Genomic DNA, 72,089 nt, shown 5'->3' on the forward strand with positions numbered 1-72,089 from the left:
GGTTGATATCAGGTTCTTGGAGCTGCAAATCATTCTTTGAATCTTATGAAAAGCAGCGAAAAGGCCTCTGAAAAGAAGCCAAAGTAAAACCATAGTTATCTCTCGAGACAAACGATGGTTTCTCACGAAAAGCAAAACAAGTGTTGGTCCTATCCTCTCCACACCAGATGCAGTTCTTGTGCAGGCTCGGTTCGTCCAAAGCTTCACTCTTCTTCTGGTGCCGTCAATCGCAGCTTTGATATTGCTGCAGAACAGCTGGGACTTTCTGATGATCCAACAATTCTGATCTTCATGCAGAGCCAAGCTGCTTCTGGACAAAGCATCCTCATTCCTTGCATCGGCTGCTGGGTCTCTCATCGTATCAACACCTGCAAGAACATCCCAACGTTCTCCATGCTGGACTTCTGGAACTGTTTGTTTGGCGGTTAAATTGTGGCCACTGGTTGAGGGAGAGTCATCCTCAGCAGCTGGAACTTTAGTTTGAACTGTAGGTGAAACAGCTCCTCCTTTAGGGGGCTTTGGTGTCTCTGTGTCCTCTGATTCATTACTTTTTTCTTCTTTCTGAACTACAGGTTGAGAATCTCTGACATCTGCAGAACGTCTCAGATTCTCATTATCTAAATTCCACCTGTGCATCACATAAGGATCATCAGGTGTCTCATGAGATAAGCAGTCCAGTCCTCTTGAAATGGCAGATTTCTGATGCAGCTTTCTTAATCCTCTGAAGGCTCCTTCTTTAAAATGTGTTGGAGCTGCAGGCTGGTTCCTGTCTTCTTGATGCTGGACATCTGGAACTTTTTGTTTGGCGGGAGATTTGTGGCCACTGGTTGAGGGAGAGTCATCCTCAACATCCTTAAACAGACCTTCTGTTCCTGTGGAAGAAGCATTGTCCTGATACCGCTTTATGAGTCGTGCAATTTCAGGGTTGAGGATCGGTACGGGTGGATGGGGATTGAAAAGTCCGAGACCTCTTGCAATCCGGTGAGAAGCACAAGCAAACAATCCTAACATGTTTCCAGATTCAGTTAAAGTGATAATAATTATTTTCCTGTTCAGTAGTAAAAGTTTGCAAACTGATCAATACTTCTGTGTTCGGTGGACAGACCAACAGCTGAAATGAGACTATATATCACAGATGTCTTTAGAAAGAAACCTACGTCACAGATGCGTCAGACCCTTTGTTACGTCAGAGCAAGCAGATCTTCAAAGCGCGTGACGTTGCCTAGCAACGGCAAGCATGAAACGCGAACGTGCGGAGCAGGACGCGTGTATCCCTTTTCCAGCCCAGTTTAGACAAAACCACGCCCACTTCTGCAGTACGGAAGCCTAGTTGGGAAGCGAGAGACTGACCCAATAGAAACTAGTACGAGAACGCGCAGCGCAAAGTCTGTACCATCCACCAGCCCTGTAATGTCGTCATTTACCCTGTGTACTAACTTATGTTGCCAGTGGCTTAGGTATTAATGGCTGTGTGCTGAATTATTTTGAGGAGACAGCAAATTTACACTCTTACACTGTTATACAAGCTGCACAGTCACAACTTTACATTGTAGCAAAGTGTAATTTCTTAAGGATTGTCCCATGAAAAGACTGACTCAATTTTGTTAAAAAAATGTCGACGTTGGACTTACTTCTGTGATATACTGTACTTATTGTCTGTTTCTTTTAAATGCTTTAATGCTTACCTTTAATATCTTTTAATTGCCTCCCAAAACGAATTCAAGAAAATAAAAAAATATAATGGGAGATAATCGCGTTTTAGAATATTTAACAGAGTGGCGTAGTACACCAAACTACGCTGTCTGTCATGACAATTTATTAACATTACTAAAATATTTGGGTGTGATAGGAGATAATCGCTAGAATATTTAACAGAAAGTGACCAGTCAAGCATGCGAAACAACACTGTCATGACAATAAATTAACATTACTAAACTAGGGTGACCATATTTTCGTTTGGGAAAACCAGGACAGCTTGGAGCGGACGGGGGGACGACTCTGTTCCCATGCATATGGAGGATGATGCTGCTGCTTTAACAATATTATTATTATATTATATTATATTGCATATTATTATTATAATATTATCATTATTTATGTCTGTGGCATGCGCTCACTTAACATAGGCCTACCCAGTCCTACAATAACAAGATTTACAGTTGGTTTATTAAAAATGCTTTTCAGTAAAAGTTAACAACAAAACTTAACAATAACTCTCAACTCCAAATAACACATGATAGGCCAACTCACTTAGCCTCAGTAATGAACAAAATAATGTCTGTTCTGTAGGCTATTGGAAAAAAAAAATAAATAAATGAGCAAGCACTACTCTCGCTTCGGACAGCTGTTTTGTGCTTCTCGGTGTCCAGGTGGCTTTTCAGATCTCTTGCACCCATATTGGACACCGAGACATATGTGCCTGCTTTGCACACTGTGCACAAGGCTTCCCATTTGTCTCGACCCGGTCTGAAAGCGGGGAAACTCTTTTGTAAATCGTTGGTAAACGTGCATTTGCGCTTCGGCATGATTGTTGCTTGCCTACTGACAGTCACGCTGTCTACATTCTGCCTGCACAGACGCGGGTCAGGGATTACGTCACACGCAGCGCCGTGGGCAGTGCCCTAGTGCCTGTAAATTTAATGGTCCAAAGAAGGTCATTTAAAAACCAGGACATTTCCTCACTTTCTAAAAAAAATCCGGGACGCCCGGGACAGGACGTGAAATACGGACATGTCCCGGGAAATACGGACGTTTGGTCACCCTAACTAAACTGACTGCTTACACACTAAAGATAGGCGATAGCCGATAGCCTAGCACATAGGCGAGCAACGTCTTTTCGCATTTGTGATCAGAATGACAAATGCGCTCATGACAATAAATAAACATTACTAAATGACTGCTTTTACACAGTGAAGTTACGATGGCGGGCGAGCGATGATAGTGTATGGGTGCGTGTATGGGTAGCTGCTGTATGGGTAGCTGCTGCTTCGCGTCGGCATACGCGGCTTCCATTCGCGGCTTCCGTACTGCGGAAGTGGGCGTGGTTTTGTCTAAACTGGGTTGGAAAAGGGATACACGCGAGCAGGACTGCTTCTCCTCCGCGAGCTCGCAGTCCGGCTGCCACCTTATTGTGGTCAGGGGGTTTGCGTGCCTCAGGGACCTATACCAGCAGGAGCTTAGTCTTCAGGTGGGACACCCAAATTGGACAGGGCTGACGGTAGAGGTCTGACAAAGTGCAATCCACTTCTCCGGGTTGGAGTTGGACACAAAGCTAACAACCTAATTCCATGAAGAAAACACTGTTACTATAAGCACGGGGGAAAAAAGTGCTGGAGCCTGATGTTTCCGCATGATGTCTGTGTTGATATTAATGTGTCGTTACCAGTGGTGACCAATAGAGGGGGCTGGTAAATGTGAATGACAGATACACTTCCTGGAGAAGTGATTCAGAACGTGTATGCAGAAATAAATAAACGTTGAAGCGAGTTAACTCAAAGAAAGACAAAAGTGTCATCATTATTAAAAGATGAACAAGACAATGCCCCACATTTCTGCCTGCCCCCTCATATGCCTGCCTAGAACTGTGATTTTACAACTGTCATTTAGACAGTTTTTATGTATATAAAATGTATTTATTTATTTTTTAAATGTAATTTATGACACGTGCATGTGGGAGACAACAACTGCCAGCAAATAATTCCTTGTATGGGTCTAGGCACTTAAATAAAGCTGATTCTGATATATATATTTCAGACTGACATCTGCACATTAATAAATGATGATGTAACATTCGGCATCATCACAACTGACACTTGACCAACTCTGAAAGCCTTTCTACACACTCTTAATTCAAACTAGTTTGGTGTGCTCACGAGTGTCCTCCAAAGGCACTGGCCTCCTAAGGCAGTGATTTTGCGTTTGAGTCCACCCACAGGTGTGCAGCAGAGTGGCGCAGCGGAAGCGTGCTGGGCCCATAACCCAGAGGTCGATGGATCGAAACCATTCTCTGCTATCTGTATGTTTTCAAATCAAACTCAACGTCTCATATTAAAAAAACCTGGAAAAGATAATTCAAACTAGTTTGGTGTGCTCATGAGTGTCCTCCAAAGTCCACTTTTCTGATATAAGAAAAAAAAATTAATCGGTTTAAAGACTGAAATCTTTCACTTTTGTTAAATGGATAAGAGGATCGTTTACCCAACTTCTTTTTGTTGTGTTTGTTATTTTGAATAGTCACGTGGAAAAGGCACTGGCCTCCTAAGCCAGGGATTGTGGCAGGGCATGTTGAAAGGATTGTAGTCGCTGGCTCATCAGATAAGTTGTAAAAAGAATAAAAATGATTTTAAAAAGTCTTGGTTCACTTAAAAGAAAAAGAATAAAATTATATCCAAGACTTGTGGAAAGAAGTAAAATGATTTAAAAGCAAATAAAGCGATAAGCAGCAGGAGGAAGCAGAGACACATCTGCACTCTTCAGAAGCAGGAAGCACAATGTCAAATAGACATTAACTTGGACAGGAGGGTCAGCACCATCATTAATTTCTGTAGGGACACTGTGATTCCAGTGAGGACTGTAAGGCAGGGGTCTTCAACGTTTTTCAGGCCAGGGACCCCCAAACTGATGGAGAGTTGGAGCAGGGACCCCCCTACTATTAATATGGCATACAATTGTGTTTTATATTTAACGGGGCCTAGTGCCGTTTATAAATATAGCTACTCTGTTATTGTACATTCAGTACTAAGCTATTCAAATAATACACAGGTTAATATATTCATGTTTTTATTTTAAACATGTGCAAGGTACAGGGTGGCCGTGCCACTGCCATTTATAAACAAACATCTTGCATACAACACTGAGCTATTCAAATAATCCACAGATTTTAACTTTAAACATGCATGTAGGTGGGACAATGAATCCTCAAACATCTGTGGATGGCACACGTTTGCACACAATTTGTGAGAAAAAAGTGTTTAAAAAAAAAAAAAAATTTTTTTTTTTTAAATGTTAAAAATCGTCTAATCAACCAAAGATTTCGCGACCCCCCTGCAGTACCTCCGCGGACCTCCTGTTGAAGACCTCTGCTGTAAGGTGCTATCCAAATAATAAACCATGGATCACCAGTGACATCAAAGACCTGAACCAGAAAAAGAGGGCGTTCCAGAATGGGGATGGAGAAAGGCGGAGGAGTGTACAAAAGGAGCTTAAAAAGACGTTACGTCGAGCTAAGGTGGAGTACAAGACAAAGGTGGAGAGACAGCTGGAGAACAATAACACCAAGGAGGTGTGGAGGGGCATGAGGACCATCACTGGATACAGACTGAAGAACTCTCAGTCTGTAGAACAGGGGTGGCCAACCCGCGGCTCCTGTGCCGCATGCGGATCTTTGTCTGGTTTCATGCGGCTCTTACATTCATATAAAAAAAAAAAATTTTCCCCGCTTTGTTTGAGTTCAATACGGCAACGGTCTCCAACCTTTTTTGCTCGATGGACCGGTTTAATGTCAGATAATGTTTTCACAGACCGGCCTTTCAGGTGTGGCGGATAAATACTACAAAATAAAATAATACGACCAACACAGACTCTGTGGTATTTAGTAAATATAATAATAAACTTGAATCCACTGTGTACTTGTATGTAACTTTATTAGTAGCGTCCTCCTAACGCTCTCTGGTCGCTTTGGTAACTCTGAAACATGTCTTCAAAATGCAGCTTTCTTTTTCTAGGTGGTCACAGCCTCTTCTTCTGTCTCTTCACTGGGAAGAAGCTTTCCAAACACGCCTGTTTTTGACTCATTTTGCTCGGTTCGTGGATTTAATATCAGCGTTGATGCGTCACGTGACCGAGACGAGAGTTAAGAACAGACGGATGGAACGGAGAGAATTCGGTCATTTTTCAAAAAATGATGTGGCTCTTTGTGGTAACACAGTAAAAAATGTGGCTCTTTGTCTCTGACCGGTTGGCCACCCCTGCTGTAGAAGGTGATGTGGACAGAGCCAATACTTTCAACCATTATTACAACAGGTTTGACAGTGTGGCTTTTCCCTCCTCTGCTGCTGCTCCCTCCACCCCGACCACTACAGCTGCTTCCTCCATACTGCTTCCACTGCCCTGCTGTACTTCCACCTCAATGGCAACCTGCATCGCCAAGCCTCCTCCTCCGCCTGACTGCACCTCTACCTCTGCTGTCACCAACAAGCTTCTTCTGTCCAGCTGTACCTCCACCTCTGCAGCAACTTCCACCGCCTGGTCTCCTAAGCCAAGCTACACCTCCACCTGTGCGGCAGCTTCCACCTCCAGGCATTCTGAGCACAGCTGCATCTCCATCTCTATGATTAATAGCAACATCACTCCTGTCGCCATCCCTCCGCTACAACCTCTGTGTCTAACTATAGAGGAGGTTGGAGCTGAGCTCAGGAGACTTAAGTCAGGGAGGGCTTCAGGCCCAGATGGAGTCTGTCCAGGGCTTCTGAGGGACTGTGCTGGTCAACTAGCAGTCCCTCTTCAGAGGCTCTTCAATATGTGCATTCAGATGGAAAAAGTCCCAGTACTGTGGAAAACTTCTTGTCTCATACCCAAATTAGGGCAACCGGTGGAGCTGAATGACTACAAACCGGTGGCTTTGACATCTCATATCATGAAGACCTTGGAGAGACTCCTTGTTCGTTGCATGAGATTGCAGGTTGCTGAGGCTCTTGACCCCCTCCAGTTTGCCTTCCAGAAACACATAGGAGTGGAAGACGCGATTCTGTACATGTTGCATCGGGCATATGCTTATCTGGATGTGCCTGGTTCATATGTGAGAATCATGTTCTTTGACTTCTCCAGTGCCTTCAACACCATACGGCCTCCCATACTGAAAGACAAGCTGCTCGGTATGGGTGTGGCCCCCTCCCTGACATCATGGATTATAGACTATTTGTCCACAGCCATAAGGCTTTATAACAGTGACTGCTGAGTTCTTCTCAAATTGATTGATTGATTTTTATTTATTTGTTTATTTTGCCATTTAGTCATTTATTATTATTTAGTTGTTAGTAGTTTTATTATTGTTGTTTTATTGTTGTTAATTCAATCATTGTAAATATTTAAAAAAAATGTTGAGCTACTTGACGAATTTGAATTTCCCCCATTGGGGGATAAATAAAGTATTTTTCTATTGTATTCTATCTCAGGGCACTTCAGTAATAAAGTCCAATTCAGGCCAATTGGAGTTCAATTCATTATAATTATAATCCAATTAATCCAATTCATTCATACAGAGCAATTCAAAAACTATTTCCTCGCTAAGGAAACCAACAGATGGCACCGAACTTGCACTATTTCTAATTAGATATAACTTTTTAATAGTTCTAAGATCATATCTTTCTGGCTTTATTTGCATTTTACAAAGAGTCCCGAGTAATTATGAAAGTGGGGTTTTAATTTGAAGAAAAGCCTCAAAATAAAGTGATATTTAGGAGTATGCAGGGATTCATTTCCATCTAATGAACAGGTCAGTTATATTAAACAGTGGGCCGTGTGAGCAGCAATCAGGGGAGTAAGCAGTTCACAGATCATAGACAGAGGCAACCGTCCAACTATTCAAAGCTTTTAAATGAGTAATAAAATCTGACAGGTAACCAGTGAAGGAAGGACAAGAGGCAGGCAGGTGGTCAACCACTTTGTGGCCTGGTGTGGGAATAATCACCTCAGCTGCTGATTTTAGGAGGAGCACGAATAAGCCAAACAGCGTCTCCATCCCAGGAGAAGAGGTGGCTGAGGAACACCTGGGAGTTTACCTGGGCAGCAGACTGTACTGGATATGCAACACTGAAGCTGTCTTAAAAAAGGACAGACCAGACTGTACTTATGAAGGAAACCTAGATCCTTCAGTGTTTGCACCAAGATGCTGCATATCTTTCCTAAGTGTGTGGTGCAGAGTGCATCTTTCTTCAGCACCATCTGCTGTGGCAGCAGCATCAGAGCCAGCGACTCAAAGAAACTCAGCAAACTGCTAAAGAAGGCTGGCTCTGACCTGGGGACTGCTTTGGAGCTGTGTTTGATGTTGCTCCATTCAACATCCACCTGGAAACGCTCGGTAGCCTACCTGTACCTGCCTCAGTCTCCAGCTCCTGTCTCCGTCTGCTTCAAGAGGAATTAACTCTTAAATCTGGCTTTCCTAGTTTACTATGTGGAAAGAAATCAGTTAATCAATCATTTTCAAACTTGTTGGCTTTTGGGCCCTGGAGTCTGGTATCATGACACTAAATTAAACCCACTGTAACATTGAAGCAACTCGTTCATGCTCGAACTATTTTCTTTTAGGTGGCGGAGTAATATCAACGAACATCCAGTCTTCAATAGAACTCAATGTCAAATAAAACACGACAGAAGCAACTTTTCGCAACGAAATTTGATATGGATTACCAGTGCACACCAGTAACCACTCCGGTGAGTTGATGATTTTGAAAACGGACGTTTATTGTGCTTTTACGGACCTTTTTGTACATGCATATGACTTGCCATTCTGAAGCAGGTTGAGATGAATCAAAATTAGGCAAATACCGGAGACAGCAGTAAAATTCAAAAAAGCGGTGAGGGGGGTTCTAAAACATTGCAGACGACTCAGAAAAGAGGCTTAATGTTGAAAATACCACAGTTCCCCTTTAAATATCATCCAGGGGGCCATAGATAATTAATTTGCGGGCCGGATCTGGCCCGCGGGCCTTGACTTTGACATATGTGATATACAACAATAAAGTAACACCATCATTTTACTCAAGCAGCAGGAAGCTGTTGTGTCTGACTTTAATGTTGGAAACAGTTTGATTTTTAGGAAATGGAAACATAAAAGCGGTTTAAATCCACCTAATCGATTGTAAACATCATGTAGACTGACCTTCAAACTCAGGAGTGATCAAAGTTTGTTCTGACATAAGAAGTGAAGATGTTCCCCAAACATTACAGAGCAGAAACAAACAGGAAAGTTACTGAAGGCAAAGCTCAGACTCACAGTTTGTTCAATGAGAGGACTCTCCTCCACAGACTGAGACACAGGTGAGCTGCTGCCTGGAATGAGTCAGAGCTCCACCCCTGATGGGGGCGGGGCAGCGAACAGGTGGGGACTTTCTCACCAACAGCAGGATTCCTTAATACTACTCACAGCAATGGAAATATTTCAACATCGCTTCTAAAACCACTCATGTTAACCACATGTTTTTATCAGTTCCTCCTGAGTATGATCAATAAATTACAAACTTTCACAGGATTCCCATCCAGCCCATAAAGGTTTATCATTAATCTTGTTTTTATTACCTTGTTGTGACACCTTTGATTGGATCTTTGCTATCAGAAACATTTAAAGTGTTTTCCTGCAGTCCAGCAGCTTCTATAAGTCCCAATAACTTCACCTGATTCTCTGACATCAAGTGTTTCCATCTCACCTGTAACTCCTGCACCAGCAGTGACCACTGAGAGAGATGACTTATCACCAGAGATGGCTCAGCTTTGGTCCTGAATGCAGCACACTGAAAGCTTTTTCCTTCACACACAAACTGGAAACAAAAGCACTTTTCAGTTTGCTCTGAAGTCTTCTCTTCACCAGAGTTTTGGTTCCAACTACATGAACTGATTAATCCTTTTCTTCTTTTTAAGTTCAGCTGCTGATCAGTGATTGGACTGAAGGCCTCAGCTCTGTTTACGGTGTGAAGAGTTTCAGAGTGACGGCAGCCTGCAGACACAGAGGACTATATACAGTCAAATGAACCTTCAGTTAGTGCATCATTTAAGTCAAACAGAATAATCTCAGTATAATTATGGGCAATAATGTATATATCTACATCTGATTGCTTCAAAGTAATTAAGTATATTGTAATGACTTGGCGGAGGCTCTGAGACCAGCGGTTGCCGAACTGCTCTTTTATTAAGCTTTACACTTCACAACTTCCAGTACAGTCATTCTGGCCAAGGAACACGGGTGACTCTCAGTACTGCTCTGCAACCGACCGGCAGGAGAGCACCAAACCTGCACACAGACTGGCCCACGCCCACTCTGCTCCACCAACCACCAGCCCACACCTGAGTGGCATGACCTGCGGTCCAGTGACTGACAGGGAGAGGAGGAAACAAGCCAGCTGTGTGCTTTTAACCTTATTCTGGGTCGTTGCAATATAATCCATTAGTCCGAGCAAACTTGATCTGAATAACAACAGTACGTGACTCCTGCGACAGGTCTGCATCATCGTAAATTCTGTTCATACTTGAAAGAAAACTCAAACTACAAAAAAATCGGTGAATGTGTAAAGTTCTCTTAAATAACTCGTACGCACCACTTAACAGCAAATCTGTTCGTACGAGTGGTTCTTGCATGAGGCCCATTGAGATAACCCCTCCACCATGTTAAGGTGGGGATTCTACGAAGGGGGTGTGCTGTTTCATTTAATAATAACAAATATATATTGCAGCAGAAAGAATCAGGAGGAACATGAATATAAAAGGCACCCATGTGTGAACGCTGTCACTTTAACAGATTGATGAAGCTGTTACTGTTGTGTATCTCATGTGAAAACAGCCTCAGAGTTTCTGTGTTGTTGTTGTGTGTGTGTGTGCAGCCTGCCAGGCTGTCTGATCACAGAGGAAGGCTGTGCTTTTCTGGCTGAAGCTGTGACCTCCAACCCCCCCCCCCACCTGAGAGAGCTGGACCTGAGCTCCAACCATCCAGCAGACTCAGGAGAGAAGCTGCTGACGGCTGCTCTGAAGGATCCACACAAACTCAGGTATGGAGAGGCCTGCTGCAGCATATCGTCTTTATATTTTTACACAGAACCAGTCACAAGCCTGGACACGCCTACCCAATCACTGAGATATTTCTAAAGTTTTTATTAGTTGCTGTAAATCAAGAAAAATGTCAAGTCTATCTTGATAATCGCTGGAAACTATTACCTAACTATTGTCTGCCTCTATCAAGAGCAAATATTCAGTAAGTTTAATAATTCCCATGAATTATTAAACTTACTGAATATTTGTTCTTGATAGAGGATAGAGAATGATTAAATTACCCGGCGCTCAGAACTCAAGAAATATAAATATATAATTTTTGATTTGATATAAAAGACAAGAAACGGAGAAACTGCTTAACAAAAACTTAATTTAAATAAAAGGTCCAGATTCCAAACAAAGAGACTTGTTTGTTGTCAGCTTTCCTCAGAGTGGCAGCAGGAAGCTGCTGCAGGTTACTTATTGATGAATTACCGTCATAAAGCTGACCTCTGATCACTTTAAGACTCTTTTACGGTGTGCAGAGTTTCAGAGTAACAGCTGCCTGCAGACACAGAGGACTGATGTCGGAGAAGGAGCAGAGGATTTCCTCTTCTTCTACACAGACCTGGTCCACACAGCAGAGAGCTGCAGAGGGAAGAAGTTCATGGAAGAAGCTGAGTAAGTGACACTTTGATTCATTTAACAAAGTCTCCAAGCAGAGAGAGATTTCCTCTGCTGATGAGATACAAGTCATGTGAGCTGAGAGTAAACAGCAACAATCAGTGTGCTGATGAGGAGCTGCAGCTTGTTAGCAACATGAAATGTTTCCCACTCAGTCTGCTGCTGTTTTCTCCTCCAACAGAGGAACTCTGCCTGGAATGTGCTGTTCACTCACACTCTGTTCATCACTGCTCTCTGAACACACTCACAGTAAAACTCTGTCCTGATATGAGATCCAGATAAATCCTGGACTCTGATCCTGTTGGACTCTGATCCTCAACCTGTTTTATGAAGGATCATAATTCAGGCGTGTCTGGAGCCTCTGGGTGTGACCATGTGGACTCATCAGTGGGTTCATATAATAATATATATAATAAAGTTAACTAATATTTAACAGAGAGCAGTGAGCGCCCCCTGGTGGTTCCTGTCAGTCTGCAGTGATCCTGCAGGATGGATTTCTGGAGTCCTGCTGCTACTTATCTGCAGTGTAGCTCTTCATGTACAGTTCAGTCCTGCATTCAGCCCATCAGAGTGTTTCAGATAGCAGATTTATCATCATGCTGCAGGTTCAGATAATCAGTGTGTGTCAGTGAATGGAAATGTTTCATCATCATCATCATCATCAGGATCATGATGTCTGTGCTGCTCCATACCGCCTTGTAGTGGACTGATGGAAGTACAGCAGCTGATCTTTTTACAGCCCAAATGATGGAGAGGAGGATGTGAGTTGATGTGCAGATGAATGATTTGTGTTTCCTCTGCAGAAGAAGGTGGAAAGTGTGTGTGAGCTGATGTGAGTTCAGCAGCATGGATCAGTGTGAGGACACTAAAACCTCTCTGTGTGGGGAACATGAGAGCCAGAGCAAAGCTCAGAGGTGAGAGGACCATCTCTAACTGTCCATGACTCTTCTCCATGTCAGAGCTCAGCACTCACATCACCAAACCACCTTTATTCACAGGAACCCACCTGAACCAGAACCTGAACCAGAACCTGAACCAGAACCTGAACCTGAACCTGAACCTGAAACAGAACCTGAACCCAGCTGTGTGTCCTTTAAGAGCGCCCGGTCAATGGATCATCCTCTTTTGTTCAAATCAGACCAACATCCATCCTTTAACAGGTGAGCTGAGTGTAAATGTTGTAACAGAGTAAAATGTAGCAGAGTCAGTTGGAACACTTTTTCACACACTTATCAGCATTGATGTGTGTGTCTGTTTGTTTGTGTTGATTTAAATGACACATTTTCAACATTAATAATACAGAAAGCTGTCTCAGTGATGAGTTACTAACTGGTCAGTGAAATGGTTTCAGGAAAGACAAAATTGTTTTCCCTCTTGATGACAGAGTTGCAGGAGAGTTGCTGCCTACTTCCTGTGGTCAGAGATGTAACTGAAGTCTTTTAGAGGATTCTCACCTGGAGACTGATTTGGATCTCTTATCAGGCTGTAAAAGGGTTTACCTCATTGGCTGCTTCTCTTATTAAGAGATGAGTCTCCATGGAAACAACATTGATGAATTTTTACTGGGAGTCTAATATATTGAAAGTATCCTGATGTTTTTCCAGTCATCATGTATTTCTGAGTTTGATGAAAAAGTGAAGGAGACTTTTCTTGAACATGTCTGTTTTAATAAAAGAAGTGTTTTTCTGTCAGAGTCCATCAGAGACTCAGAGCTGATTACAGCTGTGTGTCCTGGAAGAGTCCCTGGTCAAAGGAAGACATTATTGGTGTAAAATTAATTAGTTATAATGGTTCAGATCGTTGATGTTTTAATACTTTATTCATATTTCTTAAAGGGGAACTCCGGTATTTTCAACATTAAGCCTCTTTTCTGAGTCGTCTGCAATGTTTTAGAACCCCCCTCACCGCTTTTTTGATGTTTACTGCTGTCTCCGGTATTTGCCTAATTTTCATTCATCTCAACCTGCTTCAGAATGGCAAGTCATGTGCATGTCTAGAAAGGTCCGTAAAAGCACAATAAACGTCCGTTTAGTGTGGTGTGCACTGGTAATTCATATCAAATTTCGTGGCGAAAAGTTTCTTCTGTCGTGTTTTATTTGGCAGCTCGTTCATGCTCGCACTATTTTCTTAGCGGTGGCGGAGTAATATCAACGAACATCCAGTACAAAATGTCAAATAAAACACGACAGAAGCAACTTTTCGCCATGAAACTTGATATGGATTACCAGTGCACACCAGTAACCACTCCGGTGAGTTGATTATTTTGAAAACGGACGTTTATGGTGCTTTTACGGACCTTTTAAGACATGCATATGACTTGCCATTCTGAAGCAGGTTGAGATGAATCAAAATTAGGCAAATACCGGAGACAGCAGTAAACATCAAAAAAGCGGTGAGGGGGGTTCTAAAACATTGCAGACGACTCAGAAAAGAGGCTTAATGTTGAAAATACCGCAGTTCTCCTTTAACAATTTGGTCCACCAGGTCTGTAATTATATGTTTGGTCTCACAGCCTTTATTAAAACACTGTTTTTATTGTGGTTAAATTTCAGGAAATCTGTGAGTTTTAATAGAACAAATGTTTTTCTCTCAGATCCAAACCTCAACCAGAACCTGAACCTGAACCTGAACCTGAACCTGAACCAGAACCAGAACCTGAACCTGAACCTGAACCTGAACCTGAACCCAGCTGTGTGTCCTTTAGGAGTGACGGGTCAATGGGTTGTCCAATGGAATTCAAATCAGACCAACATCCATCCTTTCAGAGGTGAGCTGAGTGTAAATGTTGTAACAGAGTAAAATGTCGCAGAGTCAGTTTGAACAGTTTTTCCTCCAACATGTGTTTAATGTGAGGTCAGCTCTGCTTCACATCCATTTCTATGTTCATATGTGAAGCGGTGTGTGTTGGATGTTTTCCACAAACACAGCAGTCAGAGAGGAAAGAATGGATGTTGGAGGAGGTGTTTCTGAGTGTCTGTAGGACAGCAGCTGGTCCAGCAGGGGGCGCCTTTGTGCTTTGGCTCTAACACAGTGTAGGCAGGAACTTCCACTCAGGCGGCAGGTGCTGCTGGATGGAGGAGGACAGATAGATTTTGTTCCCAGCCCTCCATCACCTGCTGCCACGGTTAAACTTTGCTCAAAATAAAAATGATACACATTTTTTTCAGTCTCTCATACAAAGATAATTAAAGAAAGGAGTCCATGTTGGGGCCTGCTTGGTGGTGTGGTGGTTAGCACCGTCACCTCACAGTAAGAAGGCTGCTGTCCCGAGCAGAGCCGGGTCCTAACATCCCTCTTCAGCACAACAGAATGGCACAGCGCCCTCATTGCTGCTGACTAAACCCAAAATCTCTCTCCTACTCCAGTTTGTCATCATCACTCATGAACAAGATGATTAAACTCCTCTGTTTGGGGGTGAGACCAGAGAGTCTCTATTATGAGGAGAGGGAAAGCTGGCGGCTTTTTCCGGGTGGTACTGCACTCTAGGGGGCGCCAACGAAGCAGTGCAGAGCAGTCAGAATGAATGTGGTACTATGAGATCCACCTTAGATGCAGCAATTGCTTTGAATAGAATTTTTTATATTTTTTAGATTAGATTTTTTAGACTCACTAGATTTTTTTAAAATACTCATTTATTGTCAGTATTGCCTCACGAGTGATGTCACGCATGTGGCATCACTTTAGGGCATGGTCAGTCCTAGCGCTGAGCTAGCAGAGGGGTGTTGGCTCAAATAGTTACAGATTTCAGCACAGCCCTTTTACATACTCTCTGACTAGCCTCTGGTTTAGCTTTGGTTGTTGTTAGCGGCACCAGGTTAGCACTCTGGCACAGTGGACGAGTGCCGTAAAGCAGCCGGTCGTAATCTGCCGTGCGTTCTTCAGATTCCGTTAGCTAGATGCTAGCGGATACTGACTCGCAAATGCCAGACCTGTAAGAAAACAGAAAGATATAACTCCCAGGTTATTTTACTTTTGATATAAATCCACATCCCTCTGTCAGAAATCACAGTAATATTTTCAGGTTTCAGCCGCTAGCGGGGACATTTTTTGAGTTATTAGCGCCAGCCCTATGGAAAATGGTCATTCTGCACTCGCTCGCCAGCGTCCCCAGACAAAATCAACTGAACTGCAGCCAAATTTTGTATAATGGGGCGAATAGGAAGCGGAACGGCTGTCTGTAAAAGGGCTGTGGTGAGACTCATCCCTGAGCCTGATGGGTAACTGCACTCTTTTTCTGGTTGTGAACCATGAAGCAAAGCTGCTTTACATGTGTTTGTCTGCTCTAACGCGGGATGAGCAGCTCATTAGTTCCAATAGTAACCTGCTGCTATTTCCAACTCCAGGAGGTGTCATATCATCAGCTGATGATGGTTACATGGATACCCAGTGTGAGGGAGTCAGTATTGATGCTGCTACATCATGTTAGCAGCTGTGATCTGTTTGGTTTTGTGGCAGTTTATCTGAGTCATGACTGAGCAACTGATTAGTCGTCCTCATGTAAAGTGAAACTTTTTATCAGTCTGGATGGACTTCTGTTCTGACATTACCAAGTAGAGGATGTAGCGTTCTTGGTCAATTATATATGTATCAAATATAAGGATTTAGCTTAAACCTCGAATTAAGGGCACCACCTACCGTTATCTTAACTTTACGTTACAGTCAGGTAGGAAAACTGTTAAAATCTTACGATCCTGGTATGTTAAATTAATAATCAGTTAATAATCAATTAATAATCAGTCTCATATCTCGCTACTTTCGTGAAGTTCTCGTTTGGTTGGACAGACATTACGTAAAGAAAGCATACGACACAATCTGTGATTATAACATATATAAAGATATATGAACTATTTATTAAAATGATATGACCAAAACATGAACCTTTAAAACAAACAGGAGATGCATTGAATATGGGTGATTATATAAAACACTTAGTGAATATAAAATAAAATATGGGAATGGAGAGTTACTGGATTTATTCAAATAGTTTGGGTTGGCTGACTATTTGACGCTAAATACTGACATTTCGGATTAATGTATCATTCTGTGAAAGCCTCGAGACATCCATCAAACCCACTTTAAGGTGAAAACGGGTCGGTCTTACTGTGCTGAAGTTCTGCTTAGTCAGCTCGGAACACGGCAGCGGCCACGCGGGGTCCGAGGGGATTTCTCTTCCGCTCTCTGGGCCTTCCTGGCTGTGGTGGCTGACTTTAGCGGACTTCTCAGTTGCTTCTTTTCACCGGGAAACGGGAACGATGGTGCCGAGGACTGTGGTTAGATGATCGAATCTTCCGAGTGTCAGTGGGTCCGTTGCTTCTCTGATGAAGTGAACTTAAGTTCACAGAAGATCAATAAAAGGTTGCTTGGAGTTGGCTTTCTGGGTAGGAAAACTTCATTCTGTTCTTATCTTTGTTCGGGTCTTTCTTTCTCGTCTCCGGGGTCTCACTGGGTTCTGGAGGGCTTCCTTCCGGTCGTCCTCTGCATCGCTCATCCTCACGTCCTTCCGCTCTCTCCATGAGATTATGGGAAAACTCCCAAACTCTGGTGAGCTCTTCTCTTCTGCTCAAACCATCTCCAAATCTCTCTGAGCAACTGTTCTCTGCTCAAATCTCCTTCTGAAACTCTGGGTTGGAACTCTTCTGGAACAAAAACTAGAAGCAAGAGGCGAGAGAACGAGAGACGAGAGATGTTTTTCGCGGGCTCCGGGTTTTGATTCTCGGAGGCGGGGCATGACGTAAGCTTACACTACTCTTTCAGCCAATGATATGCTTGAACTGTGTGCATGTCTGCCTGGGTGTCTGTGTAAGGTGATCTGTGCTATATGGGGATTTCTGGATGAGACAAAGAAACTCTTATTTCTCCATTACTCCGTCTCATAGAACATTTGTCTCGGTGATTCTGAAAACACCACATCTTGTTAAGATATGCAGATTAAAGATATAACATAGACTTGCAATATAAAGACATCAAAATAACACACAACGTAATTGATGATTATGACTTTCAAAATTCAGATGAATATCTATGAAATCGTGACATATGAATAGTGAACCACACAATGTTAATTTTCTGTGTTAACAATGGGGACACCAAACAAATACCAAATAGATACCGAAGGGACATCGTTAGAAGTTAATAGTTGCATATATCTTGTCCATTTTACTGAGTCCTCTGGGATTTAAATGTTCAACTAATCAACACTGCAGACCACTAGGGGGCAATGTGGTTCCATCAGGCAGGTTGGGCATTTTCCACCAAGATCAGTTCTTTGTCAATATTTAAGCCAGAATCGTACAAATTGTCTCTATATGCGTCTTGTGATCAAGCTGGAAACCTGAAAGAAATTGTATACGGTTATCAAACACATTTAATATAGTTTTAAGATTCGACTAAAAGTGAGTCTTAGTGAAGTCTTGTGTGTAGCCATCTGGTCGGTTCTCTGGTGGGAGAGGGTGTTAATATGTCAACCGCAATTCATGGTGAAGATAAGATAGTAAGTCTCCAACATTTCCAACAGAAAGGTTCTTTGTTCATTCGAGTTTATCCCAATTTATGGAGAGCGTCTGTTGCGAGTTCGACTCCCCAAAAACTCTCAAAAGGGTAGAAGGTTAACGTAAATTAGGCAGTTTCTGTCTCTTTTTCCTTTGTGGAAAGAAAATGAAGACCTGGTTTATATCCACATACGTAAACATCCCCCACAGGAATGTTGGTTTTGTCAAAGTTTGAAAAACTCTTAATCCACACGGCACTGTGACTGCTACAAGGATAACAGATTTAATCATTAGAGTTTGAACCTTCACACACTTATCAGCATTGATATGTGTGTCTGTTTGTTTGTGTTGATTTAAATGACACATTTTCAACATGTATGATACAGAAAATGATCTTTGGGTTAACTTTGAATGGGTTCCAAACAGTTTGTTCATCAGAAGCGGAGGACAGACAGATTTATTCAGAATTAAAAACCTGAACGTCTGAACCACATGGAGCTGATGGAGGTGTGCTGTGTTCCAGGTTCAGCAGAGGAACAGTCAGCAGGGTGCTGGTTAGCTGCTTCAAGCTTTGAGAAGTTCAAATTAGTGAGCAACAGAACAAAAGTTTGTCCTGAAAGACTGAAATGAAACTTGGTAAACAGACAGGAACTCTGCTTCTTCCACTGAACTAAACACAGCTTTTGGAAGCTACAATGAAAGTTTGTCTCTCTTTGGGAAATAATCATCAGATGATGTTGAACAGTCATCGTCTGAGGCCTTCACACTGGGAGCTGCCCAGTACAACCAGTCCGATCCTAGCACACACTGGCTCTGGCTGCCTTGCTCCAGGGCACTTCAGCAGGGAGGGAAAGCTTTCTGAAGGGGTTGGTGAGAGCTGCTGGGACCCAACCAAAGTGAGCTGAAAGCTCCAAGCAGCTGCAGACTGAGCTGTTGGTTCTCAGTGGGATCAGCAGGACCAGTAAAGCTTTCCCACTACAGGGAGTCCTCTGATCCACTGCTCACATCCACACATCCCTTCATGGAGCTTCACCTTGTGTTTGTCTCTGTGTGGACAGACAGAATGTGAGCTCATTCTTCATGATTCCTCCACAGAGTGGACCAGCAGAGCTCAGAGGGTCCCAGTGGTCCGTCTGCCCAGCAGCATCAAACACAGCTGGACTCCATATTTATGGTCTGTACATGTACAACAACTACTTTTCCATCTGTTCTGTTCACAGCCATCTCCATGCTGCACTTTGTAGACCAGTGGGTTGTCAGTGTGTCCATCTGATGTTTGGCTCCATGGTTTCAGTCTGATTGGCTCATTCATATAGTTTTCTGTTCCAGCTGCTGGAGGACAACATGCTCACTTTTGTGAAGGAGGAGCTGAAGAAGATGCAGAAGGTTCTGAGTCCAGATTACCCAGAATGCTTAGAGAGTCAGAGGGAGGCTGAGGATGAAGAGCAGAGGAGCAGCAGAGAGGCGTTAGTGAAGATCACAGTTCACTTCCTGAGGAGAATGAAGCAGGAGGAGCTGGCTGACCGTCTGCAGAGCAGTAAGAGGATTCCTCTAAAGGTTTAACCTGCTGGATAAAGGACACATTTACTGATGTCTCAGCACACAGAACAGCAGATGTTCAGATACTCATTCTGTACAGGGTTTACATGTTTATTTACTGATGTTATTTCTTGTCTTCATTCAGAACTTTGTGAACGTAAACTTAAATCTGCTCTGAAGAAGAAGTTCCAGCGTGTGTTTGAGGGGATTCCTAAAGCAGGAAAGCCAACCCCTCTGAATCAGATCTACACAGAGCTCTACATCACAGAGGGAGGGACCGGAGAGGTTAATGATGAACACGAGGTCAGACAGATTGAAGCAGCATCCAGGAAAGCAGGCAGAGCAGAAACATCCATCAGACAAGAAGACATCTTTAAAGTCCCACCTGGAAGAGATGAACCAATCAGAACAGTGATGACAAAGGGAGTGGCTGGCATTGGGAAAACAGTCTTAACACAGAAGTTCACTTTGGACTGGGCTGAAGGCAAAGCCAACCAGGACATCCAGTTCATGTTTCCATTCACTTTCAGACAGCTGAATGTGCTGAAAGAGAGAAAGTTCAGCTTGGTGGAACTTGTTCATCACTTCTTTAATGAAGTTAAAAAAGCAGGAATCTGCAGCTTTGAACAGTTCCAGGTTGTGTTCATCTTTGACGGTCTGGATGAGTGTCGACTTCCTCTGGACTTCCACAGCAAGGAGCCCCTGACTGATGCTACAGAGCCCACCTCAGTGGATGTGCTGCTGACAAACCTCATCAGGGGGAAGCTGCTTCCTTCTGCTCGCCTCTGGATAACCACACGACCTGCAGCAGCCAATCAGATCCCTCCTGACTGTGTCGGCATGGTGACAGAGGTCAGGGGGTTCACTGACCCACAGAAGGAGGAGTACTTCAGGAAGAGGTTCAGAGATGAGGAGCAGGCCAGCAGGATCATCTCCCACATCCAGACATCCCGAAGCCTCCACATCATGTGCCACATCCCAGTCTTCTGCTGGATCACTGCTACAGTTCTGGAGGATGTGTTGGAAACCAGAGAGGGAGGAGAGCTGCCCAACACCCTGACTGAGATGTACATCCACTTCCTGGTGGTTCAGGCCAAAGTGAAGAAGGTCAAGTATGAAGGAGGAGCTGAGACAGATCCACACTGGAGTCCAGAGAGCAGGAAGATGATTGAGTCTCTGGGAAAACTGGCTTTTGAGCAGCTGCAGAAAGGAAACCTGGTCTTCTATGAATCAGACCTGACAGAGTGTGGCATCGATATCTCAGCAGCCTCAGTGTACTCAGGAGTGTTCACACAGATCTTCAAAGAGGAGAGAGGGCTGTACCAGGAGAAGGTGTTCTGCTTCATCCATCTGAGTGTTCAGGAGTTTCTGGCTGCTCTTCATGTGCATCTGACCTTCATCAACTCTGGACTCAACCTGATGGAGCAGCAAACAACCCCCTGGTGGCCTAAATGGTTCAATAAACAAGGTCTAAAACATCTCCATCAGAGTGCTGTGAACAAGGCCTTAGAGAGTCCAAATGGACACCTGGACCTGTTCCTCCGCTTCCTCCTGGGTCTTTCACTGCAGACCAATCAGAGTGTCCTACGAGGTCTGCTGACACAGACAGGAAGTAGCTCAGAGACCCATCAGGAAACAGTCGATTACATCAAGAAGAAGATCAGTGAGAATCTGTCTGCAGAGAGAAGCATCAATCTGCTCCACTGTCTGAATGAACTGAATGATCGTTCTCTGGTGGAGGAGATCCAACAGGCCCTGAGTTCAGGAAGTCTCTCCACAGATAATCTGTCTCCTGCTCAGTGGTCAGCTCTGGTCTTCATCTTACTGTCATCAGGAAAAGATCTGGATGTGTTTGACCTGAAGAAATACTCTGCTTCAGAGGAGGCTCTTCTGAGGCTGCTGCCAGTGGTCAAAGCCTCCAACAAAGCTCTGTACGTACAAACATAGATATATTTCTTTTTAAATACATTCTTTACTTATTAACAGAGAAAAAAACTCTATTTAGCTGATTTTATTTTATGTTTTTACTTTATTTCCATAGATATATAAACAGAGGTGGGTAGTAACGAGTTACATTTACTTGAGTAAGTTTTTGAAAAAAATATACTTCTCGGAGTAGTTTTAAATCACTATACTTTTTACTTTTACTTGAGTAGATTTGTGAAGAAGAAATTGTACTCTTACTTTGCTACATTAGGCCACAATGAGCTCGGTACTTTTCTTCTTACCTCTTTGGTATTCTACGCCTCATTATTTTTATCCCCCCGCGTACGCCTCATTTTAATGTTTTATTCTGACAGAGGGAGACTTCCGCCAAAGGCTCTACCACCTGACTGTGTTTCACCAATCAAACGTAGCCGTGCAGTCTCGTCACGTGACCATACTCAATCTCAGCGGCGGGACGGGTTAGCTTTACAGTTTACAGTCGTGGCAAACTAAAAAAGAAATAGATGAAAAATGTCAGAATCAACGGTGGGAAATGAAGACACAGACGAGGCCTCATACTGAAAGCATGTTTACCTTACAAAGAGTGCGAAACAGCAGCTACATTATGTGTCTTCTGTGTCAACCAAAACAAACACACATTTCAGCATTCAGAAACTCAACATCTAACTTGAGGAAACATGTAGCGGTAAGTTTCCTAAACTCGTTTTTTCCTCCATGGATAGGCGAATGTTTGTTTTTTTAGGTTACATATGGGTTACATATGTTTTAAACATTTCCTAAGTCTCTTTTATTTTTTATTGAAGTACTTGAATTTACCTGGATTATTTTAATTTAAGCTTTTTTGTTATTAATTAATTCATTTTAATTTATTTCATCAATTGGATGAACTCTAATTTGCCTAAAGATGATTATTTAGTATTTTTGTCTGTCTGATTGAATGCTTGTGTTAACAAATAAATCAGACGTTACTCAACAGTTACTCAGTACTTGAGTAGTTTTTTCACCAAGCACTTTTTTACTCTTACTCAAGTAATTATTTGGATGAATATTTTTTACTTTTACTTGAGTACAATTTTTGGCTACTCTACCCACCTCTGCATATAAACAGAAACAAACAGGGAAAAATAATTCTTACACATATATAAATGTAGTTTGATTGATTAATGGATCAAGTTATTTCCTTCCATCTCATTCCCTCCTCAGACTGGATGGCTGTAACCTCTCAGATGAAGGATGTGCAGCTCTGTCCTCAGTTCTCAGCTCCCAGTCCTCCAGCCTGACAGAACTGGACCTGAGTAACAACAAAAACCTGCAGGATTCAGGAGTGAAGCAGCTTTCTGCTGGACTGAAGAGTCCAAACTGCAGACTGAAAAAACTCAGGTAAGGATTCATGACCTTTTCAGCTGCGAGCTGATATAATTCTGGCTTAAATGGATTAAAAACAGCTTCCAGGTACCTTGATCAATGAAACAGGTTGACCTGTTCTGCCTTTTGATTATCTGGCTTAAATAACTCTGATAATAAAACATAACACACAGTTTAAAGAAATACCAAAGTGCTCTTTTGCTTGAACTCCTTTCCATTCCTGTAGATTTGTCCTGAAACACAGATCCATCACATACCCAAAGTAAACTACTTTACAGAAATATGAGCTGTTTTTTCCTCACACTGCACTGGAACAGAGTGATGATATCTTTATGGTTATTTGGTTTGAGGTGAACCTGACCCTTTGTGAAGGCGACTGTGAATTAGACAGATGTGCAGCCTCTGGTTTGCTGCCATTTAACGGGCCACAAAGCCACATAATCCTTTAGTGAATCAGAAGCTGAATGTATTTCCCAAACACACAGAATCCTTCTAAGTGTTACTGGAAGTGAATAAGACATGTTTGAACACACTGGGGAAAAAAAATCATGTCCAAGTGATTTTTCTAAACAGATGCCTGTAGATGACTAAAATCAGGATCTGCAAGTCCCAGCTGCTCACCAAGTCTGACTCCTAATATTAAAATGGCACAAAAAAGGATATTTTACAGCTTTTAATCAGACTAAATCTGGAAGCTGTCCAAAAGCAGCTCCACACAGTCCACAGAAATGTTGCTGTTTTTATCAGATATTTTCTCCCCAGACTCCTCAGAGTCATGATGACTGCATGTTTTCAGTATGTCAGCATGAATAAGAATACTCAGGAATCCATCCATCCATCCATAATCTTCCACTTCTCCGGGGGTCGGGTCGCGGGGGCAGCAGCTTGAGCAGAGAAGCCCAGACGTCCCTGTCCCCGGCCACTTCCTCCAGCTCTTCTGGGGGGACCCCGAGGCGTTCCCAGGCCAGCCGAGAAACATAGTCTCTCCAACGTGTCCTGGGTCTCCCCCGGGGCCTCCTCCCAGTGGGACGGGCCCGGAACACCTCACCAGGGAGGCGTCCAGGAGGCATCTAACCAGATGCCCGAGCCTCCTCATCTGACTCCACTCGATGCGGAGGAGCAGCGGTTCTACTCCGAGCCCCTCCCGGATGACTGAGCTTCTCACCCTATCTCTAAGGGAGAGCCCAGACACCCTGCGGAGGAAACTCATTTCGGCCGCTTGTATTGGCGATCTCGTTCTTTCGGTCACTGCCCACAGCTCGTGACCATAGGTGAGGGTAGGAACATAGACTGACCGGTAAATCGAGAGCTTCGCCTTCTGGCTCAGCTCCTTCTTCACCACGACGGGCCGGTGCAGAGCCCGCATCACTGCAGACGCCGCACCGATCCGTCTGTCAATCTCCTGCTCCATTCGTCCCTCACTCCTGAACAAGACCCTGAGATACTTGAACTCCTCCACTTGGGGAAGGATCTCATTCCCGACCCAGAGAGAGCATTCCACCCTACTCAGGAATACTGTCTGAAATTCCAAAGCAGAGGACATTTAATTATCCTGCAGCAAGGGAAGGTTTACATACAGAAGCTGTGATGCAAATGTTCAGAGATGCAGAGTTCTCAGGAAGCTTTTATAGGGCAGAGAAGACGGATGCTTGCGTCTATGCATGAGACATTTCCTTCTGTCCTGCTGGGAGCAGATAGCGGTGTTGATACCGCCCAGGCTGTGGGACACTCAGTTCTTAGAGCGGACAGTGGTGATCTCCCGAGTGCAGCTATTAATCTCATGCATGCGTCAACATAAGCAGTTACACAGAAGTAGAAATGATAATGTGAGCATAAAGGATCAGATTTTTTCTATCGCAGTACGTCCTGAAGTGTAGATTTAGTTTTGCTGTCTGTTTTGAACATGAGAAACTCTAAAAATAAATAAATCAATAACTAAAGTGCAGTTTAAGCTTTTTAAATGTACTTCTCTGTGGAAACTTTTTAAAGTGAGTCAAAGTAAGAGAAAAAAAGTTGTCCTTTCTGTATTCATTTCTTGGAAGAAAGGTCTGTCAGTCCTACAGAAAGCATGGCGGTCTGCAGAGTGACACACAAAGGCTGCAGCTACAGAGCCCCGCTCAGCTAGGGTTAGAGGAGAGGAATATGAAATATTTCCACATGCTAAGTTGGAGTTTAAAGGTTTATTGAGGGAACAAGGGGATCAAAAAGACAAGATAAACCTGAGGAATTCAGGGCAGAAGGGCTAAAAGAGCCAATCCTTGCTGGGTGATGACACACTCGACTTTGCATGAAGGAGGGAGGTTGAGTGACTTCTCCAGAGGCCGAGGGCCTTAAAGGGGAAGTTCGTTTTTTAAACCTGAACTTTATTTCTGGCATAAAATAAGTTCATCTACTCACCGATAACAGTTTGGTGAAAGTCAGCGTCCTTCGGACACTATTTATATCAATCGAGATCCGCGTATATCCCTATAACAGGAGTGAACCGGGCTTAGACAATACAGTGGGATGACATCATCGACGCGTGCCGTGCCACGAGACGTGTGTATAGAAATCCCCCGATAGCCCCAAATAACAACATGGCAGCTCTGAGCTAACAGTGCAATAGTACGCGTTCATTCAGTCATTGGTCTTATAGTATTGGTGAAATAAAGACAGATAATATCTTATTTAGAGGCTGTATTGTCTGCCCTGTTCACTCCGGCAAAACAGCTGACTGTCAGTGTGAGAAGATGCTTTGCTCACATGGTGTTCTTTGCTGAGCTGAGATCATCAGTAACAAAACAGGATGAGCCGATAACAGCAGAAGATACATCTTTTAGTTGCTGCTTTGGTAGCGAGCATCTGTACTGATCTGCTCATTAGTCCAGTGTTTGGATTTCCTGAAGATGAGTCTCTCAGTGGAGCTGCTGCCGGCTGTGTTTCTGTCTGCTTCTAAATCATGTGACTCTGATGGAAGCTGGGATGTTTAAAGACTGAATGGAAACACTGAACTTAACACTCTGACTCCTCCTTGACTTCAGCTTTGTAGCTTCCTGCTGGAGATGGGGGAGGTCTCCCAACCATCAGCCTCAAACTCCACTGATTCTGATAGTTAGTCAAAGCGTCCATCAGCATCCATTAATCAGCCAAACTGATCAATCAGTCCACCTCTGGATGCTTCCAACACTTTTCTAAGGCTCTGTAATGTTTGCACTGACTGAGATATTCAAACACAACAAGTAACAGTAACAAGTTCTGCTGCTGTCGACTCTTTAAAGAAGTTTGATTCCATGATTACATTAAACATCACTGCACCATGATTTTGTGCCTTTAACCTTCAATAAAACAGTGAACCTGATCTCCATTTCTATCAGTTTGTTCCCATTTGCTCCAAAGTTCCTCCTGACATGTTTGTTTTCTTTGAAACTTGAATCATTTGGCTGCACAACATGAGTTTGTATGGATGGAGCCACTGGTGGAGCTGGCAGAGTTTAAGAGCTGAAGTCACTCCGTCTTTATTGAAGCAGCAGCATGTTGTCATTAATATTAATGAGAGCTCTTTTTCACTTGTTCTGTCTGACTGTTTTAACCTGCATCCTGTTGGCTTCAGCTCACATGTTTTATTCTTTATTCAGATTGAGGGGCTGCGGTTTGTCAGAGATCAGCTGTGCTTCTGTGGTCTCTGCTCTGAAGTCCAACCCCTCCCATCTGACAGAACTGGACCTGAGCAGCAACACCATCAGTGACTCTGCAGAGAAGGAGCTGTGCAGCTTTCTGCAGAGTCCTCACTGTGGACTGAAGACTCTGAGGTCAGACACCATGTTTTAGTTGTTTGTTCAGATTAATATGATGTGAAAGTTGTGCTGGTCTTCATGGTAAAGTCTGTTTTCTTCTTCAGTGGTTTAGTTGATGAAATGATGATTCATTAAATAATGAGAAAACACAGTGAATCTGTCAGACAGAAACAAATCTAGAATCACTGGCTGATGCTTCTAGAGCTCCAGAGTTGGTGAATATTTCTGTCTGAAACAATAACAACAGTTTGGAGCAGCAAAACTCCAAAAGCCCGTTAATCAGCTGATACTAACAAACTCCCCTCCAACACTGTTGGAAATGAACAATCTTTGACTTGGTTAGAAAGCAGCTTTCATCACAGCAGCAGTTATCTTCAGTCAGATTCATTCATGATGACAAAATCCAGCCAAAAACCTTCTCCCACTGATAACTGAAAGGAAATCACTTTCAGTTGAGCTTTATTTCATGAATTCTATCAATAATTCCCTGTTACACAATGTCAAGTCCAACTGAAAGTGATGCTGACATTTAGTGACTGTGAGGAAAACACAAAGAAGAGTTTATCAGAAGAAGAATAACATGATTGGACGATGGATGGAAGAAAAGCTGTGAGCTAACTTGTTGCTAGGTAACAGCAGATGGAAGGAGGCTGTGAGTGTGTGTGAGCAGCTTTCCATCAGGTGAGAAATGTGTGAAAACATGCAGCAGTCAGTGTTTGATAGCTGTGCAGCCAAAGAGAAGCTGAACAGGTGAAGTGCTGCGACCCTGTGCAGGTGAGCCCAACACAGACACAAAGGATGATCACTGAGCTGCCATGAAGGAGGGAGGCAGGGACTGCTTCATCACTGCAGATACATGCTGTTCTGTTCCCCTGCTGGCTGTGTGGGAGCTGTTCCCAGCTGTTTTATTCAGTAAGAGCTCAGAGTTGCTGTGAGCAGCATGTGAGTGAATGCAGGCTGAGAAACAGCAGATAAGAAACATGAAGCTTCATCAGTTTCTCTGAGGAACAAAAAACCAGATTCAAAGTGAAAAAAGTGCAGCAGACGTTTATTTCAGTTTGAATGTAAAGTTCATTATTCTTTCATAGTGTTTTATTTGTACTTTAGTCTCATTTCTCCATATTTGAGATGTTTTCTGTTTTCAGATTCCCAAACTTTCTGTCAGATTCTGAACTTTTTTCCACCTTCTGATCCGTTTTTTCACTTTCAAACTGTTGCTGCTGACCTGCTTTGAGAGCCAGGACGTCAGCTGACAGGGGGGTTAAATCCTGACTGCCAGAATACCTGACTGATTCTGATAGTTAGTCAAAGCGTCCATCAGCATCCATTAATCAGCCAAACTGATCAATCAGTCCACCTCTGGATGGTTCCAACACTTTTCTAAGGCTCTGTAATGTTTGCACTGACTGAGATATTCAAACACAACAAGTCACAGTAACAAGTTCTGCTGCTGTCGACTCTTTAAAGAAGTTTGATTCCATGATTCCATTAAACATCACTGCTCCATGTTTTTGTGCCTTTAACCTTCAATAAAACAGTGAACCTGATCTCCATTTCTATCAGTTTGTTCCCATTTGCTCCAAAGTTCCTCCTGACATGTTTGTTTTCTTTGAAACTTGAATCATTTGGCTGCACAACATGAGTTTGTATGGATGGAGCCACTGGTGGAGCTGGGAGAGTTTAAGAGCTGAAGTCTGCAACTCTTTTTCAAGCATAATGCCTGGAACTTTCCAGGGATTCTGAAAGTAGTACATTAAATACCTCAATACAAAAAAAAAATGAGTTCTCTAGGTCCCCTATATGTCCTGCTAGGTCCCTCCAAAGCCAGCAGGTTTGTTTACAAAATTGCAGACCGGACCGGTAAAAGGTAACCAATCAGGTTACGAGCTGGGCTCTGCTGCCTGTCAATCACCGATTGTGCACGCGCGATACAAGGTAGGCTCGTCCCCACGCTTATTTATCTAGACTATTGAACTTCATTACGGGCTAGTCTACTTACTGTGTCTTCCATGATCGCAAATGACAGGTGAGTTGATGAATGAGGAGTCGTGTACGCACATCTGGCGTGCATGTAGATGTGCACGAGTTCTCATGTGTTTTGATGGGGCGGGACAGGAAGTTGAATAACTTTTTATTTTTCGGTTAAAAAATAAGCATTTCTTGCATTTTGCGACTACGGAGGTCACCGTTTTCAACTTCAAGAGTTCTGATAGATCATGTAAACTCTTAAAATGCCAAAAATTAGGACTTTACGTATGACAACAACATATCCTGCAGACTGCAGCTTTAAAAGCTGAAGTCACTCCGTCTTTATTGAAGCAGCAGCATGTTGTCATTAATATTAATGAGAGCTCTTTTTCACTTGTTCTGTTTGACTGTTTTAACCTGCATCCTGTTGGCTTCAGCTCACATGTTTTATTCTTTATTCAGATTGAGGAGCTGCAGGTTGTCAGATATCAGCTGTGCTTCTCTGGTCTCTGCTCTGAAGTCCAACCCCTCCCATCTGACAGAACTGGACCTGAGCTGGAACATCATCAGTGACTCTGCAGAGAAGGAGCTGTGCAGCTTTCTGCAGAGTCCTCACTGTGGACTGAAGACTCTGAGGTCAGACACCATGTTTTAGTTGTATGTTCAGATTAATATGATGTGAAAGTTGTGCTGGTCTTCATGGTAAAGTCTGTTTTCTTCTTCAGTGGTTTAGTTGATGAAATGATAATTCATTAAATAATAAGAAAACACAGTGAATCTGTCAGTAAGAAACAAATCTAGAATCACTGGCTGATGCTTCTAGAGCTCCAGAGTTGGTGAATATTTCTGGCTGAAACAATAACAACAGTTTGGAGCAGCAAAACTCCAAAAGCCCGTTAATCAGCTGATAATAACAAACTCCCCTCCAACACTGTTGGAAATGAACAATCTTTGACTTGGTTAGAAAGCAGCTTTCATCACAGCAGCATTTATCTTCAGTCAGATTCATTCATGATGACAAAATCCAGCCAAAAAGCTTCTCCCACTGATAACTGAAAGGAAATCACTTTCAGTTGAGCTTTATTTCATGAATTCTATCAATAATTCCCTCTGTTACACAATGTCAAGTCCAACTGAAAGTGATGCTGACATTTAGTGACTGTGAGGAAAACACAAAGAAGAGTTTATCAGAAGAAGAATAACATGATTGGATGATGGATGGAAGAAAAGCTGTGAGCTAACTTGTTGCTAGGTAACAGCAGATGGAAGGAGGCTGTGAGTGTGTGTGAGCAGCTTTCCATCAGGTGAGAAATGTGTGAAAACATGCAGCAGAGTCAGTGTTTGATAGCTGTGCAGCCAAAGAGAAGCTGAACAGGTGAAGTGCTGCGACCCTGTGCAGGTGAGCCCAACACAGACACAAAGGATGATCACTGAGCTGCCATGAAGGAGGGAGGCAGGGACTGCTGCATCACTGCAGATACATGCTGTTCTGTTCCCCTGCTGGCTGTGTGGGAGCTGTTCCCACCTGTTTTATTCAGTAAGAGCTCAGAGTTGCTGTGAGCAGCATGTGAGTGAATGCAGGCTGAGAAACAGCAGATAACAAACATGAAGCTTCATCAGTTTCTCTGAGGAACAAAAAACGAGATTCAAAGTGAAAAAAAGTGCAGCAGACGTTTATTTCAGTTTGAATGTAAAGTTCATTCTTCTTTCATAATGTTTTATTTCCACTTTAGTCTCATTTCTTCATATTTGAGATGTTTTCTGTTTTCAGATTCAAACTTTCTGTCAGATTCTGAACTTTTTTCCACCTTCTGATCCGTTTTTTCACTTTCAAACTTTTGCTGCTGACCTGCTTTGAGAGCCAGGACGTCAGCTGACAGGGGGGTTAAATCCTGACTGCCAGAATACCTGACTGATTCTGATAGTTAGTCAAAGCGTCCATCAGCATCCATTAATCAGCCAAACTGATCAATCAGTCCACCTCTGGATGGTTCCAACACTTTTCTAAGGCTCTGTAATGTTTGCACTGACTGAAATATTCAAACACAACAAGTCACAGTAACAAGTTCTTCTGCTGTCGACTCTTTAAAGAAGTTTGATTCCATTAAACATCACTGCACCATGTTTTTGTGCCTTTAACCTTCAATAAAACAGTGAACCTGATCTCCATTTCTATCAGTTTGTTCCCATTTGCTCCAAAGTTCCTCCTGACATGTTTGTTTTCTTTGAAACTTGAATCATTTGGCTGCACAACATGAGTTTGTATGGATGGAGCCACTGGTGGAGCTGGCAGAGTTTAAGAGCTGAAGTCACTCCGTCTTTATTGAAGCAGCAGCATGTTGTCATTAATATTAATGAGAGCTCTTTTTCACTTGTTCTGTTTGACTGTTTTAACCTGCATCCTGTTGACTTCAGCTCACATGTTTTATTCTTTATTCAGATTGGAGTTCTGCAGTTTGTCAGAGATCAGCTGTGCTTCTGTGGTCTCTGCTCTGAAGTCCAACCCCTCCCATCTGACAGAACTGGACCTGAGCTGGAACATAAACATCAGTGACTCTGCAGAGAAGGAGCTGTGCAGCTTTCTGCAGAGTCCTCACTGTGGACTGAAGACTCTGAGGTCAGACACCATGTTTTAGTTGTTTGTTCAGATTAATATGATGTGAAAGTTGTGCTGGTCTTCATGGTAAAGTCTGTTTTCTTCTTCAGTGGTTTAGTTGATGAAATGATGATTCATTAAATTATGTTTTATTCTTTATTCAGATTGAGGAACTGCAGTTTGTCAGAGATCAGCTGTGCTTCTCTGGTCTCTGCTCTCAAGTCCAACCCCTCCCATCTGACAGAACTGGACCTGAGCAGGAACTACCTGAAGAAATCAGATGTGAAGGAGCTGTTTGATCTTGTGAAGAGTCCACACAACAAACTGCAGACTCTGAGGTCAGTAGAGGGTTGGAGGTCCATGCAGCTCTCAGCTGTATTTTATTTGACTTTATTTATTATTTATTACATTATATTTATTAAAGCTGATGGCAGCTGAGGAAGAGATGCTCTGAAACACTCGTTTATCTCCTCTCTTCTCTCTACAGGTGGGAGTCATGGTGATGAACAGGACGATGTGAGCTGAGAGGATGAAGCAGCAGCAGCTTGTGTGCAGAGAGACTCTGACTGATGATGATGATGATGATGATGATGATGTATATCCTGTTGGTGTGTGTTGGTATTCTGTGTTTTTCTTCCTTTGCGATAATATTGTTAAAGTTGGGTTAGAAATGATCAGTAATGGAAACGATCCTTAAACCTTCAGTTCCATCTGAATTCAAAGTACAGCCACAGTCTAAAGTTTGACACCTGTTTTATTCTCTCGGCTTAATTTTCTGCCTTTAAAAACGGACTTTTAATCTGTAAATCTTTCATCTTTTAATCTTTAAATCCATCAGTGGAAATGAAAAGCTGTCGGTGTGATTCAGTCAGAGACGAGCAGCTTTAGAGACGACTGACCTGATGGAAATGTGGGAACCTGAAAGGAACATTTGATTATTATTATCATTATTATTATTATTATGACAAACAAAGAAGAGGAACAGACTGAAGCCCAACTCGGCTGAAATGATCTTGTTGTTAAATAAACATCTTTTAACCTTTCTATAAATATTACTAAATCATATCTCTGTTACATTTTATGATGGCACAATCACATTATAACACAAGTATATTATTAATTTCTCTAATCAAACATTTGAAGATGCTCATCGAACCTTTATTGTTATGCAGAACAGTGGCTCACTGTCTTATGACACCCTGCCCTTTAAAATGCTGTTGAAGGGTGGCTAGCAGATGGCGCCATAATTAATTTGATCAAATGCTTTGAAACACTGAACTATTTCTACACAATGGCTTCATATTGATTCAGTGGTTCAGAAAGCTTCAGTTTCTCCATCACTAGCAAAGATTCATAGACCATGGCAGACGGCCTTTATTTGACAGCAAGATGAACAGGAAGTAGGCAGAGAGGAAGGATGACCTGCAGCAAAGGACCACCGGCTGGGACCCGGGGCGGCTGGGACCCGGGGCGGCTGGGACCCGGGGCGGCTGGGACCCGGGGCGGCTGGGACCCGGGGCTGCTGGGACCCGGGGCTGCTGGGACCCGGGGCTGCTGGGACCCGGGGCTGCTGGGACCCGGGGCTGCTGGGACCCGGGGCTGCTGGGACCCGGGGCTGCTGGGACCCGGGGCTGCTGGGACCCGGGGCTGCTGGGACCCGGGGCTGCTGGACTGGGACCAAAAAATGGCCCGGGCATTTTTGGCCATGGCGGCCCACCATGAATATTTATACGATCACACAAGTAATCTCATCACTTCCTGTGAAAAATGCAATTAAATCCTAACACAAATGTATTCATTTAAATAAATCTCCTCACCTTACAAAAGCAGTTTCTTCATTAAATCGCTCTTCTTAGACAACTTTTGGACAACCCTGAACATCCTCTCAATGAGACTGTTATCGGAAAACAGAGTCTCTTCAGTCAAAGGCTTCTTCAGTTTGGATGCAAAACTGACCGCTACAGGAAATCTTTCCTGCCCACAGCCATCAGCATCTATAATAACTCCTTGATTTAATTGAGCTACATCAACATTTAATTTCCCTCTGGGATAAATAAAGTATTTTTTAATTGAATTTGAATTTGAATTCTCTGCCACTCTGTCAATCACTGTGTCAGTATCAAGGGACACAAGAACATCTTTCTCGGTGACCATCAACATATAGCTTCCAGTTTGCTGGCAAAAAGGCAACTCCTCAGTCTGTGTTTGATGTAGCGGAGGGTTGAAAATTACCGAAAATGACAGAGGCAGGAATATTAATTTCGTATTTTTCCGGTTACCTATCAATCCATTTCAGCAAAGCAATGTTTCACTAATATTACATGGGCAACTGTAACCTGTAACACCTGCAAACAATATAGTTATAACAAGCTAAAATAACACTGAACACTTTGGTGTCTACATGAAAGTGTCATAAACATTAATGACACACTTGATATCTATGACTGATGTCATTGGGTATTTGCAATATCTGCACACCAGTCAACTTTACATAAGCCTACAAAATGGAATGGCACTAGATACGTTATAGCCTTGCCTACATTAATGATGGTTTAAAGTTCCCATGGCATGAAAATAAATGGAGGCTTTTATATATTTCTATAGGCTTTAGTGGTCCCCTAATACTGTATCTGAGTTTTTTTTCCCCAAAATTCTGAATTACAGCCAGTCCCAAAAATTAGCTTTCCTTAGGATCCCCAGAATGAGCTGTTTTGTGGGGGTGTGGCCTTACTTACGCCCGTTGTACCTTGCGCAAATGTTTTGTGAATCGCTATGGCATGTAGATGGCACGGCAGCCCTATGCCGTGAAACTAGCGAAACCTGTTGATATGAGCTTACTTTGACAATATGACGAACTAGTTACTGAACACCTCTCCTAACACAGTCAAACATCAAGCAAGTGCTACACAAGACACAGCAAAAAAGGGGTGCGTGAAGGGGAAAGCAGGAGTGAGGATTTTGACATTCTCAGCTGATTGCTCTGGTTTGCAAAGATGCACGGAGCGAGTCATTTCAATCCGGGGAAAGGCAGATATCGTGCGCGCCATAACACCAACAGCAGGACGGCTACCAAAACAACAAATAAGTACACAACACTCGCGTTACAGTAAATGAGGTGTCCACTTGTATACCTCATGCTATTTACTGTTACATGACCGAGCTGTTAGCTGCAGAGCTAACGACACAGACAGACTGACCGTTTTGACTGGAACCATGAATGAATCATTATCCTGATGAAATGCACTGAATTTGCAGATTCATTCTTCTTCAGGAAGCTTGAAGTAGGGGGTTTTGGTCTAAAATGAGCGAGCTAACCATCTCATGGGCATGCAAACACCTCCAACAGCCCAGTTGGCAGAGATAACAGCTTGCAGATGCTATTAGCTGCATAGCTAACCGTTAGCTAACGTTAGCTGCTAACGATACAAACCCTTTCCTGTGGTAACAAGCTATGTAACTATACTGTACATACAGGAAAGCAACACAATAATAGAGCGTTAAATTACTTACTCGGGAATGAGTACTTACTTCCCCAAGTAAGGGGGCGAATGGAGCAGGAGATTGACAGGCGGATCGGTGCGGCGTCTGCAGTGATGCGGGCTCTGCACCGGCCCGTCGTGGTGAAAAATGAGCTGAGCCATAAGGCTAAGCTCTCGATTTACCGGTCAATCTATGTTCCTACCCTCACCTCTGGTCACGAGCTGTGGGTAGTGACCAAGAGAATGAGATCGCGAATACAAGCGGCTGAAATGAGTTTCCTCCGCAGGGTGTCTGGGCTCTCCCTTGGGCTCGGTATTAGCCCAAGTCCTGGAAACATTCGTCGGTGAAATATTTGGCGCACACATACACAAATCTCTTCGGTTCTGTCATCACTTTCCCAGAAAAAAACAAAATCTGTCCACTGGCTCTTTAGAGGTTCTGATGCAGGAGCTCTAAACAGATTTTTTACGTACAGAGCAATGAGCTGGCCAAAGAGCTGTGGGCGGAGAAAGGCAGTTTATTGGCTCTGGGTGGAAACAACCTCCACGTCATAACAGGTGCCACATCATACCAGGCAGCTTTCCCGATCAGGCCACCTGCATGGTCACATTTCCAAAGGCGGAGAATAATTTCCAGTGCATGGTTTAGGTCTATCGTCATTTTTAGCCACTGGGGGACCGCAGGCAGGCTAGGGAAACTCATATTAATGTTAAACAACCTTAGAAAGTGAAAATTTCATGCCATGGGACCTTTAAGTACTGTAATGCTAATGACAGGCGCATGTCACTTTTACACCTTCAAATAAAGTAAATCTACTCATAGCATTAGTTGAAAATAAAGACTCTGAATGGTCTCTGTGACAGAAACTGTGAAAGAATTTATATACTTTATATACTTATGTTACAGGTAATCTTATATACCCATGTTGCAGACAATCTTATATTTATGTAATGTGTGCTGTACCAAACACTGAACTTTGAACGACCAGACACTGAACTTTAATTGCACTCTGTCTCTGTTTCAACAACACGATTGTCTCTGCTTTGCAAAAACATGATATTAATAGTATAATCTGCCCTGCAACTTGCAACCTGCGAACATCTGTGTCCTTATCTGTAAGTTTCATGCGTGGGATGCGCTAAGCCTTACTGTGAGAAGGTCCTGTTGATTTACGTTAAGCTACGTCATGTACCTCACGAGATCGCGCCTCGCGTGCCAGACAAGAAATAACTCCTTTCTGTGTAACTTGTTTGTATCACTGTATAAAAGCTTGTGTGACGCGCCGCAACGGGAGAGCTCTCCATGTTCTGTATGAGCATGTGTTTTGATTAAATCAACTACCAGGGCACATAACGGACTTTGTTCATTTATTTGACTTAAGCGAGATTTTATTCCTCCACAAAACACGCACGCGCACACACACACACACACACACACACACACACACACCACAGTCGGTGTCCACAAACAGGCTAGGCTTTTTATTCGTGTTCCAGCCTGACTGGATAAAATAAGTAATAATTTCAGCATGATCAATTCCCCCCATACTGATGTAGTGAAGATGTAGCCCACCAGTCGTTTATCTATAAATACCTAATTTAAGTCTCCACGCACACGGAGAGCCCTCAGTCCTCCCATTAAAAAAACATGTCGTCATTCTGCTAACATTTCGCCTAACATTAGCCTCGCACATTTCTCCAAGAGTCGGGACCAGGTCGGGACTGATGCGCCGCGCGCAGCCGTCTGCGTCAGTGACGTGTTACTTTAGCCGTTTAGCTCCACATTCAACAACAAAACAAAACAAAACAAAACCCGGTAAAAGTAAGGAGAGAAGAAAAAACACCACCAAGAAGCTAATATGGAGAGCGGGGAGGCCACCGTGCATGGTCTGCATGATGGTGATATTAATCATGGACGATCACATCAGGCGTCTAATATCGAGGCTGGAAAAGCTCACAGAGAGAGTCAGGAGACGATACTTTTTCATTTCATGAAGGAAGAAAGAAAGGAGAGCAGAGCGCTGCAGACAAAGGAGACAAAGTGTAAGTTTAACTTATTAAACACGCGCCGGTTTTGTCCGTGTTGTATGAGTAAACATTGCAGCCGCGACAGCATGACAAAGGGCGTAGCTACCGACCACCAAACACCTCCGTTAGATGCGTTCTATAGAACCATGAAAAGACCCGACCTCGGAGAAGGAGCTGAAATGGTTATAGGAACTAAGGGAGATGGTCCCGAGTTCCTGTATGTCCGAACACGGGAGAAAACGGCCCCGCGGATTAAAAGGTTATTAGAACTGCCAAAGGTGCCTACAGTCCGAAAGCGGCTAATGAGGTTGCCAGATAAGCTCTGAAACGACGCATTTTAAACCCAGCATAGTAACATAGCTGTTTCAGAGAACCTTTTAGGGAGGTTCTGAGCCATTACAGACCCAACCAATTTTTTTTGGGGCTACATATCACATCACAGAACAAGGATTAATGCCCCATTCAACCTTTATCACCTTTAAAAACATAAAATCCAGGGTGTGCTCAGTGATAAAATCATTCATTAAAAATGTTTTCCCAGCTAAAGACCTAACGTTTAATAAAGCCAACTTGAGTGTTTTAGAGGTATTATTTGCCCCCTCGTGTTTGGGAGCAGTCTGTGGCACACTAGGTATGTTTACTTTATTTAAAGATATTTTAGAGTGCAACTCTCTGTGTTCTAACTCTTCTTGCCTCATGTCTCTCCTTTCTGAAGCTCTTCCCGGGTGGGGGCAGATGGAGTTCCTCCTCAAGGTTTCTGCTGGGCTTTGTTTGTTCCTTTCTATGAGATAACTCCTGGTTTATCTCAGTCTTGGCACCGAGCACAGATGGATGACGTAGGAAGTAAAATAAGTTGGAGGTGAACAGTTTCACCCCTGTCTTGTTAAAATTAAATCCATTTGCCTTAAAAAGATGCCTGCGTTCCCAAAAAATGTTAAAATTATTAATAAAATGCACTGAGTGGTCAGCACATGCCGATAAAAGCCATTTATTCAGAGCCAACACCCTGCTGAATCTTTGCTCTCCTCCTCTGACGGGTGGTACAGGTCCACTGATGAATACAGCTGCATTCAGCAAGCTCACTGCGTTTAATAATCCAATAAAGTCCCGTTTCAGAACCTCAGATTGTTGCTTGGACACATCGTTTGACCCTGTATGCAGAACGATGTTTGTCACAGTTAGATATCCATTTGCAATTTCAGGAATTCTCTCCTTCATATCGTTGACCATATCCCTAGGAAAGCAGAGGACTTTAGTATTCTTACCGCACATCCTTTGTACATCATTTACGGCAGAGTCACCCACAATCAGAGTTTCAGGCCCAGCCTTTAGCTTTCCCTGTGGCCTTTTACTTTCTGACAGGTTTTCAGTCCTTGCCTTGCTGCTTTGGGATGGATGGTCATCCAATAGAGATCCAGAGTCCTTCGATAGTGGAGCAAATCTGTTCTGCAGTTTCACACTCGGTTGTTTTGGAAGTTTGTTGTTAACCTTCCCATTCACGGATGTCCAGTCCTGTTTCCAGGGGTACAGGGGTAGAAGACCTCCTCTGTCTGGTGGGAAGTGAAGGCCAGTCGGTTTCACATATTTCAGCTTGCTGTGCCCTGCCTGTGATACGTCCTCCCACTTCCAGGAGACATGATTTACTTTTTGGTTTTGCACCGAGACGGTTCCAGGGAGGATTATTATTCGATGATTTATTATAGTGCACAGAGTCTGCTTTCTTGGTCGCGTTATCTGTGCTCCTTAGCTGTGAGTTAGCTTGTTCGTCTCCACTATTCTGAATCAATGGCAAGGTTGTTTCATTTCCACACAGTCCATTTACCTCCACATTTACTTCTAAGCGATGGATTTTTGTCTCCAGTACTGCAATCTTCTGCAGGAGGCTGTAGTAGTCATCTGTGGAGAAGGGAGGCATCTTGCTGCTAGTTAGCCTAACGGTTAGCACCTTTCCAGGTTATTTAGCTTAAGCTGAGTGCTAGGTGCCCGGACGCTGTAGATCAGGCTTCAGCTGTGTGTAGGCCACGCACACGTAGCGCTGAAGATAAAGGACTATAAAAAATGTTGCTGTTTCTGTTAAAAAAACTTTAATCCCAGAGATTTATAAGTGTCCAGAAGCTATCGCAGGTAGGCTCACGTGGAAAAAAAAAAAAAAAAAAAAAATCACGATAAAAATCAATAAAATAAGCAAAGCAAGCAGAGAGCAGGAAGAGTAAGCGTCCGCAGGACGAAGCAGGAAGTCCTACACAACTTTTTTTCTTCACATTTCACTCCACCAGTTCTAGAAGATTGTAACTTCTGCTGAGGACTTGTTGCATCCCAACATGAAGAAAACACTCTCAGAAACCCAGAAAAGTGGAACAACATACTTCCAACAGGAAAAATATCAGGTTTGAGAAATGTCAAAGTCTGCTCTCTTTTCTAAAGTTTCCACTGAGAAGATTTTTAAAAAGTTCATAGTCACTCATATTCAAATGACCAAAAACCTCTGAAATAAACACTTCCCACCTTCAGCTTAAAGGCAAAGTATGCTGAAGTCAGGTTTAAACTCATAGAAAAGAAAAAACAGCATCCAAACATTAGCTCTTCTCAAATTGGACTAAGTGTAGAACAGGGTCATTTTTTTTTATGAATCAATCTTTTTTATTGTTACAAATAGCAATTGGTGAGAAGAGTTGAACATTAAATTATATATATTTATTTATACAGCTGATAAAACTATTCACAGGACAGAAGTCCTCAGCTTCCTGCTGGGACACATAGTCACATGTAAAGGTAATATGTAAATTGTGGAAAAGCAATCACTGTAATGTAATCTTCTTCAATTTGGGATTAAAAAGGCATTCTTTCTTGTTTGAATTGAACCCTACCTCAATGACTGTCCTTTATCCAAATAAGGTACCAACTCCCTGTCAAAAGATTACATTTGTCCCCGAACCATGATCATTTCCTAACCCTCGCTAAGAAGTCTGGATTTTTAAAGTCCCAACCCTGCGTTATTGGCTAAACCTAAACAGGAAGTGACAAAGTTCCATCCTAATGTGTTGTGTTTACATGTGAACACCACTTGTATGTGCTTCTGTAAGTGATTATGGTACAGAGAGGCCAGTTATTTCAAAGTAAAGCCTGGTTTATAGTCGGTAACGCAAGACGCAACACAAGCCCTTGCGCGGTTGCAAGCCCCCCCTTGCGCGCTTGCGTGTGTCACCTCAATTTTCTAAACTTCACGCAAGACGCAAGCGCAAGCCACTGGCTGTGGTCGAAACCGCCTACTACTTGATCGATCTGACAGTATGCAGAGCGTTTACACACTGTGCACTTCACTCCTGCCCGAGCCGAAATCAGCCGGCCTGAAAAGCTGATTTCCCTTAAGCTATAGGCTAAACTCTGTAAATATAGAACTTTAGCAACATTTGAAACATTTGCAGGCGAGAAAGTAGTCGTTTAGACCCCAAAGGTGTTGAAAATCTGACAAAATACCAGCTATTTACAAGAAGAAGAAGAAGCATGAATCTATAGAAGAGAGACTTGCCAAAGAGGTCCTGGCGGTGAATTTCCTTTCATCGTAGTAGGCTTGTCATTGAAAAAACCCGCTACTCCACCTACTGTCCTGGCGGTGAATCGCCACGCAGCACACGCAACCGCCGACAAAGCAAAATGAAGTATAAACGTCTCGAGCCATTAACATACGCGCAAGACGCAAGCGCAGTTAAAAGAAGTATAACTCAGCCTTAAAGGCTTAAAATCTGTCATATTTAGGAGCACTTTCACATGTGACTGTGTGTCGGTTTTTCCTTTGATCAGCTATCACAGTCTTGAAAAGCAGGTGTCCTGCCCAACAACGGGGTCAGCCCCACTTCCTCATAAGATGAGTTTTTTTTTTTATCTTTCTTTGCTCAGAGGTGCTGTGATATTCAGGCTCAATAATTACTCTTAAACTATGATTCCGAGCTGCAGGACTTTCAGGTTAAGTTTGTGTAATGCTGAGTCGGCTAGGCACGGTACTGCGGCAAATGCTAAAATAAAGCAATCAGAGGTAGGTTTGACTACGGAGCCAGTGTGTGTCAATAAATCACTCAGAGACTGAAAATACCTTTTAGTACTTGTATTAAAATAATCAGGATCCAAATATCATTTGTATATTTTCTAGAAAGATATACAATAATAACAGTTGGATAAACATATGAGAAATAAATAATTACAACCTCTGACGACACCCAAGAGTTTCACTTTTTCTTGGTCCAATTGTAGACGAAATGAATTAATAGTTCATCAATAATAATCCAAGGCAATAAATCCGATAATTCAAAGGCAACAGGTCCATAGAAGGAACTTGGTGTCTGATACTTCCTACCACCCTGTTGCGGTGATCCAGTAGCTCGCCATCCTGGGTGGGTCGGAACTCGACATACATATACAAAAACCTGACCTAAGCCAGGTCAAAACAAAAGGACAATTAGCATTAAATAGTTTGACTGCTCAAACAATAAATCATAAATTAAGTAATCATGGTTAATCAACAAAAAAGCTTATCACCATGATAATCGTTTCATTTTATTTCAATAAGGCTATCAAAATTAGTAAAATGAATCCAGTTAAGTGCACTTCCAAGTCTTTATGATATACATTTAATGACTACGGTCAGTAAATGCATATCAACAAAATATTCCATAAACAATCAATTTCATTTCCTTATGATAAAACATCAAATGAATTTCAAACAAGTCCCCACAAACATAACATCACGCTAGCAATGCTAATTAGCATCCAATCACCAAAATGTTGCATGGGCGTTCAATATGATTACTTCTTAAAACAAACAAATGTAACAGATGACTCACCGTCAAGTGGTTATCGGAAAAAAAGAAAAGAAAACACTGTCGGCTGAGTTGTTTTCAGCAGATGCATGAATAGCGCTGATTTAAGGAATTTAAGGAACACCAACACTTGTCACAGAGACAGCAGTGACAGCAACAGCTGTGGAACAAGCAATCAGCTCACCTCCGACCCGGCATTTAAAGGCGCGCACCCTCAGTCCGACCCGCCACAATAAAACGTGACAGTTTAGTAACTATGGGTTACACTTGCAGTTCCGTGAGAGGATTCTTAGCTTTCTGGCCACAGCCCAGAGGAATTCCATGATCGCCATGGTTCCCTCCTCAGAAGCATCATCGCAGCATCATTTAAAAACAAACATAAACACCGTCAGTCTACACAACTTTTTTTCTTCACATTTCACTCCACCAGTTGTAGAAGATTCTAACTTCTGCTGAGGACTTGTTGCATCCCAACATGAAGAAAACACTCTCAGAAACCCAGAAAAGTGGAACAACATACTTCCAACAGGAAAAACATCAGGTTAGAGAAATGTCAAAGTCTGCTCTCTTTTCTAAAGTTTCCACTGAGAAGATTTTTAAAAAGTTCATAGTCACTCATATTCAAATGACCAAAAACCTCTGAAATAAACACTTCCCACCTTCAGCTTAAAGGCAAAGTATGCTGAAGTCAGGTTTAAACTCATTTCAAAAGAAAAAACATCATCCAAACATTAGCTATTCTCAAATTGGACTAAGTGTAGAACAGGGTCATTTTTTTTTTTATAAATCTTTTTTATAGTTACACATAGAAATTTGTATGAAGAGTTGAACATTAAATCATATATATATATTTATACAGCTGATAAAACTATTCACAGGACAGAAGTCCTCAGCTTCCTGCTGGGACACATAGTCACATGTAAAGGTAATATGTAAATTGTGGAAAAGCAATCACTGTAACGTTATCTTTTTCAATTTGGGATTAGAAAGGCATTCTTTCTTGTTTGAATTGAATTGAATCCTAACTCAAAGACTGTCCTTTATCCATATAAGGTACCAACTCCCTGTCAAAAGATTACATTTGACCCCTAACCATGATCATTTCCTAACCCTCGCTAAGAAATCTGGATTTTTAAAGTCCCAACCCTGCGTTATTGGCTAAACCTAAACAGGAAGTGACAAAGTTCCATCCTAATGTGTTGTGTTTACATGTGAACAAGACCACAAGTAAAATGAACACTACTTGTATGTGTTTCTGTAAGTGATTATGGAACAGAGAGGCCAGTTATTTCAAAGTAAAGGCTTAAAATCTGTCATATTTAGGAGCACTTTCACATGTGACTGTGTGGGTTTTTCCTTTGATCAGCTATCACAGTCTTGAAAAGCAGGTGTCCTGCCCAACAACGGGGTCAGCCCCACTTCCTCATAAGATGACTTTTTTTTTATCTTTCTTTGCTCAGAGGTGCTGTGATATTCAGGCTCAATAATTACTCTTAAACTATGATTCCGAGCTGCAGGACTTTCAGGTTAAGTTTGCAGTTCCGTGAGAGGATTCTTAGCTTTCTGGCCACAGCCCAGAGGAATTCCATGATCGCCATGGTTCCCTCCTCAGAAGCATCATCGCAGCATCATTTAAAAACAAACATAAACACCATCAGTCTACACAACTTTTTGTCTTCACATTTAACTCCACCAGTTCTGGAAGATTCTAACTTCTGCTGAGGACTTGTTGCATCCCAACATGAAGAAAACACTCTCAGAAACCCAGAAAAGTGGAACAACATACTTCCAACAGGAAAAATATCAGGTTTGAGAAATGTCAAAGTCTGCACTCTTTTCTAAAGTTTCCACTGAGAAGATTTTTAAAAAGTTCATAGTCACTCATATTCAAATGACCAAAAACCTCTGAAATAAACACTTCCCACCTTCAGCTCAAAGGCAAAGTATGCTGAAGTCAGGTTTAAACTCATTTCAAAAGAAAAAACAGCATCCAAACATTAGCTCTTCTCAAATTGGACTAAGTGTAGAACAGGGTCATTTTTTTTATAAATCAATCTTTTTTATAGTTACACATAGAAATTGGTATGAAGAGTTGAACATTAAATCATATTTATTTATTTATACAGCTGATAAAACTATTCACAGGACAGAAGTCCTCAGCTTCGCAGCATCATTCAAACATTAGCTCTTCTCAAATTGGACTAAGTGTAGAACAGGGTCATTTTTTCTTATAAATCTTTTATAAAGTTACACAGAAATTTGTATGAAGAGTTGAACATTAAATCATATATATTTATTTATACAGCTGATAAAACTATTCACAGGACAGAAGTCCTCAGCTTCCTGCTGGGACACATAGTCACATGTAAAGGTAATATGTAAATTGTGGAAAAGCAATCACTGTAATGTAATCTTTTTTCAATTTGGGATTAGAAAGGCATTCTTTCTTGTTTGAATTGAATTGAATCCTAACTCAAAGACTGTCCTTTATCCAAATAAGGTACCAACTCCCTATCAAAAGATTACATTTGACCCCTAACCATGATCATTTCCTAACCCTCGTTAAGAAGTCTAGATTTTTAAAGTCCCAACCCTGCGTTATAGGCTAAACCTAAACAGGAAGTGACAAAGTTCCATCCTAATGTGTTGTGTTTACATGTGAACAAGACCACAAGTAAAATGAACACTACTTGTATGTGCTTCTGTAAGTGATCATGGTACAGAGAGGCCAGTTATTTCAAAGTAAAGGCTTAAAATCTGTCATATTTAGGAGCACTTTCACATGTGACTGTGTGTGGGTTTTTCCTGTGATCAGCTATCACAGTCTTGAAAAGCAGGTGTCCTGCCCAACAACGGGGTCAGCCCCACTTCCTCATAAGATGAGTTTTTTTTATCTTTCTTTGCTCAGAGGTGCTGTGATATTCAGGCTCAATAATTACTCTTAAACTATGGCTACGTGCCCACGACAACGGTAACGACAGATAAACGCAGAACATTTCGACAGATGTGCCTATCGTGCACACGGCGACGGCGTTTTTAGGAGTTCAAAACGGAGAAAACGCAAACGCCCTCCAGAGTGGAGATCTTGAAAACGATCCAACCTCTCGTCGCCGTAGGAACAGTTCAAAACGCAGAAGTGCGTTTTTTGCACACGTTAAATGGGTAGTTCTCCATTAACGACTCCCATATCTCACTATATTTATTTTGGACACTCTCCCAATCCACATTATCCACTGCCTTCCTGGCTTTGTAGTTCAGTGTCGTGTTCAGGAGCAACTGGACCTCATCATCTGTCCAAACAAAGTTTGAAGGCGTACCATTGTTGCTGCCGCGCTTCGCCATTTTCTTCCAACTGACGCGGAGGAAGTAGCCACAAAACAGGCATTTCTCATATTTATTAATATATAACTCATATAACAACAAGGTATTGTTGCTACTGCCACCTACGTCCGGGGTGTGCATACTACATCGGCAAACTGCGAGTTTTATACGTTTTCCCTGTTCCCATGGGTAGACAGATATCCACCCCAAGACGCTTGTGAGAACGCAGATAAATTGTGGAGGAAAAAAACGGACATCTGCGTTTATGCTTCAGAGCGTTGTCGTGGGCACGTAGCCTATGATTCTGAGCTGCAGGACTTTCAGGTTAAGTTTGCAGTTCCGTGAGAGGATTCTTAGCTTTCTGGCCACAGCCCAGAGGAATTCCATGATCGCCATGGTTCCCTCCTCAGAAGCATCATCGCAGCATCATTTAAAAACAAACATAAACACCATCAGTCTACACAACTTTTTGTCTTCACATTTCACTCCACCAGTTCTAGAAGATTCTGACTTCTGCTGAGGACTTGTTGCATCCCAACATGAAGAAAACACTCTCAGAAACCCAGAAAAGTGGAACAACATACTTCCAACAGGAAAAATATCAGGTTAGAGAAATGTCAAAGTCTGCACTCTTTTCTAAAGTTTCCACTTAGAAGATTTTTAAAAAGTTCATAGTCACTCATATTCAAATGACCAAAAACCTCTGAAATAAACACTTCCCACCTTCAGCTTAAAGGCAAAGTATGCTGAAGTCAGGTTTAACCTTAGTCTTGTGTTAGTTCCCTGTTACCATCTCTTATGTTAACGGGTCGGTTTTGACCCGTGTTTTAATTTAGTTGTAAAATACACCAAAAACAATGATCTATCTATGGGGTAAGAAATCGGTCAAAAAGAAACGTGCATCCGTGCAAGTAATCCGCGCATATTTGGAAAATGTGTTCGTCTTTGGTTGTAGTTGAGCATAAAATAAATATGTGCAATCTCTAAAAATGAGTCCATCTGTGTTTAGAATGGGTTGTGTTTTGATATTTGTCAAAATATGAATCGAAAAGTTACGACATCAAAAAATACATACACGAATCGAAAAATTACGAATCAAAAAGTTACGAATTCAAAAGTTACGAATACGAATTTCTCAAGTGCAGGAAAGGCGACAAAAATACGTCATCGCTGACGTCATCACGTCACAGGCATCACCAGCAGAAGAAAATTCGATCACCCCATCAGCGCGGCCGGTGATACTAGAACATATTTTGACTTTGACCACAGTGCAGACTCTATATTACTCTATATTTACTATACTATACTATACTAGTAAATATTTACTGGATTGCGTTTGTGATTTAAAGCATGACACAACAAGGGGCTTCAGCAGCGGATGAACCTGTAAGTTAAAGATATTTTCCCATTATTTTTTGTGTATGAAATGCGCTGTGAATAAACTTAAAGCTGTACGTCGTCCTCCTGTTCAGCAATCGTAGTTTATTAGGATAGCCTATACATTTGATTTCGCATGCGCTTGTCAACTTAATCCTACCATTACTTGTCACAATCTCCCCTCTTATGTAGGATTTAAGTGGTTACCACCATGAACTACCCCACCCACCTAGATAAACGTGCCGAGTTTATTCACAGCGCATTTCATACACAAAAAATAATGGGAAAATATCTTTAACTTACAGGTTCATCCGCTGCTGAAGCCCCTTGCTGTGTCATGCTTTAAATCACAAACGCAATCCAGTAAATATTTACTAGTATAGTATAGTATAGTATAGTAAATATAGAGTAATATAGAGTCCGCACTGTGGTCAAAGTCAAAATATGTTCTAGTATCACTGGCCGCGCTGATGGGGTGATCGAATTACAAATATCAAAACACAACCCATTCTAAACACAGATGGACTCATTTTTAGAGATTGCACATATTTATTTTATGCTCAACTACAACCAAAGACGCACACATTTCCTAAATATGCGCGGATTACTTGCACGGATGCACGTTTCTTTTTGACCGATTTCTTACGCCATATCTATCATCCAATTTGTTTCTTATCTCTTGGTTACCTTGTTAGACTTCCTTATCCATAAAAATATTGGTTTTAATATTTTTGGTGTGGGCCCCTGGGCCTTGTTTTTGTCAGTATACCCCTCAATTTCAATAAAAAAAAAATGGGTTAGGATAACCCTAACCCTAACCCTAAAACAAGGCAAAATGAGAATCCCCTAAAGCTCACATGATTGGGAGAGGAGCTGGCTGTCAGTGTGTTGGCTAACAGTGAAATTGGCTAACAGTGAACTTGTGATTTAAGTTTTGGCTCTAATTATTGCTTTATAATCTTATTTTTATAACTGGGTCGAAACCGACACTAACAACAAAAAGGTCTTAATTTCAACTGGAGCATTTTATAATTTGGTGAAAACAATTTTTTTTGTTTTATTTTGTTGAAATAGAGGTTCCTGACAAAGTCATAAAGCCTTGATGCAATAAACAAATTTATATGGTTATTCTATGCATTTAAAACCTAAAAACGGGTCGGTGCTGACCCTAACACAAGACGAAGGTTAAACTCATTTCAAAAGAAAAAACAGCATTCAAACATTAGCTCTTCTCAAATGTGTAGAACAGGGTCATTTTTTTTTATTAATCAATCTTTTTAATAGTTACACATATAATTTGGTATGAAGAGTTGAACATTAAATCATATATATTTATTTATACAGCTGATAAAACTATTCACAGGACAGAAGTCCTCAGCTTCCTGCTGGGACACATAGTCACATGTAAAGGTAATATGTAAATTGTGGAAAAGCAATCACTGTAATGTTATCTTTTTCTATTTGGGAATAGAAAGGCATTCTTTCTTGTTTGAATTGAATTGAATCCTAACTCAAAGACTGTCCTTTAGCATGTAAAACAGCTAATGATTTGAAATTTCTAGTTTGGTATGATATTGCATGGTTTTGGATTTCTTTTCAGCATTCGAACACAATCTGCCAGTTATCACTCCCAAAATCTGGCTTCATACTCTTTTTCAACATAATTTATCATCATTTTTAGAGATTAGGATCTGCAGCGTATACTGTAAGGACTGCAGAGCACATTATCGGAGCCGCTCTGCTCTCTATCCAGGATCTGTACTGCTCCAGAGCTGGAAAGAGGACAGGGAGCATCATGGAAGACACCTCTCGCCCCGCACACAGTCTCTTTGAACTGCGTCCCTCTGGCAGGCGCCTCGGGAAAAATTGACCAAAGAATGAGACCCACAGACAAAAAAAAAACATGAAAGAAAATTCCCAAACGTAGTTAGCTAAGGTTAGCACAGCTACTTACTGGGAAAAAGTGCAACAATCAGTATCCACAGTTCCCAAACCATTAAAACGTGTCATTAAAAGGAAGCTAAGATTAAGATCAGATTTATTTGTTGTGCATACACATGAAATTTGTCCTCTGCTTTTAACCCATCCAGGCTGGCACCTGCTGACACACACATGCACAGGCTCACACACTCATAGAGACAGATGCCAACCTGGAGCGGTGGGCAGCTGTTCGCAGCGCCCGGGGAGCATGGGGGTACGGTGCCTTGCTCAAGGGCACTTTGGCTGTGACAAGGAGATGGACTGCCACCCCTCCAGCTTTCAGTTCCACCAATGTTTTTAAGTGGCGAGAGTGGGAACCAAACCTGCCAACCTTCTGGTTATTGGATGACCGACTCTAACCACTGAGCCACGGCCGCCCAAGCTAATGGAACATGATGGGAAACTTGACTTTTATATATAATTAAGTTGGTCAGAGAAGACAATTTTAATCATTTCTTTATTCAAATGTCTGAAGTGAAGATTTAAATCAAGATTTTCAGATTTAAATGGATTAGTATAAATAAATGATTTTATTTGTTGTATATTAATCCTTCAGGAAGAGGGATTGTTTCTTTGTTCAATTCAATTTTATTTGTAAGAAAATAAACTGGTAATCTCATCACACATCAGATCACAAACTGACGACAGGTTTTTACGATTGAAATATTAATTAAACATATGGACAAATACATTTCTTATTTATATATATATATATATTTTTTTATTGTAAATTATATGTTCACATCTAATTATAGAATAACAATTAAATTTTTTTTTAAAAAGGAGGTAAAATTTTAAAGATATCTGGTTGTTTCTGTATGTTTTCATGACTTTTCCTGAATTCTTAACTCTTCTTCTATGTTTAGTGGACGCCTGGTCCTCTCAACATTTATAATCAGAGTTAGATTCAAAGCATTTTTTTTAAAAAGAGGTAAAATTTTAAAGATATCTGGTTGTTTCTGTATGTTTTCATGACTTTTCCTGAATTCTTAACTCTTCTTATATGTTTAGTGGACGCCTGGTCCTCACAACATTTATAATCAGAGTTAGATTCAAAGCATTTTTTTAAAAAGAGGTCAAATTTTAAATATATCTGGGTGTTTCTGTATGTTTTCATGACTTTTCCTGAGTTAGATTGAAAGCATTATTCTGTGGGGATGGAAGCAGAACTTTCACCCCCACAGGAGCAGCCGTGGGAGGGAAAATGTTTTGTCTCGTGAATTTAGTGAATAAAGTCTCTTTTAGTCGTCTTGTGGAAAGCTGCAGTTCTCAGTCACAGCTGCGTCAAAGTCAGAGCTGGACTGGATGAAAGCAGCTGAAAATGTTTCTAAGAGTTCTGTCAAATGTGTGTCTAAAGAAGCTCCATGAAACTATGGTGACTAAGAAACATAAGCAGGTTGATATCAGGTTCTTGGAGCTGCAAGATCATCTCTGGGTTCAGTAAAAAATATTGCAAATCATTCTTTGAATCCTATGAAAAGCAGCGAAAAGGCCTCTGAAAAGACGACTGAGTAACATCAGCCAACCTAGAAGCAAAACCATAGTTATCTCTGGAGACACATTATGGATTATCACGAAAAGCAAAACAAGTGTTTGTCCTATCCTCTCCACACCAGATGCAGTTCTTGTGCAGGCTCGGTTCGTCCAAAGCTTCACTCTTCTTCTGGTGCTGTCAATCGCAGCTTTGATATTGCTGCAGAACTGGTGGGACTTTCTGATGATCCAACAATTCTGATCTTCATGCAGAGCCAAGCTGCTTCTGGACAAAGCATCCTCATTCCTTGCATCGGCTGCTGGGTCTCTCATCGTATCAACACCTGCAAGAACATCCCAACGTTCTCCATGCTGGACTTCTGGAACTGTTTGTTTGGCGGTTAAATTGTGGCCACTGGTTGAGGGAGAGTCATCCTCAGCAGCTGGAACTTTAGTTTGAACTGTAGGTGAAACAGCTCCTCCTTTAGGGGGCTTTGGTGTCTCTGTGTCCTCTGATTCAGTGATTCTTTCTTCCTCAGGTACGCTGATGGAAAAATAACCTTTCTGTGCATAGTCATAAACCTTACTGAAATTACACTGATTCTCCGGCTGTTTGACTTTAAACAGACCTTCTGTTCCTGTGGAAGAAGCATTGTCCTGATACCGCTTTATGAGTCGTGCAACTTCAGGGTTGAGGATCGGTACGGGTGGATGGGGATTGAAAAGTCCGAGACCTCTTGCAATCCGGTGAGAAGCACAAGCAAACAATCCTAACATGTTTCCAGATTCAGTTAAAGTGATAATAATTATTTTCCTGTTCAGTAGTCAAAGTTTGCAAACTGATCAATACTTCTGTGTTCGGTGGACAGACCAACAACTGAAATGAGACTATATGTCACAGATGTCTTTAGAAAGAAACCTACGTCACAGATGCGTCAGAGCCTTTGTTACGTCAGAGCAAGCAGATCTTCAAAGCGCGTGACGTTGCCTAGCAACGGCGAGCATGAAACGCGGACGTGCGGAGCAGGACTGCTTCTCCTCCGCGAGCTCGCAGTCCGGCTGCCACCTTATTGTGGTCAGGGGGTTTGCGTGCCTCAGCGACCTTAAGAGCTACACCAGCAGGAGTACTGCGGTCACGCCATCTGCGCTTCAGAGAGGCACGGTCGCGCGATCTACACTTGAAAATCGAGTGCGCGTCTACATTGCGTCGTACGGTAAAGCGTTTGTACGGTGGCCGGGACCCGCCATTGCTGCTAATAAAAGTAACGCTGCAAACAAAAACAAACTCTACTGCAAATAAAAGAAACGCAGCGGCAAAGAAAAGAAACGCTGACACTGCAAATAAAAGAGACGCTGCAAATAAAAAGAGCCACAACGGAAGTGGGTAATCGGGGACTGCTTTTGCCGATTCACCTGTGTGAGGACCTGTGTGAGGAGAAGAGGCAGAAGGCTACAGGAAGTTAGATTCTGTAATGGAGAATAATAAACATCCTCTCCACAGCATCACGACAGGACAGAGGAGCAGCTGCAGTGAGAGGCTCATCTCCCTGCGCTGCAGGACTGAGAGGTTCAGGAGGTCCTTTGTTCCCACAGCCATAAGGCTTTATAACAGTGACTGCTGAGTTCTTCTCAAATTGATTGATTTTTATTTATTTGTTTAATTTGCCATTTAGCCATTTATTATTATTTAGTTAGTAGTAGTATTATTATTGTTGTTAATTCAATCATTGTAAATATTTAAAAAATGTTGAGCTACTTGACGAATTTGAATTTCCCCCATTGGGGGATAAATAAAGTATTCTTCTATTCTATAAACACTTGACTTGGATTTATATGCTGTCATTTTAATTACATTCTTTAGAATGAAAATTGAATGAATCTTATCATTAAGAGCTTATGTGTTTTTATTATTATTTTACTTATTTCATAAAATCCTGGAACAATATGAGGAAAATAAATAAATAATGGTTAAGGTGTAATATTAACTGATTGGCAAATTATTAACTGGCAAATGTTGTGCTTTGAAGGTTTCACAATGTAACTTCCCTAGTTTGACACTTTTAACTAGTTCAATGTTGCCATCTGGTGGACAAAAGAGATATTGCCTAAAATTGATGTCTGATATCTGAATTTATAGGCACAAACAAGTTAGGGAAATGGTCTTGCTACTTAGACAAATATACCTCAGTCCTATGGACTTTTATGTTACTTGGACATAACGGGGGAGAAACTGCACTACCTAAATAAAAATTCTTTAGTTGCACTGGCACCGACTGATTGATTTTTCGAGACAGTGAAAGTGGTGATATGATAACCACAGTTTTTGTTTCGTTTTTAATACAAGACATGAGCGCAGAATTCAAGGTGGACATTTCTTTCGGGAGTCTGTTTCAGCCGGTCGGACATTCTTTGAGACGCAGCTAAGCTAAGCTTCAACTTTAGCCTGCCCGGGATCAGGCTAGTTCAGCGGCATAAATTACCATGGTTACTCAGCGGGCATTCAAATAAACCACGTTCGTGGAACGGAACTCTCTCTTAGATTAGGCAGAACTATCGAGAAAAAACAGGCGTTTCGCTAATCCAGCTTCGTGGAACAAACGTCAGTTTTTTTTAATGAGAGATGTTGAGTTTGATTTGAAAATGTGTACATAGCAGAGGATGGTTTCGATCCATCGACCTCTGGGTTATGGGCCCAGCACGCTTCCGCTGCGCCACTCTGCTTCACATTTCAGTAGTTGCACACACCCACAAATTCCTGGCTAGGTGCCTTATCTATGTGACAATTCAAACTAACATACACAATAAAAAGAAATTGGGTACACAATCCTCTAATTCATTGAACGATTTCAGTCTTTTGACACAATAATTCTTTTTTCTTACTTATATCAGAAAAGTGGACTTTGGAGAACACTCATGAGCACACCAAACTAGTTTGAATTAAGAGTGTGTAGAAAGGGTTTCACAGTTGGTCAAGTGTCAGTTGTGATGTTGCTGAATGTTAAATCATCTTTTATTAGTGTGCAGATTAATGTGCAGATGTCAGAAATATTTATATCAGAATCAGCTTTATTTAAGTGCTGTTAGCCCAATTCTTTTATTGGAAGCCCGAGAACCAGTTGGAGCAGTCTTAAGTTAAACAAAGTATTTATTAGAGGTCACAAGTCAAGTATCAGCGCTGGACTTGGAGAGACAGAGTTCTCGCATGAAATCCGTCCGCCCAAGTCCCGAGATCCGGAAACATTTCATATTTATGTTCACCTTTATCTCAGAGGTTGTACCTACACTTGACAACGTATCATTGAACATTTACTCATGATGTGAGCAGGCCATCCACCGCCTTTGCCATGTTCTTTGGATGTGATAAGCGATGTGTGTGTGTGTGTGTGTGTTGTTGTTTCAGGCGTGCATCTACTGCACCAGACCTATCTGTCCTAAGAGACGCTTTATCTGAGCCAGTTATTTTATCCCGCTACGTCATCTTAAAGTGTTGGACATACATTGTGTTTGTATGAGCAGAGTGTAAATGTACAAACTAGGAACATAGATTATCTAGTGAACTACAGAATATGAATACATAAAGTCTAAGAATAAAGCCAATTTATAACAATCTTATTAATGCAATATAAATATGAATTAAAGACTGCTTATCTGCACCCCAGTTATGTCCAGTAATCATTCTCATCAAATTCAAGACTCTTTTACATTTAGTTTCCATGTGATGCACATGATCTTTCCACGTAAATTTTTCCTCCATCCATACTCCTAGATATCTAAATTTCATGACTCTTTTCAGAGCTTGATTATACATAAACATCTGGTAGTTTTCAGTCATTTTCTTTCTTGTAAAATACATAACATTTGTTTTTTCAATAGAAAATTTAAATCCCCAATCAACTCCCCATTGTTCCAAAATTTGGATTTTCTTTTGCATGATTGTTATTATATATGGGAAATTTCTGCCTCTTTTCCATATTACTGCATCATCTGCATATAATAGTCCTTCACTTCCTTTTCCTAATTTAATAAATATGTCGTTAATCATTAAATTAAATTAAATTAAATGGGACTGATAACACTTCCTGAGGGATTCCACTCTCTACTGTAAATTCTTTAGATTGTTCTGAGCCCACTCTAACTCTAAAAGTACGTTGTGAAAGAAAGTCCAGTATGAAATTATACATTTTCCCTCTAATCCCCATTCTATCCAATTTAATCAGTAGCCCTTCCCTCCACAAAGTATCATATGCCTTTTCTATATCCAAAAACACTGCCACCATTATCTCCTTCATCATCAGTGTTTTCTCCACTTCATTACACAACTTCACCAAAGCATCTGTCGTAGATTTACCCTTTCTGAATCCGGTTTGATAATCTTTAAGAAAACATTTCTTCTCCAAGAAATAATTTAATCTAGCCACAATTAATTTCTCCATTAATTTTCCTAAATGTGACGTCAACGCTATAGGCCTGTAATTCCCTGGATTGCTTGGATCTTTTCCTGGCTTAGAGAAAGGAAGAACATTTGCCATTTTCCATATCTTTGGTAATTTTCCCTTTTTCCATACATTATTGAATAGCTCTAAAATCTTAACCAATAATCCATCAGGTAGCTTCCTAAACATAACATAGCATAAATGGTCAGGTCCTGGTGATGAGTATGCAGTAGTATTTAGGGCCATTTTAAGCTCTGACAGAGTAAATTCTGCATCGAGTATATTATTTGACTCTTGTTTGGCACTTGAAATATTTCCATTTTCTTTCAAAATTTCCTCTTTTTGAACCTTTCATCTAGGTGATTTCCTTTATGAATTTCAGCAAACTTTTCACCCAACATATTTGCTTTATCAGCATCTGATATAGCTTTATTTCCTCCATCAATTAACACTGGAATTTGAGCTGGTTTATATTTACCTGTCATTTTCTTTACCATCATCCACATCCTGTCCAAAGTTGTTTCTCTTCCAATCGTTGAGCAAAATTGTCTCCAAGCTTCTTTCTTGGTTTCTTTAATTACCTTCCTTGTTATAGCCTTTTTCCTTTGATAATCTACTAGATTATCCATAGTTAAAGTTTTACGCAGTTTCTTAAATGCTTTATTTCTGTCTGTTACCGCATCTGTGCATTTTTCATTCCACCATGGTACATTTCTTCTCTTGTTTTGGCTTTTACTGATTGGTATATTTTGACTTGCTACACTTAAAATCATGTTGCTTAAGGATTCATTCATTTTATCTATTGTCTCGTACAAATTTGAGCATGAGTCATTTATCTCTTCATTGCAACATTCCATATATTTATCCCAGTCAGCTTTCTGAAAGCACCATCTGTGATTTATATAATTTGGTTGTACATATACATTTGTTTCTATCTTGCATAAAATAGGAAAGTGATCACTACCAATACTTGTATTATGGTCCACTTCCCATTCACATCTATTAGCTATTTTCCTATCCACTAAAGTTAAGTCTATACATGATGTTTCATTTCTATATATATTTATACGTGTGCCAGAACCATTATTTAAACATACCAGCATTCTATCACTGATCATTTCTTCTATAATTTCACCATTTGAATCTGTATTTTTACTTCCCCATAGCGAATTATGGGCATTAAAATCACCACCCTCTTTTCCTTCAAATATTCTTCATTAGTTCATTTGTTAATAATTAGCATGGGTTATAATAGTTGATAATTATCAAGTTACCTTTATCCTCTTTATTAACTATCTCAGTTACAACACATTCATATCCTTCAGATACCTTTATTGGGCTGTATGATATTCCTTCTTTGATAAATGTCAAACATCCCCCTTCTCTGTCAATCTCTCTGTTATATATTATATTATTATATCCTTTTAAGACAAATTCTAGTTGTGGCTTTAACCATGTTTCTTGAATGCAAATGATATCTGGCTTAATTGGTAACTCCTTTACATATCTTTTGAATTCTTTGCAATTAAACTACGTGCATTCCACTGTAGAATAGAAAAAAACATAATCCATGTAACCAATATGAATTCCATCATGGTTGGTATTTACATTCATGTACTTTATCAGCCATTGTAATGATCCGCAGGTAATTATTGGCTGCTTGTAAGCATTGTATCTTCTGATGTTTTTGCCTTATATTCATTAACTTCTGAGATGGCAGTCAGAATGCTTGCTTGCTGTATTCTTTCATGGTCATGACCTCTGTCATTCACCCTTCTGTCTGGAGTTTTAGCATCAACCCTATTTCTGTTTTTTTCCATTGGAAGGGCAGACCTGTGACTGGCTCTGTCATTGTTCACTTTTTTAAGTGATTCTGCATATAACATTTGATGTGTAACTTTATATTTCTGAGCTTCTCTAGCCTCTTTTTGCTTTTCACAGTCCCCATATGCTGCTCTATGCTTTCCTCCACAATTACAGCATTTTAATTCAGCTATTTCCCCACATTTACCATAGTCATGCTCCCCTCCACATTTAGCACATGGAGTCTTGCCTCTGCATTGTGCCGCAACATGCCCAAATCTTTGGCATTTAAAGCATCTTAATGGGGGTGGTATGTATTCTCTCACTTGATAACTCATATATCCCATTTGAACTTTAGAAGGCTTTTCCATCTTAAAGTAAAGTAGTATCGACAAGCTCTCAACTTTCTCTTTTCCTTTAGTCAGCCTTTTTGCATCCATAATCTCACCTCCTTTTAATTTCATCAATAGAAACAGATATCGGTATTCCTGAAATCACCCCTCTTGATTTTGATGTTGTACCTGGTATATGGGTTGTAATCTTGATACCATTTAACTTTTCTTTGCTTAACATTTTTTTTCACTGCACTTAAGATGCTGCAAATATAAGCAGTCTGCCATTACCCAGGAATCTAGCATGATTAATTGTTCCTATCTCTTTCTCAATTGCTTTTGTTATATGAATTGGATGTAAATCTGGACCTCCACACTGATCAAACACCACTACAGCTTTAATTGTTTCAGGGGCTTGGCACATTTAAGGTGAAGCTCTTTATGGAGCAGCTGACGAGCTGTAACACCAAACACCTGTGGCAGCAAGGTAGGCCTGAAACACAGGAAAGAGTAAGAAAAGGTGTCTCATGAAGAGAGCTCCCCCCCTGGAGGTCAGGGACCGTATCTAACATCTCTCATTGTTTGCATTTCCTGTTAAATAAATCTTCTAAAAACTAAGAGCGTAAGAGTTCAAAATGTTGAAGTGACTGAAGCTTCCAGGAGCTGCTGCTTCATCATCCTCAGAATCATGCTGTGTGTGCTGGGCTGCAGCTCCATGCCTCCATCTACTGGGCTGATGGTAGAACTCCAGCAGCTTCCTCTGCCTCAGACTCTACAGTTTAACTTTATCACCTTTCTGAGAAATCAACATAATTAATATAATTATGATAAAAAGGGAAGGGTTCTAAACCATGTGTTTAACCACCAATAATCTCTGGTTACAGCACCAAAGGGTCCAAGATGAAGAGAACAGCTTTAACTAATCTCAAATATAGTGAGGGGCGTCACCGTGCTGCAGCTGATGTGCAGATGAAGGTAGAAAGTGTGTGTGAGCTGATGTGAATTCAGCAGCATGGATCAGTGTGAGGACACTAAAACCTCTCTGTGTGGGGAACATGAGAGCCAGAGCAAAGCTCAGAGGGGAGATGACTATCTCTAACTGTCCATGACTCTTCTATCAGCTCTCACATCAAACCATCAGCAGCAAACTTCTCCCAGTGCTGGAACTGGAGCCAGCTGTGTCCTTCCAGAGTGACACAGAGAGGATTTTATTCAGCTTAGGAGCAATATTCTGCCTCAGTGAGTTGTGTTTGAGTGGTGGTGGTGAAATGTAAAGAACTGTCTCTTTCTGCAGGGAAGTGGCTTTGGTGGGGTATGAACATGTAAAAACTATCAGAAGGTGCATGTGTGGCTCTCTGCTGATGATCATCTACCCCACAGTTTGTTGCTCCGCGTGGACTTGATTGTATGCGAGCTTCCCCTGAATAACTATTTGCATATGCTGAGCTGCTGCTGCGGTCCTTCATGTGCAAAAATTTAATCGGAACATCAGTGAAACGAGTAACCAGAATAGCTCTGATAATTCTAGTGATGCAGTTAGTGATCTAAATTTAAGTGGCTCTTAGATGAAGGAGGACCCAGATTCACCTGCAGGAGTCAGAGGAATGAGAACTTCATCATCGGCCGGCACAAACACAGAGCAGCAGCAACATGAGCAGCTTTGACATCAAATCAAAGCCACTGACCCGCATTGTTGACATGACAAGGAGACACAGTTGATGCTAACCTAGGACTTGCACATCAATGTAAAAGTGCTCTCTGTCTTTATTGATGCAGCATCAGAAGGTGCAGGTTCACTACCACTTACTTCAACAAGCCACCACTGTCCCAGGTTTTGGATGAGGCCCGATCAGACCTTTAGTTGTGGAAAAACCTCGAGAATAAGTGGTTGTTGTTGCAGGGTCAGAGCTTCTCTGCTGTCCTTGAGTAAGCTGCTGCACACATGCATTGGGAGGAAGACATCTATAAGGAGGGGGACTGTTATTTTTCCATATTTTGCCAGTTGTTACGTTATATGTTTTAGTTTTCGTGTTGATTTTGTTCTGTTTCATCTTGAATTAGTTTACTTTTGCACATCAGTCAGTTTGTTTCCCGTTTCATTTGGTTTGCTCAGTCCCTTCTGCATTTTATTTAGTTTTTATCTGCTTTTGCTTCACTCCTGGTTACTGTTACTGACTGTATTAGTCATCACCTCCCTCAGCACATGTATGACCACCTGGCCTCAGTTTGGCTCTTCCACCACATAAAGGCTGAACAACACCACTCCCTGTTTGCCTGCTGAACTTGACTTTTATTATCTTTAGCCTCAAGGCCTCTGAACTGCTTGAAAGTCAAATTTCTTGCCATCATTTGTTTCACAAATGTTTCCAATAGACTGAATTACAAAAGGTTCAAATCACTGGACGTTATCCAACAAAAAGAATGTCACAATGACTGATCTTGTAAGAGGTTTCATTTTCTTTTATACACCAGCCTGCCTCTTGGATATTACCCAGATACATCTGCAGCAGCAGAAATGGTTGTATATGCAACTCAAGTTGGCAACTTTGTTGATACGCCATGTTTCACACCTGCAGGCCGTTTGAAGTGCTGGACATAAGGCATTAAGAGAAAACAGCCTAAAGCTTTCACATGGCAGCAAAATGATGAAAGCCATCATATAAACCAGTAAAAAGAATATCTCCCTCCTTCTCTGGGAGCACAGTAACAGATCTAACATGTGTTTTATTACATCCATGTGTGATATGCAGCTTGGATGCTCAAAGCAGAGCAGTGACTGCCACCTCTACAGTGGGGGAATGTGGTGGCCTCTGCAGTGAGAGTCCAGGGAATCAGAGCTGAAGCACAGAGGAGAGGGAGCAGTATCCACTATTAAAGACAATAGATTAAATCATGTAGAGACTTTGGAACTAAATGAACTCCCAACCAGCAACCTGGATGAACATGACCCATACTGTGACCCAGATAACATGTTTTTTGCAAATAATACTGTTGACTGTAAATATTATTCTGAAGATCAATACAATGCCATCAATACTGAAGGGAAAGTCTCTATCATTCATTTCAACTGTAGAAGTATGTATTCGAACTTCTACAAAATCAAGGAATACTTACAGCAAATAAAACATCAATTTAGTGTAGTAGCAGTGTCCGAAACATGGTATAAAGAAGAAAAAGGTGGTAATTTTACAATACAAGGTTATGACTTTAATTATGTCAATAGAGTTGACAAAATGGGTGGCGGGGTTGCAATATATGTTCTTAAAACAATTAAAATCAAGATTATTGAAAAAATATCATTAGTAAATGATCTCCTTGAATGTATATCTATAGAAATAGACTGTGGAAAGAAAAATAATGTTGTTATTAGCTGTGTTTATAGATCCCCAGGTTCTAGTATTGAACAATTTAATGAGTGGATTGAGAATATGTTTTCATCCACAAATAAGATATAATTTATATGTGGTGACTTCAATATAGACCTCCTGAATCCGAATAAGCATGTTGGAACAGAAGAATTTGTCAATAAAATGTTTAGCATGAGTTTATTCCCAACTATCACCCGCCCAAGTAGAATTACCACGTATAGAGGTTACCGACGTTAAAGAGGAAGACGAGCTTTCCTTACGGTGTGGGGTCAGCCACATGTGTGTCAAGACGACACACTGTGAGGTATCTTTGGGGCGTAAGTGAGCTGGGATACCCAGGGAGCAGAAGGTTTAAAGCGATCCTGTTCTATAGCAGTGGGAGAAGTGAGATACTAAAACCAGTGCACTGAGCTAGCCAGAAGTTGAACATAGAATCTTCTGATCCGTTGTCAGATGCTTTATCCATTGCGCCACTAGCCCTTAGCAAGTTCGATAGAGAGTGGAACAGTCTTTCGCAAAACAGAATATACAGGTCTATCCATCCATTCGACACACGATTTTCATCTTCTGTTGTTAGGTTGTTTATACTATGGGTGTGGCGGTGTGTGAAAACCCTCCCTTTAGAAGAGCTAAAAAACACAGAACATATGCGGCCTTGGCGACTCATTAAAAAGGCACTATTTCTCATTGGGGCCTGTTTGATACTTTGACCCCTTTTATGCTCTTTAAATGGGCAGACCTTCTGCATTTGTGCTGTTTGATTCTTTCAGACCTTTGATACAGGACAGAGGCCTGTAGACAAAAATTATTTTTTTTTAAAGTTTAAGAAATCTAAGTTGAAAGTGCGATCTTTTTTCAGCGATGCAAACAATTTCGGTCTGGGGGTTGCCATGACCCCGATTCGAACCAGGGTTGCTGCAACCACAACACAGAGTACTAACCACGTTACGATGACGGCCGGTTGTGGGTTTTTGTCGTTTGTGGCTTTGATGTGATCCGAAACACCTTCGTATCCCAAGGATAGCATATGTAGCTCTGCGGCATGTTACAGAGGCCTGTAGACAAACTTTTTTTTTAAAGGTTTAATAAATCTAAAGGAGAGAAGGGGGAAGAAGAAAGCGGCTGATCCCAACAGCCGCATACTATGTTTTAATGAAACGGCTCAAACCATAGTATTGTTTTAAAGTATGTATAAAGTATGTATATTTCCTAAAGCACTTTCTGACTGAAGTGAGTGATAAATTGTTCCTAGTTTATGCATAAAATTATTACTAATATTTCAGAATCAATAGCAGCTCATATTTATTCACAGTAAAAGATCATAGACCTTATCTGTTTTTAAAGAACCAAATATTTATTTGTCAACAACAAAAAGAGTGAATTAAACAATTTTTTAACCTAAAAAAACTGTGAACAATCTTAGCATTTACTTGCAACAAATTTTAAACAGTTGGACTTTGTACACAATCACAATAACAAAAAACATGTAGTATCATCACTAAATAAAATAAATATACCAGCAGCTACAGAAAACCAGCTAGGAAGGTTTAGCCCTTGTTGCACCACAGCCGTTTCCTGCCTTTTCACCCTTTGATTATGCCACTGAACCAGGGTGGTGTAGCTCACATCCACCAGCTGCAAGGTAGTCTGCTGCATGATAGCTCCGTTTGCTAAAATGAGCTGCCTGATCTTTCTGTAGTCCTGAAGGATCAGATCCCATCTTGAGAATGTGCCTGTCCCTCTTTTTTTTGGACTTCGATGGATCCTGCAGAGGCGAACAAAGATGGGCTCCACTAGGCGGCAGCAGTCTGGCCATTGGGCAGATGGGGCTGTGGTTGTTAAGGCATGACGCTTCACACTTTCCACCCCAGGGGCTAAATTCCTGCCTCATTTTGGGGGACCTAAACCTTCCAGTGTTCAGTTTGTCTTGGTGCCTTGCAACAAATACCACCCTCTGCTTGTCAAAGTCCAGCAGGCTCTGCCACAGAGCAACAATGCTGCTCACCTAAACAGGGAAATAACACAACTGTACATGAGGACACAGCAATGTTCAAGTGAGCTGAGGAGTGTGCATAGTGCATGTATGCAGCAAGCAACACGTTACTGACCTCCTGGTTGCTCAGCGTCAGAGAGGTTTTGTTCCTCAGCTCCACCAGATACTCAGCCAAGCTGTCCACTTTGTCCAGGCCTGGTACGCCTGTCTCATCTAAACCCTAAGACAACAACCAACAGAACAGATATTAGTTAAAGGACATTTTGTTCAAGTTTTCTTTTATCTATCTACTATTCTACAGTTTACTATATATTTCACACCTCAGACATACGGCCAGCTATGGCAGGCTGGGTGGAGGGAGCAGGCTGGGTGGAGAAAGCAGGCTGGGTGGAGGCAGCAAGCTGGGTGGAGGCAGCAAGCTGGGTGGAGGCAGCAGGCTGGGTGGAGGGAGCAGGCTGGGTGGAGGCTTGGAGCTGTGAGGTTGCAGAGGAAAGCGTCTCACCTTGAAGTCCTGACACCAGTAAGTCCAGAGCATCTTCATCCATGAAGCCTTCATCTTCCTCTCCTTCACTCGCGGCCACATCTTCCAGAAGCCCGTCAGTCTCTTCCGAGTCAGGCTGTGCTTTTAGAGGCTCGCCCGTTTGACTTAACAGGCAGCCAACAGCCAGCAGCTCACCTATGGAAACATAACAAACACACACACAGATAGTAAAACACTTCTTTACTCTTCATACATATTAGTGACTCAGTCATACAATAGTTTAACTAAACAGTTTTTTTTTTACCCTCACAGATATCATTTTGAAATACCTGTGTATTTTGCTGGAGGAGTGAAGTTTGGGACGTATTCTCGGCCAAGCACCTTCAGGCTGTTGTTGTTAATGCATCGTGTCGTGTCTCCAGCATATGTGAGAAGACACGACGGCTTGCCGCTCACTGCTGCAGCGCCCCGATCTTGATTCCACCTGTTAAGGCCTTCCAGGAGATAGAGCTGGAAATTCAGCAGATTTGCACTGGTTCCTGAAAAAAAACAAAACAACATATTTATGCCTTAGAAAAATTGCTTGTTGATCCAGTTTTGATATCAAATACAGCTAAGAAGTGTAATCATGTAGAGAGTGACTCACCAGGAATAAAACTGTTCAAATGGCAGTGAAATGATTCGAGAGATGTTGATCCTCTGGCACAGCGGCAGCTGCTGAGCTTGATGCCACTCTTGTTCATGCTGCCTACTTCAGTGTACAACTGAATCCCTGGAACATCCTGGATGCATTTTATGTGCTGTTTTTGCACACGCCAGATGTGATCCATCCTCACTTCATCCAGCAGAGGAACACCCATCAGGTCTCTCCCTTTTGGACCCCTTAGCTCCTCCAGCAGCCGTTCTATTTGTACGAGAGTTGCTTCCTCTCCCCGAGTCCTCCTACGGCAGAAAGTACTCAACTCTTTTTTTGTTATATGGCTGTCCACCATGGATCTGGTTATACCAGGTCTCTGTTCTTGCTGGAGCTGGTTTGTTTTTGATCTCCGGAGGAGGTCGAGGTCCCCTGCATCCCAGTCAAAGAAGCACGAGGACAGGGCCCTCATGAAAGCAGGATACAGGGGATGAGCATCTGTAGTACATCCCACAGCAAGCCGCCGCATGAAATGCCAAATGTCAAGTCGTATGTGGAGATCTGGCCACTCCCCAAACCTGGCCTGCAGCTTGCTCAGCCCCTCAGTTATACAGCAGCCACAGTCCACATAAAGCACCTTGGGAGGTGCAACCCCAGCCTGGCGGTACCGCTCCATCAGGCCAGCAGCCATCCTGTCCAGTCCTGGACCCTCCTGCACAGTCAGGACACTATTTAAGATTTGGCCCAGCTCGTTGCCCACAGAAGACACCCACAGGGCCGTTCCTTTGCTGTGTCCTGCCAGCTTCTTTGTGATCTACAATTAAAAATGTGATGTTAAATCTCACAGTTTGTCTTGTCATTAGAAACCACTGTATGCCATAGATTTCATTGCATTTTTTATGCACTTTATACAATAAACATTTCACAAATGATTAGAATTACACAAGTTTAGTTGTTTGTGAAATTAGAAAAAATGAGTGTGATCTACCAAACCTTTTTAAATTAGTGTATTTAATACTCTCACATTACAAAGTAGTTTTTCTAGGAGCATATGATAATAATAATGATGATCATTATAATTGTTATTATCATTACATTATTACTCACCTTTTTGGTGGAGTCCAACTTTAAGATGGTGCCCAAGGTGGATGTGAGGCTGGCCTTGATGTGGTCTATGCGTGACGGGATGTCTCTGCCATACACAGACAGCAACCAGCGATCAGTGGGGACGTCAGCGGAGCTCTGGGGGCTCCTGGCACACAACTGGGAACAGGCTGGGCCCATTAACAAAGTTAGAGCACTCTTCAAAATAGTGCCCCAACCTATCCAGCCATTCCTCCCCGTGATTTTCTTTCAGCTGTTTTAAAGGAGAACTCCGGGGCATTTGAAGCGCATTTCCATTGCTAGAGGTTGTCAAATACTGATAGTAGGACACAGAGAGGTGCAAATCTGCGCTCCCTGTGTGGAGATCGCGCTGTTCGCTCAGCCTGTCATGCGAGGCTAGTACATGGTGGCTAGGGGCAAGCGCTAACCCTTCCACGTAAAACAACAACTTGCACACTGCAGAAACGTCACACCACTTTATAAACCATCCGACAATAAAGTCACAAGCCTTACCATCAAAACCATATGCATGGTTCTCACATTACTGGCATGGGGATGTTACAAAACAACTTTATAAACAGCATGTAACTCACCGGTTAGTTGTACGCTCGCACATGTGAAAGCCCAAAAGAGTCGATGGACGATAATCCCATATACAAAGCAATTATCTTCTCTAGAAAAACTGCGTTCAAGTATTTAAAACATTACAACAATATTACTGGGCATGTATTGTTGTAATGTTTTACAACAATACATGTCGCTGGACAGTATAGGCTGGTAGGTCGTCAATGATCCGGGCAGGTGGTGGGGGGTCGGCCGGAGGGCACAGGGGACTAGAGACCACAGGCTTGAGCTGAGAAACATGGAACGTGGGATGGATCCGGAGTGCAGCGGGGAGCTTCAACCTAACGGCTGTGGGGCTGATGATGGAGTCAATTTCAAAGGGCCCAATGAAGCGTGGAGCGAGTTTCCTGTTAGTGGCTTTCAACGGGACGTCTTTGGAGCTCAGCCAAACTGTCTGACCTGGGGCATAAGGAGGGGCCGGATGTCGATGGCGGTCAGCCAGGCGGCGATTCCGGTCAGCGGTGCGCTGAAGGGCCTCACGAACAGTGTCCCATGTCTGCTGAGCCCGCTGAAGGTGGTGGAGGACCGAGGGAACCTCTAAGCCTTCCTCCAGCTCGGGGAAAAGGGGTGGTTGGTAACCCAAAGAACTCTCGAAGGGGGACTGACCGGTGGCTGCTGAAGTTAGGGAATTGTGGGCATACTCGACCCAGGGAAGTTGTTGGCTCCAGGAGGAGGGATCCTTGGTGGTGACACACCTGAGAGCTGCTTCCAATTCCTGGTTGAGGCGCTCGGTCTGGCCGTTAGATTGTGGGTGGTACCCCGAGCTGAGTGATACCTTGGCCCCTAAGGAGGTACAAAATGTTTTCCAGACGCGGGAAATAAACTGAGGACCCCGGTCAGAAGCTATTTCAGAGGGGATACCATGGAGCCTGAAAACATTCTTAACGAGGAGGTCTGCAGTTTCTAGGGCAGATGGAAGTTTTTTAAGGGGAATAAAGTGAGCAGCCTTGGAGAACCGGTCAACTACAGTGAGAACTATTGTGTGGCCTTGGGAAGATGGTAATCCGGTTACAAAATCAACAGCTATATGAGACCAAGGTCGTCCAGGAATGGGTAAGGGTTGAAGCAGACCGGCGGGGGGTTGATTACTACTCTTACTGCGGGCACAGACAGCACAAGCCGCTATGTACTCACAGGTGTCAGCATCCACAGAAGGCCACCAGAAATACCTTTTGAGGAAGGAGATGGTACATAGGGAGTCCGGATGGCAGGTGAATCTGGCTGTGTGTGCCCAGTGGATAACTGCAGAACGAGCTGAAACAGGAATATAGCGCCGATTAGGGTGACCGGTTCTTGGATCAGGTTCTAAACTGAGACCCTGTTGAATCTTGTCTTCCACTGCCCAAGTAACCCCCACTACACAGGACTGAGGCAGGATACGATCAGGGTCAGTGGTACCACCTGAAGAAAACTGGCGAGAGAGAGCTTGACATTTCTGGTACCTGGGCGGTAAGTTAAAGAAAAGTTGAGTCTCCCAAAAAATAGAGCCCAGCGAGCTTGTCTGGAATTAAGCCTTTTGGCATCTCTCAGGTAGATCAGATTTTTGTGGTCGGTCCAAACCACAAAAGGCTGCTTGGTGCCTTCAAGCCAGTGCCTCCATTCCTCTAATGCCAGTTTGACAGCCAAGAGTTCCCTGTTGCCGACGTCATTGTTGTGTTCTGCTGAGGTTAGTTTGCGGGTGAAAAATGCGCAAGGATGCATCTTACCCTCCGACTCAGCTCGTTGCGAGAGCACCGCTCCAACCCCAGAGTCCGAGGCATCCACTTCAACCACAAACTGGCGCTCAGGATCAGGTTGGATAAGGATGGGAGCTGAGGTGAAACGGTGCTTGAGGGTAGCGAAGGCTGCCTCCGCCTCAGGAGACCAGTGGAACGGCAGCTTGGTGGAGGTTAAGCGGGTCAAGGGTGCTGCGACTTGACTATAGCTCCGTATGAAGCGGCGGTAAAAATTGGCGAAGCCCAGAAAACGTTGTAACTGTTTTCGAGAGGTGGGAGTTGGCCATTCTGCAACAGCTTCAATTTTGAGGGGATCAGTCTTCACCTGCCCACCCTCAAAAACGTAGCCCAGGAAGGTGACAGAAGGTTTATGGAAGTCGCATTTCTCTGCCTTTACATAGAGACGATTCTCCAGCAGCCTCTGTAGCACAGCTCGAACATGCTGTTCGTGTTCCTCCAGGGAAGAAGAGAAAATGAGGATGTCGTCCAGATACACAAACACGAAGATGTTAAGGAAATCTCTTAAGACATCGTTAACCAAATTTTGAAACACTGCTGGGGGGTTGGTTAAGCCAAAAGGCATCACTAGATATTCAAAATGGCCCAATGGTGTAATGAAGGCAGTTTTCCATTCATCTCCCTTGCGTATACGCACTAAATGATAGGCGTTTCTGAGATCCAGTTTGGTAAAGATCTTGGATCCTTGTATGGGTGAGATGGGATAGGGGTCCTCACAGAGGACGGAGATGGGCTGGAGGTCCTCACAGAGGATGGAGATGGGCTGGAGGTCCTCACAAAGTATGGAGATGGGCTAGGGCTCCTCACAGAGGACGGAGATGGGCTAGGGCTCCTCACAGAGGACGGAGATGGGCTAGGGATCCTCACAGAGGACGGAGATGGGCTGGAGGTCCTCACAGAGGACGGAGATGGGCTGGAGGTCCTCACAGAGGACGGAGATGGGATAGGGGTCCTCACAGAGGACGGAGATGGGCTGGAGGTCCTCACAGAGGATGGAGATGGGATAGGGGTCCTCACAGAGGATGGAGATGGGCTGGAGGTCCTCACAGAGGATGGAGATGGGCTAGGGGTCCTCACAGAGGACGGAGATGGGCTGGAGGTCCTCACAGAGGATGGAGATGGGCTAGGGCTCCTCACAGAGGATGGAGATGGGCTAAGGGTCCTCACAGAGGACGGAGATGGGCTGGAGGACCTCACAGAGGACGGAGATGGGCTGGAGGTCCTCACAGAGGACGGAGATGGGCTAGGTGTTTTCCGGACTACCAAGTTGGGCTTCAGTGAACCTGAAAAAGACCCACCAAAATGGTTGACAAGGCTAAATTAATCATACAAAGTATTTAGCGGGTAAACAAAAACATTTACCATTTTCAAAGATGGAGGGGACCTCAAAAAGGACCGTGGGGCTGGAGCTGTATCAGCAGAAGAAGATGGTGAAGCCATAGAGTGTTGGGTCACAGGAGGAGGAGGTGGAGGAGGCTGCAGTGCAGGCTACAAAAACATATATATTCTAAGTATAAAAGCCATCATTCACCAGAATTGTAAAAGACAAGACATAGCTGTAAAAATGACTTATTGTAATCAGATTTAATTTTAAACCAGTTTACCTTAGCAGAGTGAAAGCCACAGTCACAGGTCATAGACCCTCCAAAAAGGGTGGTCTGACCTCATGTTTGCTTGGGGCATTTTTCTATCTGAAACATTACAGCATCATCTCATTAATGACAATTACTCATATCTCTTCTTTTTTTGTAGTGGCTTTACTTTACCTTCTGATAGAGATCATGCCATTTCTTCTGCCTCGGGGCTGGTCTATTTCTGGCATTTGAAGGCCAAACCCCATTGCTGGCAAATGCCCTAAGCCTTGCCATCCACTCCTCATCTCCCATACCTTTATGGCTCTTTGGCTTGGAGCTCATCTGAAGATAACATTAGAAATGAGGAGAATCAAACATAATAAAGTATTTATGCACTTTATACAGTTAACAATTGGTATGACATGAAAGCATTAAAAAAATAAATTTCAATAATATTTCTATACCAACAATAATTACAGTCAAATGTATCTATCTGTCTATCTATCTATCTATCTATCTATCTATCTATCTATCTATCTATCTATCTATCTATCTATCTATCTATCTATCTATCTATCTATCTATTGACATTTTAAATTAAAAGGTTACTACTATGCTATAAAGTTAAATGTGTCATTATAGTTTGCTCACAGAACGCAACATCATAATAACACTATTTTATTTAATCTATGGTATATTATTTTTAGCTGTTTAGCTATATTACAGTTTTTCTCTATTGGTTTGGCTCATTTCTTGAAACAGAAATTACATTCTCAAAACTCTAAGATCATTTCGCATAACACTGTTATAGTTCCGCACAACACCATAGCTAACCTGCAAAAGCACATATCTCTCCCAAAACTGTTCACCCATGCTTCAGACCTGATTTCTTTCCCATGTAAAGAGTCAGTGCCACCCAAATTGCAAAGATCTTTCTCAATTGCCTAGGCTCATTTCTTGAAACAGACCGGACGTTTTCAACACTCTTTAGTACTTTTTGCAAAACTAAACTGAATGGTTCAGCAAAACACCATGGTTCACCAGCAAAAGCTCATATCTCCCCCTAAACAGTTCACCCATGTGTCAAAATGAAGTTTCTTTATCATTCAAATAGTCAGTGCCCCCAAAAGACATTGTCCTTTTGGCATTGTGTGAGCACTACAAGTCAAAATGTTTAGATGTTTTGTCACTATGGCATAGGACTACCTAACAGAATACAATAATGTATAAAACTGAAGGAAAAAAGTTTCACAGTAGCGTAGCGCGTAGCATGGTAGGTGAGACTCAAGAAGACCTCGCTCATATTCAGGAACCAAATTAGTATAAAGGTGGTCCAAGAAGAAGAGGAGCTTCTATGTGTTGTATCACAATCTAAATAAAGCAACCTGTGAATGAACTCATTCTGTGAGGTGAGGAAGACGAGGCTGTGAGCCATTAAAATGCTGTCATGCATCACCACAGTACTGCAGGAACGAGCGCTGAATAACACTCTTTTTATCGTGTGCACAAGGGCTGGGAATGCATGAAAAAAACTGCAGCTCAATATTCCAGTTGAGCTTTCAGTGTCAAGTGGTCGCATTTGGGAGGCAAACTCACAGAAGATGATGTGCTGCCTCACCCTCCTGGTGCTGCCTCACCCTCCTGGCCGTCCAGACGTTGCTGTCTGTCTGGCCACAGACTCTCATCAACATAGCAACGTATATTTTCCCTTGCAATGCAACGCGGGAAGAAACGCCGTGCATGCCGCAACCATCCCCTACACTGATCTCCTGTAATGTCTAAACATGCAGCGTCCATTGCATTGGAGTAGGGATCTTTGGTCTTGAGCATGATGCTCATACACTCTCCACCTCCAAGCAGAGAAAACTCCTCAATAGGATTAAGGAAAGGGGAATAAGGTGGGAGCAACTCCATCATCATTCTTGGATGCATAGTGAACCAAGCCCTGATGAGTGGACCACGATGGAAGTTGACATTATCCCACACAATCACGTAGCGTGGTAGGTGAGACTCAAGAAGACCTCGCTTATATTCAGGGACCAAATTAGTATAAAGGTGGTCCAAGAAGAAGAGGAGCTTCTATGTGTTGTATGGGCCAAGAGTGGGGATGTGAGTGGCAACACCATTCTCAGAAATGGCAGCACACATAGTTATATTGCCCCCTCGCTGGCCTGGAACACCCACCGTGGCCCAGTAGCCAATAATGTTGCGGCCACGTCTTCACCCCTTGTCCAGGTTGAAGCCGGCTTCATCTACAAACACGAGGATATGAGGGGTCTCATTTGCTTCCAACCCCATTATTCTCTGCAATAGTTAGAGTAAAAAAATTACATGTACCCATCATGTGCTTTTTAGCTGTTTTCACACACTGTTTTTATTTACTTCTTTTACTCTGTAAAGCACACTGAACTGCTTCTAAGCATGAAATGTGCTATATACTGTAAATAAATTTTGCCTTGCCTTGACTATCCTATACTGTATTTGTTTGTGTTCTAGAATGCACCGCTGAGGGTGGCAGCATGTTGGAGTAGCTCTGTACCTCAGACTGAGATTTTCTTTTTTTTCTAAATTTCCTGTTTTTTCTTGGAAGAAATTGCATTTTTGGGACAACTGTTCCTTCCTGCCTTGGATGCTGTGCAGCTGGATTGATTTTTCCCAATACTTTTGTATATTTTGCTCTTTTGTTATGATGCATAACCATAGCAACAGGGTGGTTTACAACAGGGAGCAGCTGATTAACATTGGAAAAGCAGAAATAATTCGACAACTGAAGCCAGAAATCCCACTGGAATTGAAAAGGAGGCGTCGTGGATGCAGAGCAGGAGCAAAGAGGAGAGAAAGAAAGAAGAAGTTCAAACCATCTCTGCCATCCGTCATCATGGGCAATGTAAGATCGTTAGCTAACAAGTTGGATGAACTTCTAGCCTTGACAAGGACTCAGCAAGAATATCGGGAACGTAGCATTATGTGTTTTACTGAGACATGGCTGCAGGATCATATCCCCGACTCCAGCGTCTCTCTGCCGGGCTTCCTGACTGTACGAGCAGATCGAGATTTAAAGAGTAGCAGGAAAAGGAAAGGGGGTGGATTGGCAGTGCTTGTCAACAACAGATGGTGTCACCGAGGACATGTTACTGTGAAGAGTCGTCTCTGCAGTCCTGACATTGAACTATTGGCAGTAACTTTTCGTCCATATTATTTGCCAAGAGAGTTCACCAGTGTTGTTTTGGTGACTGTTTACATTCCACCCTCAGCTGTTGCCGACACTGCATGTGATGTCATCAGTTCCGTTGTTGCTAAGATACAGACACAACACCCCAATTCTTTTGTGGCAATATCTGGTGATTTTAATCATGCCTCACTCTCTGCTACACTGCCAACTTTTCAACAGTTTGTCAGCTGCTCTACCAGAGAAAACAAAACATTGGATTTGTTTTGCACAAATATCAAGGATTCATAAATTTCCAAATCAAGACCTCCCCTGGGTAAATCAGATCACAACCTTGTTTTTCTCTGTTCAGCATGTAAACCCCTTGTCCAGAGACTACCTGTCACAAAAAGGACTGTTAGAAAGTGGTCACAGGAAGCTGAAGAAGCCTTACAGGGTTGTTTTGATGCAACCGATTGGATTTCTCTTTGTAAGCCACATGGAGAGGACATTAATGCCATGACTGAGTGTGTGACTGACTATATAAACTTCCGTGTGGACAACACCATCCCCACCAGAACAGTGAGATGCTTCCCTAATAACAAACCCTGGATCACCAGTGAACTAAAGGAACTATTGAACAAGAAAAAAAGAGCCTTTAGGGAGCGAGACAGGGAGTTACTGAGGAGTATACAGAAGCAGCTCAAAGTCAAGATCAGAGAGAGCAAGGAGGTGTATAGAAAGAAGCTTGAGAGTAAACTGCAGAGGAACAATATCAGAGATGTGTGGTCAGGAATGAAGAAGATCACAGGCCTCAAGCAGAGGGAGGATCGAATGGATGGAAGTCTGGACAGAGCAAATGAGCTGAACACATTCTTCAACAGGTTCAGTTCAGGAACAAGCCCACCATCCTCCTCTTCTGTTCCCAGCCAAAGAGACATCCCACCCTCCTCTGACCCACAGCTTTCCTGTAACATCTCCACCTCCACCTCAGTCATGGATTCTTCTGCTTCCACTGGTTTTTTTTCAACCAAATCAGGAGATGCTGCTGTCCCCTTTGCCTCCCCCTCCCACTTTTCTGTTTCTAGAAGTCAGGTGAAGAGGCAGTTGGAGAGACTGAACTGGAACAAGGCTGCAGGTCCAGATGGTGTCAGCCCCCGAGTCCTGAAGGCCTGTGCAGAGCAGCTCTGTGGGATTCTGCAACACCTTTTCAACCTTAGCTTGACCCAAGAGAAGGTACCACTGTTGTGGAAGACATCCTGTCTGGTTCCGATACCAAAGAAAACTCAGCCCTCA

At 42.3% G+C, this 72,089-nt stretch overlaps 1 protein-coding gene, 1 long non-coding RNA gene and 2 other non-coding genes across 4 annotated transcripts; 3 read left to right on the forward strand and 1 right to left on the reverse strand.

Moving 5' to 3' along the window:
• Nucleotides 1-3,940: 3,940 nt before the first annotated feature.
• On the forward strand, nucleotides 3,941-4,012 carry trnam-cau (transfer RNA methionine (anticodon CAU)). Its single transcript has one exon. It is a non-coding gene; the product is annotated as a tRNA-Met (tRNA).
• A 7,304-nt stretch (nucleotides 4,013-11,316) lies between these two features.
• LOC142385472 (uncharacterized) lies at nucleotides 11,317-12,483 on the forward strand. The gene is made up of 3 exons (XR_012770185.1): nucleotides 11,317-11,415; nucleotides 12,222-12,332; nucleotides 12,417-12,483. It is a non-coding gene; the product is annotated as an uncharacterized LOC142385472 (long non-coding RNA).
• Nucleotides 12,484-12,528: 45 nt separating this feature from the next.
• LOC142385943 (NACHT, LRR and PYD domains-containing protein 3-like) lies at nucleotides 12,529-32,099 on the forward strand. The gene is made up of 9 exons (XM_075472618.1): nucleotides 12,529-12,578; nucleotides 14,012-14,185; nucleotides 19,002-19,080; nucleotides 19,236-19,443; nucleotides 19,591-21,108; nucleotides 28,936-29,134; nucleotides 30,939-31,115; nucleotides 31,259-31,432; nucleotides 31,582-32,099. The coding sequence occupies exons 1-9, from the start codon at nucleotides 12,529-12,531 to the stop codon at nucleotides 31,595-31,597; spliced, it is 2,595 nt and encodes an 864-aa protein (XP_075328733.1). The 3' UTR covers nucleotides 31,598-32,099.
• A 20,116-nt stretch (nucleotides 32,100-52,215) lies between these two features.
• trnam-cau (transfer RNA methionine (anticodon CAU)) lies at nucleotides 52,216-52,287 on the reverse strand. Its single transcript has one exon. It is a non-coding gene; the product is annotated as a tRNA-Met (tRNA).
• Nucleotides 52,288-72,089: the final 19,802 nt, after the last annotated feature.

The sequence above is a fragment of the Odontesthes bonariensis genome, chromosome 8 (assembly GCF_027942865.1).
Source record: "Odontesthes bonariensis isolate fOdoBon6 chromosome 8, fOdoBon6.hap1, whole genome shotgun sequence".
In the NCBI taxonomy this organism is placed as follows: Eukaryota; Metazoa; Chordata; class Actinopteri; order Atheriniformes; family Atherinopsidae; genus Odontesthes; species Odontesthes bonariensis.

Coding starts and splice junctions, on each gene's coding strand:
- LOC142385943 (XM_075472618.1), top strand. CDS start 12,529: ATGGATCATCCTCTTTTGTTCAAATCAGACCAACATCCATCCTTTAAC. Junction 14,186..19,001: donor CAACATCCATCCTTTCAGAG/GTGAGCTGAGTG, acceptor ATTCCTCCACAG/AGTGGACCAGCAGAGCTCAG. Junction 19,444..19,590: donor GGCTGACCGTCTGCAGAGCA/GTAAGAGGATTC, acceptor GTCTTCATTCAG/AACTTTGTGAACGTAAACTT.